Below are 72,089 nucleotides of genomic sequence, written 5' to 3'. Positions count from 1 at the left end.
CCTCGCCTTGAGCGGTTGTCGCGGTGCTTGTACAATCTGAGCGACAACAAGTCCCATCAAGAGGATTCCTTCTTTTTGAGTGAATTCTCTGGCCATTGGAGCAAGAGTCTTATCTAGGCCGAGTTCATCTTTTTGAGAGAATCCTTTGGCAACAACTTTGTTTTGGCACTCTTTAATACTCCCATCAACTACAAGCTTGGAATCAACCATTGGTTCCACAATAGATTTTGAAATTGTCTACTGAACATGATACTCCATCATGCCATCATGCAAAAACTTGCTTTGCATGTGCCGCCTCAAATATGGAAGGATACTCCTCCACCTTGGCATCCTACGATACCTTCTCTGCACGTGTCTCCATAAAGATTTAAGGTTCTATCACCAGAGTGCCATTGTGATGTACAAGTTCCTCATGCTTCATTGGATCAACAAGTAGCATGTAAAGGCTTCCTCCTTGCACACCTCTAGCCAAAATTCAAGGGCTATTTTGGCCGCAATCTTTGATAGTGCACTGTTGATCTTCAACTAAACTACACAATTCAAATATGTGATAGTTGTAACAAAATTAAGTTTCTTTCGTAAACCAGGGACCTAAAGAATATTATTCAAACCAAGAACTTCAATTAAGGGCATCTTGTGTTAAATTTCTAATAACAACCAAATTTATTTTCACACGACAAATTAATTTATCCCCAACAATTTATTTATTCACCCACATAAACACTGATTTACCGAAAAATAAAATAACTGTTTTTTTAACTTCTAGAATTAAAAATATGCAGCAAAAATGAGATCAATCACACATTGCAGAATTAATTAACCAGAACAATTTTCCATCATTTCATTATCTGGAAAATTTGGGTTTTTCAACCTGCAAAGATACAAGGAAAAATACAATTTGGAACCTGCAACTCGGCTCCCTTAGAATGAATTCAGCCCGGTAAATCGACCTTAAGGAAATTTGCCTCCGGATGAAATCGACCTGAAGAACTCGGCCTCCAGCAACTCGTTTTGCGCCCTCCACTAATGCGCACTGTGAAAACCCTAGCACTCCGACAACTTGGCCTCCTCCAAATAAATACAATCTCCCTTCGGAAACTTGGCCCTACAGTCTCCTCCTATTCAACCTCCTTGGATTTGAACGAACCCACTCGCACTTCTCCTTCTTTGTCCACTGGTCCACTGAGCCACTCGCACTGCAAAGAATATCACTCTGAATGATGACTTGATCACAAATGTGTGCTCTTCACCTTGTGTCTTCATCTCCTCGCTAGTTTCCCTTTATAATCTTTATTGAGTCCAAATCCCTAACCCCAATCTCCCTTCTAGAACCATCTTGGAGATCAACGGTTGATATTATTTCTAAGTTACTTAAATAATTAAATTATTTATCCTTAGAAACTAACCAAATAGTCTACAATAATTAAATTACTTTAATTATTGTACTTTTCCTAAGTTAGACTTAGGAAATAAGACATAAATCATTAGAAGAGTCAAATAATGTCTTCCACATGCTAAGAAACCAAGCCGATGCAAAAGACCCGCCGATGCTACCACTCACATCAACATATTGAAGGACATGGTGCTCATCCTAGCAACAAGATATGTTGCATAAGCACCCAAGTCCACTTGCATGCTGACACAGTGACATCTTGTTCATGATGTTTGCTAAAGATATTCTCATCAAACATCATATTTGTGGATGTTGAAATGTCCACATACGACTTAATCACTAGAAATGGTATTGGTGGAAAGGCAACAAATTATAGAGAAGGCAGTCTCAAGCTTGGATAATAATTCATCCAGCTTATCCTTCCCTTTTTCTTTTCTAGACATTAACTAGCATGAGGCCTCTTCTCCCAAAACCTAAAACAAGTTAGATGACTCAAATTCTCCTTACCATTGTTAGAAGAAACACGATTCTTCCATCTTATCCTTCTTGGGGTTTCCTTCATTACCACCTTTCATCACCTTCTTGATGAGAACAAGGTTTTGCACTACATCTACTTTGGCAGTCACTATTTCTCACCTTGTTTTGTTTTAAAAAATTGTTGCAAAGCTTCTCAAAAGTTGAAATATGTTCATGAGCCCAAACACCCTACACAAAGGCTTCCTAGGATGCTGAGAAACCATGCACTCCAATAGGCTCTTGCTCCTCATCTTCATTCTTCATACTGATCATTCATCATTATGTTCGTGTCACTCAAGTGTGTATGGGTGAGTTTATTTTTTAGGAGCAATTTCTAGGAGACATTAGCACTCTGATATAGAGAGGTCAACGGATCAAAACTCTCCTTCGAGGATTTCCTTGCAATATGAGGAATCAAGTAATCCTTCACAGAATCTAGAATAATCCTCTTTGTCTTAGTGATCTTCATCTCTTACTGAGAGAATTGTTGATGATTGGTAAGAATAACCGTCTTCCCCTAGACTATGGTCCAAAGACCCTTCTCCTCTGACAACACCTATGACCTACACTTCCAATGGGTAAAATTTGAAGCTTTCTCCAATTGGTCAGAGTCTCTGAGACCAATAAGTTTTCCATTTCAGCATCTCCTTGAAGCACAACTTCAATCACACTTCATGAGACCAAATAAGTTTGCCATTCTTGCAGCTCCTTGAAATACAACTTCAAACAAAACGGATCAGCCAAAAATCAGCAACCTATGACATAGCATTCCTTCTGGGCTCAAAATAACTTCAATCATTAGAGCAACTGGGGCATGACACCAAACAACTCCTCATGGGCCTTGATGCTTTTACATGCATGGAACAACTCCAATGACTGGAGTTCTTTAAGCATCATACCCAATGAAATTTTCCATTCTAAACATCCTCTTACAAATAGCTGACTTCTCTATAAAAGAGAGAAAAATTCAGAAAACTGATTTGATACCATGTCGAAATTCTAGGCCGTGCAACCATAACAAAATTCAGCCTTCAACTAAGGCCACAGATCTATAGAAGAGTTGTTTTCAGGTCTAGGGGACAATCTATTTTTTTGGAAACATCTGCAAAACTTCAGATTTGCACTTCACAAAACTGCCAGGGCTACATACACACATATAAACACTGCAAGATAGGTCATTTCAGCAGCCATTAGGGCAAGATCTAATCCACAAATCAGATATGGAAATTACATTAGCAATCAACAACTAACCGAGCCATAAATATCAGATCTGAAAGTACACATAAAGTAGTGTTACATGTTGGAAAATGTAATTAGTATCGGTCTTCATAATTATTGATGTAATTCTTATATTTGTCAAAAGAAGAAGAAGAAAGAAAATGTAAAAGAAAAATATTTACTAAGCATGGTTTTCATGCTTATGTCATTTGGTCAATAGGTCAAGCATCCATTGTATGCTTTTAGGTTTTTGTCATGAGCCTTGGTCATTATTATTACGTAAAAGACCCATTTGGGCACTTATATCAAGAAAAGAGAAATTTGTTTTGATATAGAAGTGTCTAAGTATACTCCCAAGATGAAGTTGGTCAGGAAGTGGATGTCGGCCTAGAGAGGGTTAATGGACCCCTTTTGGAAGGCTATATATAAAGGAGGATTGACCTCATTTGAGAGTATCATCATCAAAATTCAGTCTGCAATTTTAGAGAGGCGTGCAAAGATCATTTGGAGGCTAGAAGAGCCCAGCAAGGATGGAAGAAAGATAGGGTGAAGTTCGCATATCCCTGTGTTTTTTGGTCTGTGGTTTGGAAAGATTTTGTTAGGGTTTTCACAAGACTGAAGTTGCAGAAGTGAAGATTGGCTGGTTGCTTGACTTGTATCTTGATGTGAGTTAGACGTCTTGTGTTGGGTTTTGGAAGTCTCCTTTGAAAATTGATAAGAAGAGAAGTTTTGATAGGTTTTCCCCTTGGTGGGGTTTTGCCCTGGTGTGGGGCCTATATCTTGTGTTCACTTTTGTTTTTTGGCATTTATTTGTTGATGAAAACATAATCATAATTAAGAAGAAAATCCTAATATCACAAGTAAATGTCCTATAAGGAAAACATTAAAATCAAAGATGTTGCTCTAATCAGTTTTCCAACAAGGTATCAGAGCTAAGGTCAGTATCTATGGCAGCTAGAAGATCACTATGGTGAAGAATTTTCAAATCAAGATGGGGACTGTATATAGGCCGAAAATCTTTGAGATCCACTCTTTGCATCAAAAGCCTCTGAATTGAATCTATAGGAGTATCGTTTAAATCAATGCGTATTGAATTAATAACTTTGTTGTAAGGCCACAGTCCTATACCAAGAAGACTGAAGTCCCGAAGTAACCAAAAACACCTTTTCTAGGGGTCCAAAGTTTTTAGAGGCCGAAGGACTCTTCACTTCATTCAAAAGATCCAAGAGGTATAAATCAGGCTGAAGTCCTGTAAGCACTAAAATAAGACCTTATAGTTCTTTGAATTTTAAAATTTGGAAAGTACTAACTTTGATCTGAGAAGACATTACAAGTGACTATGCTAGGTCGAAGTCACCTTCCAAAATTCTAAGAAAGTATATCCTTGAACAAGATCCGAAAGGCAAAGAAGAGGCCTTGTCAAGAAATAATAGCATTGTGACAGGCCTAGTTTTGTAGTTACTCTACAATTTTTGGAACATAGAAATAGTCTTTGAGGCTAGCTCAGGCTGACTTGTCTTGAAAACCTTTTAGGACAACTATACATTGAAAATAATAAGCCCTAGCTTGTGGTCCGAAATCACATTAGAAGTACGCATGGAAAACTCTAAATTACTACAAAAGATTGTGCTAAGGATCGAAGTTGGAGAACAATAACAAATTTGATGCCGAATCTCTTTTGAAGACCGAAGACCTCTTCAGTTTAACAAAATTGTGACATCTCCAAGTCCACATTTCTTTGAAGGTGTGCTAGGTCATTTATGTGACATAAGTTTGAGGACAAGATCTACAATAAAAACTCAAGTGACTAAAGGTCTGAGAAAGATTGTGGAAGCTTCAGTAATGAAGCATTGTAGCAGTTTCCTGAGATATTGAATGATGAAGGACAATGGCAATCAAAATATCTATCGATCACCTTATGAAGAGCATCTTGTTTTGGTGTTGAAAAGATCATGACATCAATGGAATTAGTAGTACGTTTGAAGGCAGCCGTTGGCATCTTAGAAGTTTGCACTCTTGAAAATAGTAAGAAGATCATGGCATCTAGAAGAAGGCTTTGTAGCAGACTTCCTACTATAATGAAAGACTAAGGTATGTAATCCTTGTCTATAAGGTACGTATAATTGTTTAACATGAATTGTAATAGGGTTTTGTGACATGTTTGATTCTAGGTTTGTAGGTCTTCATCTTGTTGAAGGTTGTTGATATCTAGGAATTGCAAACCCTAGAAGGCACTTGGAAACCCTAGTCATGTGAAAACCCTAACCCTAATCCGCTCATTCCCTCATAGAAATCCTAGCTCTCGACTTCTAGGGTTTGCAAGTAACCTAAGGTATATGGAAAACCCTAGTGAGAGTGGAATTGGATGAAAATTTGGGATTCAAAACCTAGGGATTATGTTTCAAAGGGAAATATCAAGGAACTTAGGGTTTGGATCTGAAAACCCTAGAAATTCTCCCTCTCTAAGATACCATGGAATCCCTAGATTGTCAAAATCATAATCTTGCTCTTGTACTTGTATATTTTTCTTGGTGGTACTTGTCAGTGAATATTGAAGGTACATAATGAAGGAAGCAAAACAAGAAGGATGGCTAAGAAAAGCAGTTAATGATGAGCATGATGCTAACAAGTTCATAAATAATGACAACTTCAAGGAAAATACTAAAGCTTGGTAATCAAGCTTGATCCATGGACACTCTGAATAAAATGAATGAATATAAGAATACTTCAATGATATCTAGATCAATACAAAATCCAGAGGAAGCCATTGTTGTTCACAAAAGATAAGTATTCCATTTCTTTTCTTTCATTACATTATTGTTGACTTCCTCAGTATAACTAGTTTTATTATCACTTGATTATAACCTTTTCTTTTATGATCTCTCTAGAAGAGGATTGCAGGTATATTCCAAAGACTATTCGTCAAATATAAAGTCAAGAGGTTGAAGCTAGACTCAGAGGGAGCCTAGAAGAGAGAAAGAATTTTGAAGACGAAACCTTGATTCAGAGGGATCCTCGTATTAAAACTTGAAAATCAAAGCACCTCCCCTATCTTGAAAAGTAAGTAAAAACAAAAGAGGTACGATCAATTAATGCATTATCATTTCTTATGAAGTATGTTAGGATCTTTACAATTTCCTTACATCCAAAAGACTATGAAAATGTTAGGCTATGAAGATGGCATATTTTACATGAAAGGAATCTAGGGTTTTACATTGTTAAAGATTTTTGGTATCTAGGGTTAGAAAATCCTTGTCGGAAACCCTAACTATTTATTCCCTCTTATAAAACCCTATCTCTTGATTTCTTAGGGTTTATAGATAGAATCTAGGGTATATGGTCAAACCCTAGCAAGGGTTGAATTGAATAAAAATCCCTAGGACTGATGTTTCTACTGAAAACCCTGTTTAGGGTCAGGGCATGGAATATCTAGGGTTTGTAACTAAAACCCTAGTAGTATCCTTTGAAATTCCTAGATTGACAAAATTAACATTGTGCGCTCATACATATATATTTTGTTTGGTTGTACTTGATGATAAAAAAATTGCAAGTACATGATTGTATGAAAAAGATGTAAGAAACAACACAAAAGTAAATATCGTGCTTAAGAAAGACTTCATGATGGGCATAATGGAGAGAGGGAGCTGTAGGAACACTGTTGATACAAATGATGAAAGAGGGAGCTGCTATGATGATATTAAAGAGTCCACATTGATGATTGAAGATGGAGCTGTACCTCATTGTTACTTGAAGATGGAACGTGCGAAGAAATTAATGACCTCAGAAAGAGGTTTGGTGAGTTGGTGTACCTTAGGTCAAATAGCCCGTATGATGGTACTTAGGGTTGGTATCTTGGCAGGTAGCCTAGATGATACCTAGATCCCTGTTAGGGTTGGTACCTTGGCAGGTAGCCTAGATGGTACCTAGATCCCTGTTGGTGTCTTGGCAGGTAGCCTAGATGACATGTGGATCCTTGTTGAGTTTGTGTCTTGGCAGGTAGCCTAGATGACATGTGGATCCTTGTTGAGTTGGTGTCTTGACAAGTAGCCTAAATGACACTTGGATCCTTATTGAGTTGGTATCTTGGCAGGTAGCCTAGATGATACCTAGAACCCTGTTAGGGTTGGTGTCTTGGCAAGTAGCCTAGATGACACCTGGTGTCTTAGCAGGTAGCCTAGATCCATGTTGGGATGGTACCTTGGCAGGTAGCCTAGATGGTACCTAGATGGGTTGATACCTTGGCAGTTAGCCTAGATGGTATCTAGATTTCTAACATTGTACATGATGTTTATGATACTCATATGAGAACTTTCAAAGTGAGTACAGTCCTTGTACTGGTTAAACAATTATGAATACCTCCCTAGTTAAGAGGGAGTGTTGGAAAATGTAACTAGTATCGGTCTTCATAATTATTAATGTAATTCTTATATTTGTCAAAAGAAGAAGAAGAAAGAAAATGTAAAAGAAAAATATTTATAAAGCATGGGTTTCATGCTTATGTCATTTGGTCAATAGGTCAAGCATCCATTGTATGCTTTTAGGTTTTTGTCATGAGTCTTGGTCATTATTATTATGTAAAAGTACCATTTGGGCACTTATATGAAGAAAAGAGAAGTTTATTTTGATATAGAAGTGTCTAGGTATACTCCCAAGATCAAGTCGGCCAACCAGTGGATGTCTACGATTTTAGAGAGGCACGTGAAGATCATTTGGAGGCTAGACGAGCCCAACAAGGGATGGAAGAAAGACAAGAGTGAAGTTCGCATATGCCTGTGTTTTTTTGGTCTGTTTTTTGGAAAGATTTTGCTAGGGTTTCCACAGGACCAAAGTTGCAAAAGTAGAGAAGTAATGAAGTTGCAGAAGTGAAGATTGGTTGGTTGGTTGACTTGTATCTTGATGTGAGTTAGAGGTCTTGTGTTGGGTCTTGGAAGTCTTCTTTAAAAATTGTTAAGAAGAGAAGTTTTGATGGGTTTTCCCCTTGGTGGGTTTTTGCCCTGGTGTGGAGCCTATATCTTGTGTTCACATTTGTTTTTTGGCATTTATTTGATGATGAAAACATAATCATAATTAAGAAGAAAATCCTAAATTCTAATATCACAAGTAAATGCCATGTAAGGAAAACATTAAATTAAAGATGCTGCCCTAATCAATTTTCCAACCTTACATTCAATGCAGCTGTTCATGATATTAACAAAACAAATCCATTAAATAATTTAAATTAGATCCAAACTCCAAATTTGGGACAACAATCACATCTCTTTGTATTTTACATGAAAGATGATCACAATACAACAAATCAGTTTATTCTAGGCTGAAATTCAATCCCCAAATTAGTTAACTATCTCAGCTAGTCTTCACCCAAGAAAAACGGGTAAATAGCTAACCCTAGCTATGCCAACTTCTTTATGATTTTCCATTCCATCCAAGCATTCTAATTCCCAACAACCCAAGACAAAACTCAACAAAAGATGTTTTTAACTCATCAAAAGTTTCATGAATCTCTCATGATTATAACATATCTCCTACAACAAGAATACTATAAGAAGTGACTATATCGAAAAGGAGCGCTCTACTTCTCTTTTATAGACTAAGGGAGTGGTAGATTACAAGCAAGCCTTAAGCTTGGTTCACAAGGAAGCAAGAGTTCAGTTCCACAAGTGGAGCACCCTACAAGACATCTCTTTTATAGACTAAGGGAGTGGTAGATTACAAGCAAGCCTTAATCTTGGTTCACAAGGAAGCACGTGTTCAATTCCACAAATGGAGTGCCCTACAAGATGTGCCTCTCTCAAGCCTTAAGCTTGCTTCACAAGGAAGCATGAGTTTAGTTCCATAAGTGGAGCGCCCTACAAGACATCTCTTTGATATACTAACAATGTGGTAGATTACAAGCAAGCATTATGCTTGGTTCACAAGGAAGCATGAGTTTGGTTCCTCAAGTGAAGTGCCCTACAAGACACATGTGTCTATTAACCACTTGCCACAATCTCCAAGAGCATATTCCTTCAAGCAAGTTCCATCTCCACCACAAGGTACAATGCCCTTCCTCAAACTATGTGCCCAAGGTTAGGGAGGCACAAATTCACATGTGTCATGCACCCTAATCACTCCAAGCATGAAACTTTAACTATCCCACTTAAGTGGTGTGCTCTCCAAGCTCAAGTGTGGAACAAGTAGGTGTTTACATCACCATTCTTTCCCAACACCCTTCTTTGAGCAACAACCCATGTAGGGCATCCCACACATGCTAAGGTGGGTATGCACATGCCCACATGTGCCACTCACCTGCTTCACACATTTTCATGCAACATGTGCACCCTCCTAGCCAAGCATCTCCAAGTAAGTGCACTCTACTTGTTCATATGCCAAAAGTAGATGAAAATGGGCAATGGGACAAAATGCCCATCATTGACCTTGTGCCATGAGGTGCTCTGCCTCCAAGCAAAGTGCTTCTCACACACCGAGTGCTCATACACTTGAACGATAATGGAGAACAAGTTTGGGGAAACCAAAAATAACAAAAATAGTGTGGTGTACCCTATACAAAGAAACATAAATAACCATTGCTCTATGCAAGAACAAAAACCTTATTTATGCACTAAAACCAAAATAAGAGCTAGAGTTGTCATTGTCAAGCATTGTGAATATACCAATATAAACTCTGGGATTGTCATTAGGGTAGTGCCTAGGCTAAGTGGATTAAGCTGTTTATTCCTGGAAAAGTTGTGTGCTACATGTTGGTGCTCTTCTAACATATGAGCCCCATGAGAGAAACTTGGTGAAGAACACTTCACTACTGGACCTGAGATGGGAACTGGTACCACCCTTAAATTGACTCTTCAATATTGGAATGAGTATATCCAGGCGATCTTGTGATAAATCTCTTTGTGGAAAAAGTCCTGATAAAATTGCGATAACATCGAGAACTCACGATTTTTTCAACTTGCCGATTTTATCGGTCGAGTTTTTGACAATTTTTCAAAAATGAAAAACTCAGGATTTAATCGTAAAACTCGAGATAAAATCAAGAGTTTATCCAAAAACTCGTGAGGGAGGTGCTAGGCCGCATATAAGTTAGGAAAATGCTGATTTTTCCACTCATTTTGCACTCTAACCTTTGCGATTCGTGCCTGTGGAGAGAGGAGGTGTTTGTCACTGCCCAAGAGGAGGAGATTTACTCGATTGTGGGTGAGACAACTTCAGAAAATCCCTGACGTGGAAGCCATCTTAGTGGACCTGTTGCCGCCTCGTTTGCACACCTAGGTTAGTGTGGGAAAAATCCTCAACCCCACAAGGTGTGATCTTGGTGGCAAACTAAGAGATGGGGTTGTCACCTAATCCCAACTCTCTCTGTTAAAGCTCTCTCCTAGTTAAGCTAAGGGGGGTGGTCCCTAAAGAAGGTTAATGAAGGAAATGTGAGTTTCTAGGAGACTAAAGTTAGAAGGAGATACTTATCAAAGATAACTTGATTCCAAAATGTGAACAAACATATAAATATATGAGCAATATTCAATGATATATTCAAAGTATAGACCAGTGCTTCAAAGTAAATGACAAATGCTTGCTCAAAATAAAATTCAAGTTACAATGATAAATAATCCTACAAAATCAAATGTTAGACCAAGATGAGCATATAAATACCAATTGCAACTATAAAGGAAATAGTACTTGGAAGAAAATGCTCAAGTGACAAGATAATGACATCAATTACTCATGAGCTAAATGATCATCAAAGTAACAAATACATGAAATAACTTGAAATAGCATTGCACCAATGAAGAATATTCCAAGTACAAGAAAGCTAATAGTTGCAAAAGTAAAAGATTCACAATACTTGCATAATAAAATAAATGCTTCTTGAAATAAGGATGATATTTGCAAATAAGACTCAAATAAATCCAAGATAGCATATGTAGGAGAATTGCATTTGCAAGTAAAGTAAAGTTGTGATGTAGATGTGCTCTTGGTTTATTTTATTAGTTGTATTCTAAAGCAAAGTTTCAATTGAACTCCGGTCCCTAGACCTCACCCTCGCCCGGAAAATCCAGATCTCACAGTGAGGAGTCAATAGGGGTGGAGGGTCCCTAGAGTCTATACAACCAACTTAAGTTGGAGGTTGATTTTAGAGATGCTTGAATGAAAGTGAAATGACAATGCCCAAAGTAAATTGCACTAACAACTTCAAAGAAAAATTAGAATGATACTTGACAAAAAATTTAAATGGAGTTATAAGCTTCCCAAAGTGCTTGAAAGCAAATGAACCAAATATGAAATTGCAATATTGCTTCCAAATAAAGATGCTCCAAAATAACTTATGAAACACTTTGCCAAGTAAAGAGATGGAAATGAGAAAGTGAACTAATCAAAGCTTGTAAAGTAAAGTAAGTACTTGCTTGTAACTTGAACGCACATAAAGAAAATTTGCTCATAAACAAATATTGCAAGCTGTAGCTTGAACAAAAGTAAATTGCATACAATTGTTTTAACTTGGAAATTAAAATTGCAAGTACTTGAAAATTGAAATGACAAACTAGATAAGCTCACTTGCAAATGGAAAAGTAAATGTGAAAGATATGTTAATCCCAAGAATTAATGTGAGTGTTGAGCAAGTTAGAACATTAAAGATGCATGCAAATGAATGAAGTATGAAAGTTAAGCCATGCAAAGTCAATCCACCCAAGAGAAGCCTCCCTCTAAAATGCGGAGATAGGATACCATGGGAGAAATCTCCCAAACTCCTACAAGCAAAACTAACTTTTTATTAGAGACTTTGTTACAATGATGAGCCTTTCCCCTTGGAAATATAGGCAAATGAAGAGCAAATGAAAAGCTTTTGAAATCTGAAAATTTAGGACTGATTTTTACATACAAAAATCAACCTTCTACAAAGCTAGGAAATAGTACAAAAATTAGAGGCTAAACCTTTATAGGCTCACGGCCTTCTAGGAGAAATAGGTAGCTTTTAAAAATCGGTTTAAGGCCTTGAAGAATGCTTGCTCTAAAGCCCACGACCTCCTTGATTTTCAGCTCCAAGTATGTGCTAAAGGTCCTACAAGCAAGAGTTATTCGTTTGGATCTCCCTTTTCCTTAAAGCTGCCCCAAATGTGAGCTAATTGGGGCTGCAAAACAAATCAGATTTTTGATCTTAAATCAACACTTTTCAAGATGAAGCTCTCCAATCCTCCTTTTAATCTATACACAATGCAAGCAAGAGGACAAAATTAGCTTCATGGTTTGCTAAAATTGGCAACTAGGGCCAAATTCCACTTTGGACAACTCATTTGATGGAGATGATTATTTCATTGAATTCCTCTTTTCGAGAGGACCAAAATCGACCTAAAGATCAAATTTGGACAAGGAAAATTATGTTTTTGAGGTCAAGCTCACACATGTGCAAATTGTCAAGGTCGGCCACATCATCATGTAGGCTCATGAGGCCCAATGGACATGTCTCTTGACACTCAACGTCTTGTATAAATAAGAGAGACCTCCATCCTCATTTGGCACCTCATCAACTCATCTTCTTCTTCTCTCTCTTCATTTGAGTGGTTCGTACAACTTATTAGGCAGATCTTCATCTCACACGCGTGGCTGGAAAAGAGGACAAATTCAAAGACTGAAGCAGGATTTGACCAATGTTGACCAGGGATTGTTTGACCAAGTTTGACTGCGATTTTGGAGGATTTGACTTTGTTTGAACAGGATGCATTTTTTGGCACACAAATCGAGAATTTTTGGGTTTGTTGACTGAGTTGACTGCAGGGTTGACCGCTGTTTTCATCACTGTTTTGGGCTGACTTTGACCACCTTAGAAGGCCGAGTTTGACTGGGTATGACCAAGCTACATTGAGCACTGTTCGCTGTTGTTTTGACTAGCATTGACTTTCTGGGTAGGGCTGTTGACTACTGCAGGAAAATTTCAGATTTGATAGGGCTGCTATGATCATCATCTGGTCAAGTCAATTTTGTTTTTATTGTACTCTCTCGTTGCTGAACATTTGATATAATAATAAGAAGAATTGACCAAAGGGTTCTCCCCATCTTGGGGTTTTTCCCTTGCATTTTCCAAATCTGGTGTTCTCTTGTCTTGGCTTGTCTTCTGCATTTTATTGTTCATGTTCTATCTTCAGTTACTGCCAATGTGATTTGTGGTTAATGTGATTGCTATTGGAAACTAAATTGGAAATTGTCATTGGGTTGCTAAAAGGACATTGGAGTAATTGTGCTAAACATAGGACATACCATTGTTAACTAAAATTAACATGGTACCAGAGCCTAGGTGAAGACAAGCCCAAGCAAGAGAGAGAAAAGCAATCACTAAGAGATCTGTTGGACAAGACTATTGGACAAGTTTCCATGGCATCTACATTTCACTTCAAGACTGAGGACAAGCTCAATGACAAATCTGACTATCATGCATGGAAGATGACTTTGGACCCGACTTTGGAGGAACATGAAGTATTGGACTATGTGTCGGGAAAAGTGGTGGAACCTCCTTCAAATGCAGTGGCTGTTGCTAAAACAAAGTATAGAAAAGGTGAGGTCAAAGCAAAGAAAATTTTGATTGACTCCATTCAAAAGCATTTGGTTGCCTATATTTCTTGATTTGGGAACTTCTAAGGAAATATATGATAAGTTGGTTGGGATATTCAAAGTGAACATTGGAAATCAAATCCACTTTCTCAAAAACAAGTTGAAGGATATTGAAATGAATAAAGAGGAGTCTATCCAATCCTACTTCATGAGAATAACACAAATCAAGAATGACCTACTATCTATTGGATAAGTTATTGCTGACAAGGAGCTCACTCTCATTGCACTTGGAGGTCTTTCAAGACCTTAGGATGTATTTGTCACCACTATTCTCAACAATGACAGGATACTTGGTTTCGATAAGTTATTGTCTAGTTGTACTCAAGAGGAGACTAGGAGGATGGAGAGAGATAAGCCCTCCAATGGAAATGAACCTACTTCCTTCTCCACTCATATGCAAAAAGGAAGAATAATATTGGTCCAAGGAGATAGGGTCAAGGATTCAAGAAGGGATTCAAGAAAGGAAGAAAAGAAAGGTGCTACGATTGCAACAGGTTCAACCACTATGCTAGAAAGTGTCCTCACAAGAAGAATACTCCAAGGGATGATGATAACAGCAACAACAACAATTTCAAAGGTATTGGTAATCAAAGGAACAATAGAATCAACAACAAAGTAAAGAGGAATGCTCCCACTGCTTGAAATGGAAATGGCCGACCTCCCAATAGGACATGAAATGCCAGATATGATGAAAGTAATGTTGTAGAAAAACAAGATGAATTCTATCTTATTTTTGGTTGATTGATAGTGGAGCCTCAAGGTGCTTCACTAGATATAAGGAGGCCTTCTCAAATTTGGTTGAAAAGAAGACTAATCTAAAGATCATACTTGGAGATAATGCCATGTACCCCCATGAAAGGGTTTGATAGTGGAGTCTCAAGGCACTTCACTAGATATAAGGAGGCCTTCTCAAATTTGGTTGAAAAGAAGACTAATCTAAAGATCATACTTGGAGATAATGCCATGTACCCCATGAAAGGGTTCGTTATTGTCACTCTTCACTCTCTTCACTTGAATCAAAGTCAAACAATTCATCTAAAAGAAGTATTGTATGTGCCCGATTTGAAGAAGAACTTGGTGTCTATTTCTACGATGGAAGACAAAGGCTTCAAGGTAGCATTCATTGATGAAAGGTACGTATTTGGCAAAGAAACCCAAAAGATGCATTTACTCTTGGATTTAGGGTTGATGGTCTTTATCAAGTTGGAGGAAGTCCTTTGGGAGCTTTGGCGAGTGATACTTCTCTACAATGTGAATTATGGCACCAGAGATTTTCCAACCTACATTACAAAGCCTTATCTGGGGTAAGGAAGATGGTCACAGGTATGCCCAAGTTTAACATGAACTATGAATGTGTTTGTCAGGGTTATGCAGCTGGGAAACATACAAAGGGACCATTCCCTTCTAGTGAGAGCAACACAATCGATATTCTTCAATTGGTCCATTCTGACCTGTCTGGTATGTTACTCGTAACATCATTAGGAGGATACTCATATTATGCAATCTTTGTGGATGACTACTCTCGCAAAACATGGATCTATTTCTTGAAGAGGAAGGATGAAGTGTTCAAATGGTTCTGTTCTTTCAAAGCATTGGTGAAAAATCAAACAGGGAAGAAGATCAAGATATTGAGGACCGACAATGGAACCGAATATGAATCAAATGAATTCAATGATTTTTGTAGAGATGTTGGCATTAGGAGGGAGACAATTGTCCCATACACTCCTGAGTAGAATGGTGTTGCTGAAAGAAAGAATCGAACAATCATGGAAGCCACCCGTGCCATGCTCCATGATCAAGGCCTACCAAAGTTCTTATGGGGAGAAGCTGCCAACACTGTCGTATATGTTCAAAATAGGAGCCCGCATCAAGCCTTGGATTTCAAGACACCCGAGGAAGTCTTCACTGGTAAGAAACCTGATGTTTCTCATTTTAGAATATTTGGTTGCCCCGTGTATTTTCATGTGCCTAAAGAGAAAAAGGAATAAGTTGGAAGCTTTTGGGAAGAAAGGAATATTTGTCGGCTATAGTGAAAATTCAAAGGCATATAGAATCTATGTGCTTGGTCAAAGAGATGTGGAAGTAAGCCATGATGTCACCTTTGATGAAGACACTGCCCTTGGGAAAGCCAAAGATCTCCTTATCCCAATCAAGGATGATGATGCTACGGAAAAACAGGATGAACCTTCGATAGATGAGCCTATACCCGATGTAACCTATTGATCCACCTCCTGATGATCCCTCTACCTCAAGGAAATGTCCACTATGGCTCAAAGATACTCTCGAAGATGCTGAAAGACATATTGCTCCAAGAGGGACATTTCGTGAAAGCAAGAATCCAAACAGATATCAAGGGTACTTGGCTGCTATGAGTATTATCGTTCAAGTTGAACCATGCATGTTCGAAGAAGTTGTAAAACACCAAGTTTGGAAAGATGTGATGAATGAGGAGTATGATTCAATCATGAAGAATGATGTCTGGGTGCAGACCCTGTCATTTATCAATGCAAGGGGGAGTTGACTTCCAAATTCGAGATGAAGGACCTAGGATTGATGCATTACTTCCTAGGCCTAGAGGTCTGGCAAAATCCAGACGAGATCTTTCTTTCTCAAGGAAAATACATTGTGAAGCTGCGAGAGAGATGTGGGATGGTCGATTGCAAGTCTGTGTCTACTCCGATGGAACTCAACTTCAAGAAGTTGTGTGGAAGTGCTGCTGGGCCAGAATTGACAAACCCTTCTGAGTATAGACAACTTTTGGGGGCCCTGATGTTCTTGGTAAACTCTCGACCGACATATGCTTCGCTGTGAATACTTTGAGTCAATTTATGGTTGAGCTTCATCACATGCATTGGATTGCTGCTAAGAATCTCTTGAGATATCTCCATGGCACAATCAACTATGGGCTGAGATACACTGCCGGGAATTTGAGGCTTCGTGGATATTCTAATGCTGACTGGGCTGGTAATGTGATAGATAGAAAGAGTACGTTAGGATGTTGCTTCTTATTGGGGGCTGCTTCAATTTCATGGATGAGCAAGAAGCAAAAATCAGTTGCTTTAAGCATCGCTGAGGCTGAAATATTGCTGCTAGTATGGCTTTTTGTGAAGCTGTCTGGTTGAGAACGCTCTTCAGTGAGCTATTTGAGTACATGCTGGATACCACCGTGATATATTCCGAAAACCAGAGTGGGATTCGCCTTTCGGAGAATCCCGTGTTCCACGACCGCTCCAAGCATATTGACATTAGGTACCACTTTATCTGGGATATGGTACAATGGGGAGAAATAAGGCTCCAACACATCAGGACTGATGAGTAGGTTGTTGACATCCTCACAAAACCATTGGGGAAGGTCAAATTATTAGCCTTCTGAGAGAGACTTGGAGTTGTGGAAGGACCCTCCCATGAGGGTCCCACTTGAGTTGGACATTGAGCTCTGGGAGCTCCTGGGGGGTTGGGGTACTTCTTGAAGCTATGAGCGACCATAGGGTGAGTGGTTCACCTTCCCCTATAGGTGTGTCGTGAATAGGGTGAGTGGTTCACCTTTCCCTATGATACCCCATGATGGTTGACATGTCTGTAGGGTGAGTGGTTCACCTTTCCCTATGATACCCCATGATGGTTGACATGTCTGTAGGGTGAGTGGTTCACCTTCCCCTATGATTGATGACATGTGTGTAGGGTGAATGGTTCACCTTCCCCTACGACTGATGATATATGCATAGGATGAGTGGTTCACCTTCTCCTATGGCATATGAGCAGGATGAGTGATTCACCTTCTCTTGTGGATGCCCCAACATACATCCTACCCATGTAGTCCGAGACTCATGGGAAGTACCTCTCATCTGGCCAATGAGTTGGGAAAAGTAGATAGGGACCATAGCACTACAGATGGACGCATCGTGTACTGTCGTACTCCCTATGTCTAGGATGCATGGTGTTCGACAACTTGATCTGGGACCAAATCCATTTGGGGTTCTACCTCTGGACTGACTTTGGTCAATGGAGAGTGGCAAGGTCTTGTGACTCACTCTCGATTGATTCTTCTTCATTATTACATTAGTGTTCTGCAGAGTTGAGATGAGATGTAGAGGCGGTACATGATGACAGTATGGCATGATGATGGATGGATTGGCAGGTGGAATTCTCCCTAGTTGAGAGGGAGTGTTAAAATTGGCAACTAGGGCCAAATTCCACTTTGGACAACTCATTTGATGGAGATGATTATTGCATTGAATTCCTCTTTTCGAGAGGACCAAAATCGACCTAAAGATCATCAAATTTGGACAAGGAAAAATATGTTTTTGAGGTCAAGCCCACACATGTGCAAATTGTCAAGGTCGGCCACATCATCATGTAGGCTCATGAAGCCCAATGGACATGTCTCTTGACCCTCAACGACTTGTATAAATAAGAGAGACCTCCATCCTCATTTGGCACCTCATCAACTCATCTTCTTCTTCTCTCCTCATCTGATTGGTTCGTACAACTTATTGGGCAACTCTTCATCTCACACGTGTGGCTAGAAAAGAGGACGAATTTTAGGACTGAAGCAGGGTTTGACCAACGTTTACTAGGGACTGTATGACCAAGTTTGACTATGATTTTGGAGGGTTTGACTTTATTTGACCAAGCCACATTGTTTGGCACACAAACCGAGATTTTTTGGGTATGTTGACTGAGCTAACCGCAGGGTTGATTACAGAGTTGGCCGCAGAATTTGACCAAGTTTGATTGCTGTTTTCATGACTGTTTTGGGCCGACTTTGAGCACCTTAGAAGGCCGAGTTTGACTGGGTATGACCGAGCTGCATTGAGGATAGTTTGCTGCTGTTTTGACCAACGTTGACTTTCTGGTTAGGGCTGTTGACAGCTGCAAGAAAATTTCAGATTTGACAGGGATGCTTTGATCATCATTTGACAAGTCAATTTTGACTTTATTGTACCCTTTCTCTCTGCTAAACATTTGATATAATAATAACAAGAATTGATCAAAGGGTTTTCCCCATCTTGGGGTTTTCCCCTGGTATTCGTCAAATCTGGTGTTCTCTTGTCTTGGCTTGTCTTCTGCATTTTATTGTTCATGTTCTATCTTCAGTTACTGTCAATGTGATTTATGGTTAGTGTGATTGCTATTGGAAACAAAATTGGAAATTGTCATTGGGTTGCTAAAAGGACATTGAAGTAATTGTGCTAAGAATATAACATACCATTGTTAACTAAAATTAACATTTTTTCATGTCAAAAAATGATATTCAATGTAAATCCAAATGCATGCAACAAGAGATAAACTCTCTTGTGGAAACAAGAAAGGCCAAGCCTTTGCAATAACTCTAGAAGCCAAATAAATTATTTGAAGCACATAGATTAAGAAAGAATTTAAATTATGCTTTTGTGATCTAAGAGAGCCAAAGGAAAGGAAACTCCCTCTTTGCAATTGGTAAGATAACATCCTTGAGGCAAAATCGATTGGGTCCTTAAATCTTTGAGCTTGAGAGTGAGTTAGTCTATTGGAGATTTCTCCTATGCCCAAGTAATCCTTCACAAAACTTCAAATTTTTTTTCTACACACTTGGAAATAGATATTAGCATTCATAAAGGAGTTAGATAGTACAATAGGTGAGGAGGCTAGAGATTCCTCCTAAAATCATCTAGTGCTTCTCACTCTAAGAGTATTTCTGTATTATTCCTAGTGAAAATTTACAATGATATACAAAGCAAACATAGCAAAAACACACAGAAAATTACTCAAACCATCAGAACACCATTTTAAAGCCAAAAACTGCGATGCTGTAGTGATGAATATGAGATCTCCTCCAGAAGTGCTAGCTGGTTCTCCTTGGCTCTTTGCCGAAATGCCTAGAAGGTGTGCTGTTGGTGGTGTAGAATGGTTTCTAGAGCCTCCCCTGGTGCTCTGAAAATTCCGGGAATTTAACCCCAGGATCTCCACCAATAACCCACAAAAACCCACGAAGGAATTGGCCAAATGTTGACCTTGGAATTTCGGCCCAAATTTCCCCTATCTCCTCTAGCTGTTGGCTGAATTGGGACCCCAGTTTGACCCTTCAAATCTGCCCAAAAAATTCTACCAGATTATTTCTGAGGTCCTTGTCAAAAGCCCAGAAAAACCAAAAAAGGACTTGTTCTAGTTTTGACGCTCCAAAATTGACCACAAACGCTGGGCTCCTCCGACAGATCTTGTGTTTGCTGCTCCTCCGAAGTGCTGTAAAATTCCCTAAAATAGTTGTAAACTCAAAGCAAGGCCTCTCGCAAACTCCTCAAATCTCAGGTCCAAACTCCCTTCATTCCGCAACTCCCAAGTGTGCCTCCTCCAAACACTCCACAGTCCCTGTGTCGCTGCTAGTGTCTCTTGTACTCCCACTGCTGGAACAATCAGAATTGTTTGAAACTCTCTCCTTGGCCTGACACTCGAAGTCCACCGAAGCAAGGGTTGAGATCTCCACTCGGAGACACTCGTGTGCTAAACAACACTTGCAACTTGGCTTAAGCTCAAACGTGCTATGTCAAAGACAAGATTTCTGAATAGATGAATGAAAAACCAAAATGAGTGCCTCTTGCTCTATTTATAATTCTTGGCTCGTTCTCTCCTTGTGGTCCGCACTTTCTATCTCTCCCCTAATTTGCACTCCCTTCTCTTTCCTCTCTCTTCCAAGAGTGCGAGTTCCCTCCTTGGGCCAAATTTATCTTGCTTGTGGTCCCCACTTTCTACTAGAGCCACAATATTATCTTTTCCTCCTAAGTCCCAGTGCCGAAATTGCATCCTCTTCCCAAACTCATCTCTAATGCTGAAAATCAAAATTGGGGATATTGCAATTTCTCTACTAAAAAATAAATACAAGATAACTTGCATATAATAATCCAAAATGAATGGCAAGATGATAGCTAACATAATCCAAATTGCATATAGAAGGTAAAGCACATAAATCAAAACAACATCACCTCAAAGAGAGAAGGAGAACACCATCAATGTAATACCCAATGTCTTTTTATTATATGAAAGCAAGTACACAATCCAACAGAGTCTCCTTAAGCCCAATAACTCGTTTCAAATATACCAAGTGAGATTCCAATGCTCACTTAAATAGAAAAATGGGAGCAAATCCTAATGAAGAATGGTGGAGATCTCAATGTAGAATGGTGAGAATCCCAATGTAACCTCATGCAAGTCGAATTCCCAAGTGGCAAGTCGAATTCTCCAAGGAGGCCCACGCCATCCATGAAGAGGGACTCGTGGAAGATGAAGGAGGACATGTGGAGAGGAGTAGAGTGGTAGGAGACCACTTCTCCACTCTTTCTCCATGAAATCGAATCATATCTTGAGTAAACTCTTGATCACTCCTTTAAACTTGAGTTATCTCCACAAAAAGTGCTATTTTGTCTTTGGAACTCGTGGTCCCTTCCTTGAGAAATTTGATTTCCTTGATTTGTGGCCTAGGTGGAGTTCACATCACTTTCTAAATTGACTTTTTTCTTTTGATGAATTTCCACCTCATTTCCACATCATTTTGGCATGTGTGGATACTTATTTTTCTCCATTTATTTAATTGATGACTCAATTTATTGCCACATTTTCCCATAGACTTAAGAAAAGTGGGTTCTGAGGGTCCATAACTTGTTTTTCACACCTCAAAGTGTGTCTTAGTAGAAAATTGAGGAGTAGAGGTGTAATTTTGAGCACACATACCCCATACAACTTCTCTAGATATCATTTATTATATTTACATTCAGAATTTATTAAAATTTCTGCCCTACGAGAAATTTTAAAAATTAAAAAAATGACCACTAGACCTAATCAAATTTCGTGAATTTTTTTGAGTGATCTAGTACGGTAATATACAATGGTTCTAGACACTAGGGTGCACCCAAGGCCTTGCCATCAAGCCGCACTCTGGTTTGGAGTTATAGCTTGGAAGAAAAAACTTAATTAATTATTAAGTGCTAAAAAGTACAATAATTAACCAAGTAAAAAAAATTCCCAGGGTAAACTCACTTGATGACAATGTCCGAAGTTACCTAGGCCTGTCACAGACTTGATTCTTCATACTACCATCACTTTACAACATCCCCATAGGGCTTGCAGAATCTGAGTACAATATAGAAGAAGAATGAGAAGAAGAAGATAGAGTTTAAAAACTCTAGTGATCCCTGAACTCTGATGGTACATGAACTCTCTGACATATTCTCGAGAATGGAGTCATTAAATCTTCAAGTACATCTCAGTGGTCAACATGACCATATTGACACCACTGTTGCATGGAGGGTTGAGACTGAGAGGCCTATCATGGACTCGGTCCTTAATTGGTTAGAGGTGGATCCGGAGGCACTAGAGCCATAGGAGGTAGCAGTTGCAGGGGAGGGAGAGGTAGAGGAGGAGGAGGAGGAGGTGACACCATCTAGGATGGGCAACAATAAAGGATAGAGGCGACCTCTTATTTTTGCTTCTAGAGGACGACGAAGTCCATTTGTAGCCCTAGGGCTAGGGCCTTCTACCTCAAGAGAAAAAGGCAAAGCCATTCCCTATTCCCATAAAAGTGGCAGAGGAACTCAGTGACTGATTAGTTTATGACATGTAGATGGCTCATGATGAATCGTGATATACATTTATTATATATATATTTTTTGATATTTTGACTCTTGAGATTGAGTAAGGACTCAGGATTCATGACTTGATTCACTATTGATATGTGATGTACCACTAGATTTCTTATACATCTTATATATTAGCTTTCTTTTCATATTTTTGTGGCAATGCATTTATCTGACGTTGTGGATAATTTAGATGCTAAAATAATTAAAAAAATGAATATTTTTATACTTTTTAAATTTTGCTGAGTTTTTGCCAATTTTTTCAAAAACCTCCCCACTTTAACGACTTTTTCGATTTCTGGACCCTTGCCAATTTATTCCCGAGGTCGACTTTTTCCACTTATGTGGTTTTCCAACAAAACAAGAAATGGGGCATAGTCAGAACGAGATAATGATGTAAGTTTGGATCATAAATAATGTCATAAAAGTGAAATATTTAAATAACCAATAGAATAATCAAAATGTCTTGCTAGACTTGCCTTGTAGGCTCTAAAGGAATTGGGCATCAAGAACAAGGTTAGACCATTCTCTGGATTTCAAGACAACACTGAAATGTAGATAAGATAAGATAGTTATATTAATGTCCAACAAATGACCACAAAAGTAGGTCAATAGAACTGTTGAGTATGATGATGTCCCAAGCAGAAGTACCAAAAGGTCTCCTATATAAAGAACAAGAAATAAAATAGAAACATAATGTCTATATACTAAAACATTGAAAACCATCAGCTCCAAGTATGGGTGGCTGGAGAAAGGAACCAGAGACTAGGTCGCGATCCACTAGGTTTGGATCTATCCCCTAAAAATCGAGCTGGAACGAAGAAAAGTCAAAATAGAATGGTGCCCTGATGAAGGTCTGGACCGTTTGCTGTGCTGCTGTCGGGAAGAAGTATCCCGCCACCGGTGTGTAGGCAACCTCAGCTGCCTGCCGGTAAGAGATCTGGTCTAGCTATATGTCTAGGGCTATCTATGGAAGAACGGCTTGCTTTCTGAATGGAAAGCTATATCCCAAAAGAGACTTTGTCATCATTATCATTCAGGATTGTCCTTTGAGGAATTAGACTCAAAGGGCTCAGATTCAGAACATATTAGTGAGGGTGCCCTTCTCACAAACATGATCGCTTTCATATCTGAGTTAGTGCTTTTCTAACTCAAGGAGGTAGTTCTATGAAATTTGTAACTTTAAATTCTGATTTTTAAAGTGACTGGTGTCTTAGTCCACTTGGGTTATGGAGAGAAGGAAAGATAAAACGATGGAATATTTGTAGGGAAATTGCTAGATTGAATATTACAGTCACATGAATTTCTAAATATGGATCTAAAAACAATAGATAGTGATCATACAAAATAATTCTCATTAAGTAGCCATTACCATAAACCAAAGAGATGAAAATTTCCACCTTCATTAAATCAGAGCTGCTAGCCAAGTATAGGGTCTCATATAATTTAGATCATCATCATTCCTAATCAAAGGAGTTAGGGGGATACAATCATGACTTAAGCTCCTCAACCCACACAACTCTTGGAGATAAGAAGAAAATTTGCAGTGGAGAGTGCTAAAGATTTGATCTATTTAAACAATCTAAACTATGCTTGAAGATTCAAACACGGAAGGAATGAAAAGGAGAATAGATAGTGGAAGGAAGAAAGAAGACTAGAGAAACTGGTATTGATTGCCTTGCAAGAAGCTTTTTTAACTATGAAAGACTCTCCCTGTCTAAAGGTTAAGTTTAGATTCTTCTTCAAAAAGCAAAACTATGTTTCGTCTCTCCATTCCAATCACTAAAATAAGCACAAAAGGACTCCTCAAAATCTGCCCCCTCCTTGTCTAAGATAGCATGAAATTAGGTCTCGAATAGTTCCTAAAGACAATGCCTAGCTTGGCCATAATTAGCACAAAAATAAATATATTTTGGACAAAAAGCAGTGCCCTCCATCCACTCATCTCGAAATAATTTGATCTGCTTCCTTTTTTGACATATCAGATTCAAGAATGCGATCCCTAGGATATAACAAAATATGATACTGATAAATGTATTTGTGATCCAATAGAGCATCATACCTACCAATCTTTGCGATGTTGAAATCTTGACAAATCATAAGAGGAATGATCAGTGCAACTGTATATGCATTCCAATGGTGAATGCTGGACCATCAACTAGCTCTGCCTTATAGTGATATGGTCCTCTTGTATTGGGATCTGGGAATCTCCACAGAAGCTTTAGAAATAAAATTGTGTATCAGATCCACCAAGATAGGTGCCTCAGCCCCATTGATTTTGCCACTGATAAAGAATAATTTAGTGTTCTTGAAGTTGGCAAAGGGGTTTAGTCTCTCTTTTGGGGGAATTTCCTTACTCTTTATGTTAAAATATCCTAAAACCAGCTATCTAAGCAAACAGATCAGATCTAGTTACTTGCTGGTAATACTAACTTGTGTATGCAGCGAAAATCGAGAAAAGCAATCACACTCAGTGAACAAATATTTCTGCCCTTCTAAATCCAGTTCATTATTCAAAATTATATTTAAAACTTACAAGAGCTGCCTTGTAGGGAAAAATGGCTCTGAGAATTAATCAAACAAACAGCAAACCTGAAAATACAGTTTGCATGGAAATCGAGGCAGCCTGCCTTCAAATCCGTACAGCTGTATGGAATTGATACAGTGGTATGGAATCCGTATGGATGGCGATACAACCTGCTCTGCTGGGCTGTAACGCTTCTCTTTTCCTTGCTGATAATTGGCTGTCTGTCCTTGCTGAAGATTGGCTGCTTTCTCCTTGCTGAAACACTGTTGAAATCCTCGCTAGTGGCTGAAAATCAGATCACTTATTTTCTCTTTCACTCACGTGACTCGTGAAATGAATGTTCTGTGTGTTTTTGTCCTTTTCCCTCTCTTTCTTTTATAACTTTGACATGAGCCAAAAACCTAATCTTCAACAGTTGAGATCTAACCGTGAGATCATTGGCTCTCTTTTAATTAAATTATTAAGTGACCCACTTTAGTCACTTTATTAATTAAAAATCATTTTAATAAAATAATGTCCACTTTATTAATTAATTAATAAAGTGAACTTTTGAAAAAGCATAGGTACTTTTAATGATGATTTCCATAGATAGACATTTTCATGGAAATACCTATCTGAGATACAAACACTAACATTCCCTCTTAGCGAGGAAGGTACTCTCCACCGCTCCAAGCTTGTCTCAAAACCAGACAAACTTGCCCTTCTCCAAGGGCTTGGTGAAAATGTCTACCAACTGCTCCTCTATAGAAATATATTAGAGCTTGACTGCTCCCCTCAGCACCATATCTCTCATGAAGTGGTATTTGATCTCAATGTGCTTTGACTTGTCGTGAAACACTGGATTCTTTGAGAGTTTGATACAACTCTAGTTATCGAAGTGGATCATTGTTGGCTCAAACTTTTGAACAAATAATCCTATGAGTAGCTATCTACACTAGTTGCCATGTACTCTTCCTCAGTGCTATTGAAGTCTGCTTCCCGCTGAACCAGGAAATGACTGCTGATCCCAATTGAAGCAACACCTAGAGGTGCTCTTCCGATCTGTATCACTACCTGCCCAGTCTGAATCTGAGTATCCCTGCAACCTCACACCATCTCCACCAAGGCACTGCAATCCATATCCTACTATGCCCTGCAAATATCTGAGCACGTGCTTTGCTGCAACCTAGTGAGCCTCCCTCGGTTCCAACATGAATTGGCGTAGAGTGTTAACAAAAAACTGTTGAGTGTTGCCCATATACATCAATGAGCCAATCAACTGCCTGTATTGTTTGGAGTCTGCCAACTCTGAAACTGAAGAATCAATCTTCTTCAGGTTGGTCACTATCAGAGTGGCCATGGGTCTGCTATCCTCATTCCTGAATCTCTTCAAGGTCTCTAGAGTTTACTTCCCTTGTCTAAGGAATATTTCATTCGGTTGCTACCAAATCTCAAAGTAAAGCATCGACTCAATATCCTTCATCTCAAATTCTGATGCTAGATCTGACTTGCAACCTGCACTTAGTCTCTCTGCACTTGTCAGAATGAGATTGTCCACATACAACACCAAAATGACGGGCTCAGATCCAACCAACAAGAAGTATAGGTTGGGACTTGCCTCACTCTTGGTGAAGCCCATGCCCTGTAGATAACTGTCAATCCTAACATACCAGGCCTTGGGTGCTTGTTTGAGTCCATACAAGGCTTTCTTAAGCCTGCATGTTGAATTTCCACAATCTTGGGTCTAGGTTAGAATCTTAAAATCTCTGATGCTACCAAACCAAGAATCTCAACAAGAACTACTTTGTACAACAGAAATTATAAAGCAGTAAATCACATATGCACAAGTATACATAATTTTTTAACAATATTGTACAATAATGTACAACCCAATCTTCGTTATATTAAACCAATATGAATAATACAACAATCTATGGAATACAAGATACAATGAGAATCTTCGCTACAACTTCTATGTCGTATCTTGTCCTATTGGTCATTCGCTTCCGTGCTGCTCTCTAGCTGCCCCTTAGTCCTTCAAAGGACAACACTTAGAGTCTCTAGGAGGGCTGCCACCTATCACTGCTGCAAGTCGCTTCTGCTTCAATGAACACGGGCTGATCCAATCTGCTCTTTTAGGCTGGCCAATCCCTGAGCTCCAATCCGCCAATCTAGCAGTCACTTTTGTCCATCAAAGTGCTGCACATAAGGCACCAAACTTCACCCAACCTTAAGTTGTCTTCGTCACTTCAAGATTGCTTGTCTAGGGCTACTTTGGGTAGCCAACACGCTGCCCTCCACCAGACCAATGGCACCCAATCCACTCACTACAAGATCTGCTCCTATGAAGGCTTCCGATCACCAAATCAAGCCTTCAAATTGGCTCCCACAGGCTGCAATAACTCTGATCCAAGGGCCAAAACTGATCCCAATCATGGATCCAACACCTACAAGAATGCACTAAAATACATACCTTTGTTCACTGTTTGAGGTCTGTCCTTCTGTTGTTGACCTCGATCTAGTTAGGGTAAGACAACAATCCCTTCCAGCCCTAATCTGTAGCCCAGAAATGCTCTCCACAATTGCGGGTGTCCTTTATTGGGAGGCTGTCCCTCTACGATGCAATTCTGGGCAGTTTCTTGCCCTTAAAACAAACTCAGCCCTCCCTTTATGACATCGACATCCTACAGGAATCCTGAACAGGCCTGCGACAACCTCTTTTGAGGACTGTCCACCCTCAATCGAACCCTCAAATAGACCTTCCCTGCCTCAGCCCTCTAGCAATGCTCCTCGACCCTCCTTCCAACAACTCAGCCACCTGAACCCTAAAAAAACCCTTCAAACCCTAGCTGGTATGCCTTCCTTGCTGTGGCCTAGAACAAAAGTATTTCTCCTTCTCCAACGAGCTTATATCTTGTGATGTGTTGCAAAAATGGATGCTCTAAATCTCCTCCATCACCTTCTATATATACACAATAGAAGGGCTCCTCAAAACGTCCTGCAAAGTTTTGTAGATGTTCTATGCTAAGAGAAATTTCACTTTTCTCACAGCAATCATACAAGTAGTTAAGCAAAATGCAGATAGAACATATAAGCAGATCTTACAGAAGACAAATCAGAAACAGGAAAAATGTGTGTGTTCGTTTCGGCGGTCAACAGGATGCTTCAACCAGCAAAGTCTCCTTTGGTCAGCCAGCCCAGATGTGTCACAAGATCCCTCCAACTAGTAGATGAGTCAACCCAAGTCAATTCTACAAAAAGTCAACGCTGTCCTGAAAAGTCAACGCAGGGGCAGCAAGCTAAAAGTCAACGCAGCAGCAAAACGGTCAACCCTTTGACCTCGATTTTTGTGCCAGATAGTACGGCCTTCAAAAATCGAACTTTCCACCAATTTTCAGCTTGATTGGACCAAGCGTTGACCAAATTCAACGCTGGTCAAACTTTCTGCGAAACCCTAGCAGCAGAAAATCCGTACGGTCTGTCCTCTTCGTCCTTCCCACGTGTGGCTGAAATTCGTCCTCCAGGTAGCGTACTCTCTAAGATGAGAGAGGAAGATGTGAGTTGAGTTGTGATGAAATTCTCTCCAACTTTTCCTGTATATATATCCATCAATGAGGGGTGTGTGACACATCTGTTGGGCATGTGAGCCTACATTACAAAACTGGCTGACCTTGCACATATAATTTATTAAGAATAATAAATTCACAATATAAGTTCTGCTCATCGGATTAAGACTATTTTTATATGGATTTTACACCTCTCAGAAAGAGGAATCCAACAAAAATATTAGTCTCTTAATCTGAGCATCAGAACATGGAGTTTGTACCTAGTTGTCCAAATTTAACACTCCCTCTCAACTAGGGAGAACTCCATTTATTAGTGCAATCAACATCGTGAGTCATCCCGCCGAAACTTGCTTTGCTGGCTTCTTTATTTCAGAACAGAAGTGGGTCAGTCACAAAGACATCATTCCTCGACTGACATAGTCAGTCCAGAGGTCCCAGACCTCACAAATCTTGATCCCAGATCAAGTGGTTGGACCATGCCATCCTAGATAGAGAGTACGACAATCTCTGATGCGTCCATCAGTCTTTGCTAATAGTCTCTAACTTTTCCACACCTCATTGGCCAAATGAGAGGTACTTCCCATGAGCCCTGAACTCAATGGGTAGGATGCATACGGGGCACAGATAAATGAGTAGCGAACTAGCTCAATAATCACAAGGGTGGGGCAAAAGCATTATGAGTGCTTATAGCTCCGAGAAGCTATCCCCAAAGCCCCCCAGAGCTCCCAGAGCTCATCGTCCAACATGACCCACATCATAGGGTCTTTCCACGACACCAAGATTCTCACGGAAGGTTAGGAACTTGACCTTCCCCAGGGGCTTAGTGAGAATATCCGCGACCTGCTCATCAGTTCCTATATGATCGAGCCTTACGGCGCCTCGCTGTACCATATCCCAGATAAAGTGGTACCTGATATCAATATGCTTGGATCGGTCGTGGAACACAGGATTCTCAATCATACGAATCCCACTCTGATTATCACAGTGGTATCTAGCACATGTTGGAACAGCTCACTAAAGAGCTTCCTCAACCAAACTGCTTCACAACAGGCCATACTAGCAGCAATGTATTCGGCCTTCGTGGTGCTCAAAGCCACCGACTTCTGCTTCCTGCTCATCCATGAGATCGAAGCAGAACCAAGATTGAAACAGCATCCAGATGTGCTCTTACGATCCACCACACTGCCAGCCCAATCGGCATCAGTATATCCACGGAGTATCACACTCCCGACAGTGTATCTCAGCCCATGGTTTATCGTGCCCCGAAGATATCTCAAAAGATTCTTGGCACCAACCCAATGAAAATGATGAGGCTCAACCATCTGTTGACTCAAAGTATTCACTGCAAAACATATGTCCGGACGGGTGTTCACTAAGAACATCAAAGCTCCTATGAGTTGACGATACTCAGTAGGATTGGCCAAGATAGGCCCTGCAGCGCTGCCACTCAACTTCTTAAAGTTGAGTTCCATTGGTGTCGACACGGACTTACAGTCCACCATCCCAAATCTTTCCAGAAGCTTCACAATATATTTTCCTTGAGAAAGGAAAATCTCTCCAGGTCTCTGCTAGACCTCCAGGCCTAGGAAATAGTGCATCAGTCCTAGGTCTTTCATCTCGAACTCAGCAGCAAGCTCCCTCTTACATTGATGAATGAGAGGGTCATCACCTGTTAGGAAGAGGTCGTCCACATACAACACTAGAATGAGAGGCTTTCCTTCCACAACCTTAAAGTAAAGGTTTGGATCAGCATTGCTTCGAGTGAAGCCCAGCTTCATCAAGTAACTATCCATCCTCTCATACCAAGCTCTGGGTGCTTGCTTTAACCCATAGAGGGCTTTCTTCAACCTGCAGACATAAGTGTCTCGATCTTGAACTTCAAATCCCAGAGGTTGTTCTACATACACCTCTTCCTTTATTGCACCATGCAGAAAAGCGGTCTTGACATCCATCTGATGAAGACTCCATCCTTGCGTAGCAGCAAGGGCTATGATGGATCGGATGGTGGTATATCGTGCCACAGGTGCAAATATATCGTCATAGTCAATTCCTTCCTTTTGAGAGAAGCCACAGGCAACAAATCTTGCCTTAAACTTTTCAGCACTCCCATCAGGTCCATGTTTAATCTTGTAGAGCCATTTAGAGGTGACAACAGATTTGTCCTTCGGTCTCGGGACCACATCCCAGACATCATTCTTCATAATAGCCTCATATTCTTCATGCATAGCATCCTTCTAGACTTGATGCTTGATGGCTTCCTCAAAGGATCCAGGTTCAGATTGTATAATAGAACTCATGGCAGCTAGATACCCTTGGTATCTACACGGCTTCTTGCTTTCTCGGAATGTCCCCCTTGGGGCAGCATGACCCTTAGCATCTTCGAGGGTGTCCCTGAGCCATGATGGCCTCTTTCCTAGAGAAGGGGAAGGATCAATAGGGTCCATAGGCCCTTCAACATCAGGCATAGTCTCATCCTGGGGTTCTTCCAGATTTCCAGGTCTTTCTTCATGATTTTCTTCAGATCTAGGAAGATCTACTACTTTCTTCAGGGAAGCATCTTCGTCAAAAGTGACATCATGGCTTATCTCTACTTCCCTTTGACCAGGTACATAGACTCTATATGCCTTAGAAGTCTCACTGTAGCCCACAAGCATTCCTTTCTTTCCAGTAGCATCCAGCTTACTTCTCTTTTCTTTCGGCACATGAAAATAGACAGGACATCCAAAAATTCTAAAATGTGAGACATCAGGTTTCTTACCAGAGAAAACCTCTTCGGGAGTTTTGGAGTCCAAAGCGGAATGAGGGCATCGGTTTTGAATGTACACAGCAGTATTTGCAGCTTCTCCCCACAGAAACTTTGGTAGACCCTGGTCACATAGCATGGCACGGGCAGCTTCCACAATAGTCCTATTCTTGCGTTCAGCAACACCATTCTGCTCGGGAGTATATGCAGTGGTAGGCTCCCTCTTAATGCCAGCTTCTCTGCAAAAGTCTTTGAACTCATTTGACTCATATTCAGTGCCATTGTCAGTCCTCAAAATTTTGATCTTCTTTCCGGTCATATTTTCCACCAAGGCTTTGAAGGTACGGAACCACATGAAAGCCTCATCCTTCTTCTTCAAGAAGTATATCCAGGTTTTGCGAGAGAAGTCATCAGTAAATGTCATATAGTAAGAATATCCCCTCAGGGATGTTACAGGCAACATACCGGAAAGATCAGAATGGACCAGTTGCAATATCTCAGATGTCTTTGTGACACTTGAGGGGAAAGGTCCCCTTGTATGTTTTCCTTCAGCACAACCCTTACATACACCTTCATGATTATTTCCAAAATCAGGCATCCCTGTCACCACCTTCCTTGCTTCGGGAAGAGCCTTGTAATGAAGGTGTCCAAATCTTCGGTGCCATAGTTCGGTTTGACGGATAGTATCACAAGTCATAGCTCCCAACGGACTCCCTCCAACATGGTAGACTGTACCAACTCTAAAACCAATTGAGATAGCTTCCTTGAAGCTCTTCTTCCACATGAGTACCTTTCCATCAGAGAAAGTTACATTGAATCCTTTGTCTTCCATGGCAGATACATACACAAGGTTCTTCTTCAATTTGGGTACATAGAGTACATCTTGTAGACGGAGGACTTGTCCTTGAGACAAGTGGAGGGTCACAGTCCCGGTCCCTTTCACAGGATAAGAGGCATTATCCCCAAGGATAATTTCTAGATTAGTATTCCTTTTAACCATGTCAGAAAGTGCTTCCTTGAATCCGGTGATGTGTCTTGAGGCACCACTATCGATTAGCCAGACATCCATAGTGTCGGGCGGAGATGCAGCTGAGAGAGCAGATATTAGAATATACTCATTTCTTTTATCAACAACATTAGACTCCTCATACCTGGTATTTCTGGTCCTTTTAGAAGGTGGATTGTTTCCTTCAAAGTGAGCCTTCCTCTTTCCTTTGGATTTGTCATTTCTTCGATTCCCATTCCTTCGGTTGTTGTTGTTGTCGTCACTATCGGGAGAATTCTTCTTGAAGGGGCATTCTCTAGCATAGTGTCCAGTCCTATGGCAGGTGAAACATTTACCCTTCTTCTCTTGAGTCTTAGTCCTTCCTTTGTCCTTAGAACCACCATAGGTCTTCTTTCGGGAATGAGCAACATAGGCAGCATTTCTTTCATTATCAAATTCCTTCATCCTTGTTTCTTCTTGCATACATCTAGACAGAAGCTCATCAAAGTTAGGGATGGTATTATTGTTGAGAATGGTAGTTGTGAATACTTGCCATTCATATGAAAGTCCTCCAAGTGCGGTGAGAACCATCTCACGATCAGCTATTGTCTCCCCAATAGCTAGCAGATTGTTCCTGGTTTCGGTCAACTTCATAAAGAAAGTTTGAATAGACTCGTCTCGGTCCTTCTTCATATTCTTCAACTTGTTCTTGAGGAATAGCACTTGGTTCACATTGTTTACTCGGAACATAAGTATCAGTTTGTCATACATCTCCTTGGATGTGCCTAGTTCAGATATGTAGGCAACCAGACTCTTATTTATGGATTCCCAGATCAGCAGCTTTGCTCTGATTTCTCCCTTCTTATACTTGTTTCTAACAGCAGCAGAGGCATTTGATGGGGGTTCTTGAATCTTCCCTGTCACATGATCTAGGAGATCATGATCTTCCAATTTGAGATCTAATAACATCTTCCAGGCATGGAAGTCATCACTTCCAGTCAGCTTGTCATTCTCCCTGAATTCAAGCTTAGTGGAATCCATTTCCTTCGATGATGATTGCTATAGATAGAGTTTGTCTTCACCTCAGCTCTGATACCATGTAAAGTTTTGTAGATGTTCTATGCTAAGAGCAATTTCACTTTTCTCACAGCAATCATACAAGTAGTTAAGCAAAATGCAGATAGAACATATAAGCAGATCTTACAGAAGACAAATCAGAAACAGGAAAAATGTGTGTGTTCGTTTCGGCGGTCAACAGGATGCTTCAACCAGCAAAGTCTCCTTTGGTCAGCCAGCCCAGATGTGTCACAAGATCCCTCCAACTAGTAGATGAGTCAACCCAAGTCAATTCTACAAAAAGTCAACGCTGTCCTGAAAAGTCAACGCAGGGGCAGCAAGCTAAAAGTCAACGCAGCAGCAAAACGGTCAACCCTTTGACCTCGATTTTTGTGCCAGATAGTACGGCCTTCAAAAATCGAACTTTCCACCAATTTTCAGCTTGATTGGACCAAGCGTTGACCAAAGTCAACGCTGGTCAAACTTTCTACGAAACCCTAGCAGCAGAAACCCTAGCAGCAGAAAATCCGTACGGTCTGTCCTCTTCGTCCTTCCCACGTGTGGCTGAAATTCGTCCTCCAGGTAGCGTACTCTCTAAGATGAGAGAGGAAGATGTGAGTTGAGTTGTGATGAAATTCTCTCCAACTTTTCCTGTATATATATCCATCAATGAGGGGTGTGTGACACATTTGTTGGGCATGTGAGCCTACATTACAAAACTGGCTGACCTTGCACATATAATTTATTAAGAATAATAAATTCACAATATAAGTTCTGCTCATCAGATTAAGACTATTTTTATATGGATTTTACACCTCTCAGAAAGAGGAATCCAACAAAAATATTAGCCTCTTAATCTGAGCATCAGAACATGGAGTTTGGACCTAGTTGTCCAAATTTAACACGTCCTCTATGGGCTTGTCCAATTGTCAAGAGGCTTATTTAACTCAAGACGACCTTAACTCATATGGCGCAAACCCACTCCATAACTTCAAAAATTCATATCTCCATTTCTACAACTCGGAATCGGGTGATCTTCATTGCGTCGGATTCGTCTCGACGAGAGCTATCATCCTCATCCATCACATGGCGAAATGTGCCCATGGTTTTGTCCCACATCACGATGGGTGAAAAACCCCAACTTTGGGGTCCAAGCCCACAAGTGACTCTTGTGGTGCTTTTCCCTCCAAACCCTGAACCCTAGGTCTTGGAGTACCTCCCAAGATACTCAAAAATCAACACTCATACATGCGTCTATCTGTCATGGACCTCCAATGCCTATGGCTGCTTGATGTAGACTTCTTCCTCAATGATGCCATTGAGAAAGGCAGTCTTCACATCCATCTGATGGATGCTCCATCCCATCTCTAAAGCTATCGAAAGAACTGCTTGAATAGAGGAGTACTTAGCTATAGGAGCAAAAATCTCCTCCTAGTCTACCCCCTCTTTTTGAGAGAACCCATGAACCACAAATCTAGCCTTGTATTTCTCCACACTGCCATTTGCTGCATGATTTACCTTGTAAAGCCACTTGGAAGTCACAACTGAATTCCCCTTTGGTCTCAACACAATCTCCCAAACATCATTCTTCATGATGGAGTTGTGCTCCTCCACCATGGCATCTCTCCACACTTGCTGGTTAGCTACTTCCTCAACGCTAGAAGGCTCTGAGTCTATGATGCTGGTCATCAAGGACATGTATGTCAAAAACTTTCACAAAGCTTTGCTCTCCCTGAAAGTGGTCTTAGGAGGCTCAACATGCTCTTGAGCATCCCGCAAGGTCTGCTCCGCCCACCTATGTCTCCCGACTGATGTAGAAGGAGCTGACTGCTCCTCTTGCACTGAACGCTGTCTATCTCTTCTACTAGAAATCTCTACTCTCGACTCCTTTGGTTCCTCCTTCTGAAGCCGTTTTGCAACTATTGGTAGGTTCTGAGATTTCTTAGATGCCAAGTTCTCCTCGAACTTGACATCTCGGCTTATTACTGTCTTCCACTAATATGTCAGGAAGACTATATAAGCCTTTGAATCCTTGCTATATACCACCAGGATGCCCCTCTCACCTGAGGATTGCAACTTTGTCCTCTTTTCCACAAGTATGTTGATTCAGATTGGACAACTAGATATCCTAAGATGTCATATCTCAGGCTTCTTGCTTGTGAATGCTTCCTCTGTTGTCTTATTCTTTAGAACCCAGTGTAGGCTCTTGTTCTGCAAATACACAGTTGTGTTGCATGCCTCTGTCCATAGAAACATCGACGAACTCTGATCATGTATCATGGCCTTCACCGCAATGATGATAGATCGATTTTTCTCTTCAACCCCATTCTGCTGCGGGTTATATGCCATTGTCTTCTCCCTCTCGATCCTTGCCTCCTTGCAAAAATCTATGAACTCATTAGAGCTATGTTACCGGATCCACGAGTGGTAGGTTCAAGAAACACAAATCCCTGGATCCAAACCGGATGCGGATACGGATTCGTCTAGATCTGCGTCAGATTCGCCAACAATATGATTCATAATTATGGGAAACACATCTTTCATGTCGGAGCCGTTTCACCCAACTCGGCCGTGAGTCTTGTCGTTTTGGAGGCGGATTTAGCAACAACAAATTTCCATTGTGCACATCCCCAGTTTGTTTTAACAGTGGAGGTGGATTTAGTAACAACGAATTCAGACTGTGTGGATCCCTGGTTCGTTTTAGCATCTCCTAAAACACAACCTCTCTTCGTCCATTCTAATAACACACACAACACAGTCACTGTGTACAAGGGCAACAACAGTTAGTGTTTGCAGTGGCAAAAGTGACGTTGTGTGAGGATGGTGACTGAGGCTGTGTATGAAGGCGCGGGAGAGGGAAGGGCACTGTTTGTAGTCTGAGTGCACAACAACGACGATTCACGACTGTAGGCAACACCAAATTTGTGGATTTTACCATTGTCGACAACGCCAAATTCATAAATTTGTGATTGCCGACAACGCCAAATTCGTGGGTTTCAGGTAGGTAGTTAGAGTAGTTTAGTTTATTGACGTTTATATTGATTAAATTGTGTATTGATTTTAAAAGTTGAAAGTATTCATATATTTATAAATTATATTTCATTATATTATGTTTTAAAAGTTTTAATATATATATATATAAACAATAAACTAAAATTTTAAAATAGTTTATACTATATAGTTTCAAATAAGGAATTGATTTAAAATATAAGTTAAATTAATATAAACTATTTAAAATTATATTTTAATATATAAATTATAGATTTTATAAACTAATTTAACTATATAAGCTATAAACTAATTTAAATTACAATATAAAATCTTGTGATTCATGAATGGTTTTGATTTTGAACTTCAAATATGTTTTTATTTATTTTTTAAATATTATTATATATTTTTGTACTTGACATATCCTTGCCATATTCGGATCCTGACTTTCCAAAAATTTGGCAGATCCGTATTTGGATCCATTTTCGTATGATAACATTGCATTAGAGGTGTATTCACCCATGTTGTTTGCCCTCAGTACCTTGATCTTCCTTCCTATCATGTTCTTTATTTGAGCTTTGAAAGCTCTAAAATGACTGAAGACCTCACCCTTGGTCTTCATGAAGTAGATCCAGGTCTTTTGGGAGAAGTCATCAATGAAGGTCACATAGTAAGATGTGCCCTTTACTGAATACACTGACATAGGCCTGGCTAAATCAAAATGGATTGGATTCAAAATGCCTTTGGATTGAGTCTCACTGTTAGGGAAAGATGTCTTGACATTCTTGCCAAGTGCACACCCTTTGCACATCCCTTTTTGGTCTAGACTGAAGTCTGGAAGCCTAGTGACCATTCGTCTCAGTAATGGTAGAGCTCTGTGATGGAGATGTCCCATCCTCTTGTGCCAAAGCTTGCACATGCTCTCACTGGTGTGCACTAGTGCCTGAGTAGGCTAACCCTGAAGTCTATATAGGTTCCCCTCTCAGACTCCAATCCTCATTGCAGTGTCTAGATTGGTTCCCTCTGGGCAGATGAACACTTGCCTCCTCTGGAAGTTAACCTCATAACCTTTGTCCTCCATGACTGAGATGGACAAAAGGTTCTTCTTTAGGCTAGGTACATAGAGTACCTCCTGCACATCAAAGGACCCTCCTGACTCAAGTTGGAACTGAATTGTCCCCTGTCCCTTCACTGCATACTTGGCATCATCGCCAAGCTCAATATGGATCCCTGAGTCATCCTCTGTAAAAACACTGAATAACTCTGTAGCCTCTGTCATGTGGCGGGAGGTGCCACTGTCCAAGTACCAGGAGCTTCTAACAATGGTGTTGGTAGAAAGGCAAGACGAGTGAAAAGTCACTCTCGAACTTGGAAGCAAGCTCGCTCGCTCAACTGTGTCTCTGCTGTCGCTGCAACTGTCTACAACTTCCCTTTGCCTTTCTTCCTCTGTGGACATTGAGAAGCAAAGTGGCCATTCTTATGGCAGATATAGCATTTGATCTTTGCTTATATATCTCTTTTGCTCGGATCGCTGTTCCTCTCCTTGACCATCACCCTTCTTGATGGAAACTTTCCCTTTGGTCTTCTTCGTCTTGTTCACCAAGGCCAAGTTTTCATCCGTTCCTTCTCCTCCCTGCTTGCTAGTCCTGGACTCTTTATGAGTGTCCTCCTAGATGCAATCATCCCAAGGTCTCTCCCAATTGGGAAGACATTCTCGAGCAAAGATGCCCATTATGAATGGTTCCCAAGCTTGGGTGAACCCATTCAGAGCAACATTTACTACTCTGCATCTAATACAATGTCTCCAATAACTGCAAGTTGGTCATGAATCTTTGTGATCCTCATAAGGTAGCTCGTTACATTGTTAGAGGGGTTCATTGTGCACTCTCGGAGCTTAGTTTTGAGAATCATTTTCCAACTCATGTTATCACTTTGAAAAAGCGTGTTAAAATTGGAAACTAGGGCCAAACTCCATGTGGGTCATCTTATTAATGGCATCTGATATTTTTCATGGATCCCTCTCATCGAGAGGTGTAGGATTGATCTAAAGATCATCCGATTCCGATAAATATTCATGGAGATATAATCTATTTGTGTTATGGGATAATTCGTCAAGGTCGGCCAACAACCAAATAAACCCCACATGTGCTCAACGTTTTAGTATAAATAGAGGTGCCTTGAAAGTCATTTGAACACACACTTGGGATCTCTTCGTCTCTACTTGTCTTTGGGTTTTAGTGGGAGGAGAGATCCTAAGGGATTAGCTGCCCTAATGGAGAAGCCCTAAATCAATTTCTACGCAGTCCTAGGAGGAGACACCTCCATGCATTCAAGAAGGGTTCTATATGCTGTCTTAATGGAGATAAAATGCCCTAGCCGTAGTCCAATATAGGAGCTCAAGTTGCTGTCCAAGCATGCCCTAATCAGTTGTCAAGGAAGGGCTAAATGCTGCCCTATACTCAGTCCTAATGGGAGGTTCAATACTGCCCTAGCCGCAGTCCTAAAGAGGGTGGTTTAAGCCGCAGTCCAAGAGAGGAGAAACCTGCCCTATACGCTGCCCTAACCTGCTCCTATACGCAGCCCTAGCTTGCCCTAACTCGTTGTCTAAAAGAATGCTCTAACAGCAGTCTACAAAGGCTACTTAGCTGCAGTAAGAAGGGAGCTGTTTAGAGGATCATCTATACGCAACAAGGTAAGACCTTAACACTGTTTTTGGAAGGGCTTAGGACAACCCTTAGACGCAACAACCAGGAGACTTAGCCGCAATCTATACATAGCCAAACACAGTCCAAAGATGATGACTGGATGCCCTAGCCGCAACAAGAAGAGACAACAAGGTAATGTCACTTCAGGACAACATGGAGAGCTTAGTTCAGAGGACAAGTTGCTGTGGAAGTACGGATTAGTTTGAGGGCTGTTTGAGGGTGCAAACAGGTCCTGAACAGGGTTGTCTCAAGGATCAAGGAGCTATGTGTAGGGCTGTTAAGACCAAGCCCAAATCAAGATAGTTTGGACTACAATCAAGGGGTTTTGAAGTGAGCTGTAGATGACAGCTATACTGTGATAGGCAGCAAGCCTTATCACCTCAAACAAGAGACAACGTGGATAGGCTTGAGGCATATCTGTGCACAGTATGTACAGTAGCATAATGATGTGATAGGTGGCAGTATGATGAAGGCATATGGTGCTGTATGGTGCAGCCTTGGGACAACAATGAAGCTTGATGGAGCAAGCAAACGAGACAACAATATGGCAACCATGGAATGACAATATCATTAACAGTGGGACAACAGTATGGTACATGGGACAACAGTGGCAGCATGAGGTCCAACAATGTGATGATGAGTGTAGCATGGTGCAGCACGGTGAGGTGCAGCATGATGACGAGATGCAACATAGTGATAGGTGAAGGAGTCACCTTGGAGAATCAGTTGAAGTAGCATGCCTTCAACTGATCTCATGTAGAGATGATCTATTCTCTTATCTAGAAAGTTTAAGCGTTGACTTCTGTTGTAAATGTACTATTTCTCTCTCTCTCTCTTTCTCTGCTGAACTATTAAAGAGATATAAGAAGAATTGATCAAGGGTTTCCCCACATTGGGGTTTGTCCCTGGCTAGCGCCACATCTTGTGTCCTCTTGTCTTGGCTTGTCTTCTGTGATTTATGTTTATATTCTATCTGCAGTTTACTCTAATGCTGATGTGATTGCTAATCTGGAAAAGATATTGAGCTAACTGTGAAAATTGAAATAAATTGCTCTAAGCATAGAACATACCCAAAATTAACATGGTATCAGAGCTGAGGTGAAGACAATGCCCAAGCAAGAGTGAAAGAGCGATCACCGAAGACAGTTGGGAAAGGACAAAAGGATCAATGGATCCCTCATCCCTCTTCAAATTCACCAAGGGTGAAGTCGAAGCAGAGAATACTAGGTTGCACGAAACGGGGAAACGGGTACGAGTTTCCGAAACGGGAATCAATACGAAACGCGACCTCCCCAAATTTTGGAAACGGGGAAACACGAATATATATATATATATATATCTATATATATTAGAACATTTAAGAAATATGTGCAATCATAAAGCAGATATGATACATTTTAATTTATTACATTATGATAAAATTGTCAATTGTCAATGCATAAACTATAAGTCTCTAAATTTACATCACATTTACTCATGAATGATCACAAAATGAAAATAGAAATATCCAAAATCAGCCACGAGAAATTTCTAATTTCTTGTCTCGTGCTTGATTGGGAGTCTCCTCCTACATAGTCGAACGACCTTAGTGCTCTTGATTAAATACAAGTTTCATACCCTAGTACCCTACATGCTCTTCATTATTGGGAGTCTCCCCTGCATAGAGGGCTTGGTTCTCTTGATTAAATACAAGTTCCATACCCTAGTACATGATAAAATCCAATGGAAACATTGCAATCCCCCCAATACTGAAATCCTGAAAAACAGATAAGTCTGCTGGATTTTGAGTGAGATCTAAAATTCTAATTTCTCCATATGAAATCCAATGAGGGCGAAACCACTCTCAAACATCCTGAGTCATTTCATGGTAATGTTAAAAATTTAAGTAAAAGGATGAAAATGAAAAATAAAGGAGAATATCACTTTTACTTAAATTTTTAAAAATGAAAAATAAAGGAGAATATCACTTTTACTTTAAGAATTTAACATTACCATGAACTGTATATGCCTCAAACTTCCTGATGAACTGCATATCAACACTAGGGCAAAAGTTCACTTTTATAACTTTAGACAGGCATTTAGAAGCAACTAGAAGTCACTAGGACGTGAAACGTGGTAGTACGGCCTGAAACACGTTTCAGGGCCGTACCACACGCGTTTCAGCATTTCGTACTCGTTTCCGTATAGAAACGTCCCGTTGCCCTACGTTTCTTGCAACATAGAGAGAATATCATTAGAATGGCGCAGCGGAAGTTTCTGATGGCCTACGTAAAGATCACTTCAATGGGAAGTCTGGAAAGGCAGATGCCTTGGTTGTAATAAGGGTGGAAGGAAAGGCAGATGCCTTGGTTGTAATAAGTTCGGCCATTATGCGGAGTGTCTGAGGTAGGGACACATCACTTGATGATGATAACAATCATTCCAGGGACATCTTCAATGATCAGAGGAATGACAAGTAATGCAGGTCATCAAGGAAACGATCGACGCTTCAGAGAAAGCAAGGAACTCTAGGTATGAAGAATCCAATGTTGTTTCTGATAAGATAAAGAAGCATTATCTTGTATTGGCCCTCTCCTTCAGATTCTTTGGGAATCTGGCTTATTGATTGTAGTGCATCAAGGCACTCCATCGGATAGAAGGGTGCTCTCTCTAATTCGGTAGAGATGGAAACAATTGTGGGATTATACTTGGAGCCGATGCCACCTATCCCGGAAAGGGTGTAGGGAATGTTACCCCTCAATTGAATGAGGGTAACTCGATTCACTTACAGAATCTCTTTTATGTACCTGATCACAAGAAGAACCTGGTGTCCATTTCGGCAATGGAAGTCAAAGGTTACAGGGTGGCATTCATCGATGGAAAGGTACGTGTTTAAAAATAAAATTTTCTAAGATGCTTTTGAGTTCAGGGTTGGCAATTTGTATCAAGTTGCAGGATGGTCCATTGGGGACCATATTAGTTGACACATCTCATCTATAGCATCGGATGTCTACTTATGGGGCCCTACCCGATGTGAGTCAGATGGTGACCCAGATGCCTAAATTCAAGAAGAGCATGAAGGTACATGTCTGAGATGTATCGAAGGAAAATATTACGAGGGGACCATTCCCCTCATGTAGCAGGTTCACAGGTTTGGAACAACCTGAGGAGTTTGAGATTCATGATCGGGAATCTCATGTATACAGGTGGAAGAAAGCCTTCTATGGCTTGACGTAAAACACCCCGGGCATAGTATGAGAGGATTGATAGATGTCTGATGAAGCTGAGATTCACTAGGAGTGAAACAGATCCAAACCATTACTCGAAGGTTGTGGATGATAGACCTCTCATACCGACACCTTCTGAGGACGACCTATTTTTGACAGGTGCAGACCCTCTCATTTGCAGAAGTAAGAGGGAGTTGGATTCCAGATGTGGAATGGTAAACTGCAAGCCTGTGACTACCTCGAGGATCCTAACTTTTAGAAGTTATATGGTGATGATGCCGGACCAGATTTGGGAAATGCCTCTGAGTTTCATAAACTCAATTGCATTGATGTTATTGGTGAACTTCCGTCCGGATATATGTTTTGCAGTTAGCATGGTGAGCTCATATTTGGTTGAGCCTCACTGGATTGGTGCCAAGAATCTTTTGAGATATCTTCGGGGCACAATCTATCATATATTGAGATACACTGTCGGAAATATGAAGTTGCATGATTATTCGAATGCTGACTGGGCAGGCAGTGTGAAGGATCACTAGAGCACTTCTCAGTGCTGGTTCTCTTTGGATTCTGCTTCGATATCATGGATGAGAAGGAATCAGAAGTCGGGTGCTATAAGCACCGCCGAGATCGAATTCATAGCTACTAGTATGATCTCGTGTGAAGCTGCCTGGTTGTAGAAGCTCTTCAGTGAGTTGTTACCATTGCGATTCTCTATGACAACCACGGGGGGATTCAATTGTTGAGGAATCCTATATTTGATGATTGCTCCAGCATATAGACATTAGATACTACCTTATCTGGGATATGGTAAGTCGATGAGCGAGGAGGCTCCATCGCATTGAGACTGATGTACAGGTCACAGACATTTTGTCAAAGCCCCAGGGAAAGGTCAAATCTGTGACTTTCCCGAACGACTTGGAGTCGTTGAGAGACCTTCGTATAAGGGTCTTGCATGTTGCATGCATTGAGCTCTGGGGGGGCTTGGGGTACTTACTGGAGCAACACACGACCATAGGGCGACTCACCCTCCCCTAATGGTGCACTGTGTACAGGGTGAATAGCTCAGCCTTCCCCTGTGATACCCCGAGGCGACTTTGGGATAGGATGATTCGTTCTCCTGTGAGCCAGGATGATTAGTTCTCCTGTCAAGGCATCCTACCCATGCAGTCTGGGACTCATGGGAAGTACCTCTCATCTGATCAATGAGAAGGGGAATGGGGTTAGGGACCATAGTAGTACTATCGATGGACGCATCGTTGTATCTAGCGTACTCCCTATGCTAGGATAACCTCCAACTGATCCGAGATCAGTACGAGTGGTTTGAGACACTCTCTTGTGATATTGATCTGGGATCAATAAGGCTGACTTCAGGTCAGTAAGAGTGATATGACCCACTCTCTTCAGATGAAACTGACTTCGGGTCAGTAGAGAATGATATGAGACATTCCTGATCAATTCTTCTTCTTCATGGTTCAGCAGAGCAGAGCTCAGCCGAGTAGAGCAGAGCATAGCTCAGCTGAGCAGAGCAGAGCAATGCAGGGCACTGATGGCAGAGATAGTACAATCAGACGTATGGATCAGCGGATGGAGTTCTCCCTAGTTGAGAGGGAGTGTTAAAATTGGCAACTAGGGCCAAACTCCATGTGGGTCATCTTATTAATGGCAACTGATATTTTTCTTGGATCCCTCTCATCGAGAGGTGTAGGATTGATCTAAAGATCATTCGATTTCGATAAGTATTCATGGAAATATGAATTTATTTGTGTTATGAGACAATTCGTCAAGGTCGGCCAGCAACCAAATAAACCCCACATGTGCTCAACGTTTTAGTATAAATAGAGGTGCCTTGAAAGTCATTTGAACACACACTTGGGATCTCTTCCTCTCTACTTGTCTTTGGGTTTTAGTGGGAGGAGAGATCCTAAGGGATTACGCTGCCCTAATGGAGAAGCCCTAAATCAGCCTCTACGCAGTCCTAGGCAGAGACACCTCTACGCATTCAAGAAGGGTTCTATATGCTATCTTAATGGAGATAAAATGCCCTAGCCGCAGTCCAATCTAGGAGCTCAAGTTGCTGTCCAAGCATGCCCTAATCAGTTGTCAAGGAAGGGCTAAATGCTGCCCTATACTCGGTCCTAATGGGAGGTTCAATACTGCCCTAGCCGCAGTCCTAAAGAGGGTGGTTTAAGCCGCAGTCTTAGAGAGGAGAAACTTGCCCTAACCCGCTCCTATACTCAACCCTAGCCTGCCCTAACTCGTTGTCTAAAAGAATGCCCTAACAACAGTCTATAAAGGCTACTTAGCCTTCAACAAGAAGGGAGTTGTTTAGAGGAACATCTATACGCAGCAAGGTAAGACCTTAACACTGTTTTTGGAAGGGCTTAGGACAACCCTTAGACGCAACAACCAGGAGACTTAGCTGCAGTCTATACATAGCCAAACGCAGTCCAAAGATGATGACTGGATGCCCTAGCCGCAACAAGAAGAGACAACAAGGTAATGTCACTTCAGGACAACATGGAGAGCTTAGTTCAGAGGACAAGTTGCTGTGGAAGTGCAGATTAGTTTGAGGGTTGTTTGAGGGTGCAAACAGGTCCTGAACAGGGTTGTCTCAAGGATCAAGGAGCTGTGTGTAGGGCTGTTAAGACCAAGCCCAAATCAAGATAGTTTGGACTACAATCAAGGGGTTTTGAAGTGAGCTATAGATGACAGCTATATTGTGATAGACAACAGGCCTTATCACCTCAAACAAGAGACAACGTGGATAGGCTTGAGGCAGATCTGTGCACAGTATGTACAGTAGCATAATGATGTGATAGGTGGCAATATGATGAAGGCATATGGTGTTGTATGGTGCAGCCTTGGGACAACAATGAAGCTTGATGGAGCAAGCAAACGGGACAACAGTATGGCAACCATGGAATGCCAATATCATTAACAGTGGGACAACAATATGGTACATGGGACAACAGTGGCAGCATGAGGTCCAACAATGGGATGATGAGTGTAGCATGGTGCAGCACGGTGAGGTGCAACATGATGACGAGATGCAACACAATGATAGGTGAAGGAGTCACCTTGGAGAATCAGTTGAAGCAACATGTCTTCAATTGATCTCATGTAGAGATGATCTATTCTCTTATGTAGAAAGTCTAAGCGTTGACTTCTGTTGTAAATGTACTATCTCTCTCTTTCTCTCTCTACTGAACTATTGAAGACATATAAGAAGAATTGATCAAGGGTTTCCCCACATTGGGGTTTGTCCCTGGCTAGCACCACATCTTGTGTCCTCTTGTCTTGGCTTGTCTTCTGCGATTTATGTTTATGTTCTATCTGCAGTTTACTTGAATGCTGATGTGATTGCTAATCTGGAAAAGATATTGAGCTAACTATGAAAATTGAAATAAATTGCTCTAAGCATAGAACATACCTAAAATTAACAAAGCGATACTAAAGCATCAAACATTTCCTTGGATCTAGTCTTTTTTGCAACATGTGGAATTAGATGATCTTTAATAGCTTTAAAAATCACCCCTTGTGCCTTTATGTCCTTATCCCACGCTGCCTGCACTGTAGGGTCTACTAGTGTTGGTGTTTGTGTGCTCCCTAAGGCTTGCATTGGAGCTGAAGGAGGGTTGGACATGACTTCCCACAAGTATTGCTCCTTCAAGATCACTGAGATTCCTTCCTTCCATGGCAAGAAATTCGAAACCCCATCAAGTCGATTCTCAACTTTCACACTGGTTATTGACAAGGTTGTCATGAGCTCGCTAAACTAACTTGAAAATTACAGATTTGCTTTTCACTCTAAGCTAGAGCTCTGATACCATGTTTAAATATCCTAAAACTAGCGATTTAAGCAAACATATTAGATCTAGTTACTTGCTGGTAATATTAACTTGTGCATGCAACGAAAATCGAGAAAAGAAATCACACACAATGCACAAATATTTTTGCCCTTCTAAATCAGTTCATCATTCAAAATTATCTTAAGAACTTACAAGAGCTCCCTTACAAGAAAAATGGCTCTGAGAATTAATCATATGAACAACAAACCTGAAAATAAAGTTTGCACAAAAATCGACGTGGCCTGCCTTCAAATCTGTACGGCTATACAGAATCCGTATGGCAGTACAAAATCCATACAGGCAATGGTATGACCTGCGTGGTTGTGCTGTAACATTGCTCTTTTCCTTGCTGCTAACTGATTGCTTTCTTCTTGTTGAAACATTGCCGAAATCCTTGCCAATGTCTAAAAATCAGATATCTGATTTTCTCCTTCACTTACATGATTTTTGAAATGAATGTGTTGAGAAATCTAGGGGCAACTAGATTAGGTGATTTCTCTTACTTTGATAAATACTTGTGATGTATTTTTACTTAACTTGATTTGCTTCTTTTACTTTATTATTATTATGTTCTTATGATCAAACAACTACCGAACAATGAAAGAACAATGAGACAAGAGGACACAAAATGTAGGCTGCTAGCCAGGGCCAAAACCTCTCCTCTTGAGAGGAAAACCCACAAGAATTCTTCTCTTTTTATAGAATATTCAAATCACGAATTCGAAGACCTAAGACCCTTGACAAAGAGCCCTCCAAGACCAAGTCAACCTTCCTTCTTGATGAGCTTTCCTTACACAACTTAGAACAACAACCTTTGACCTTTCAACAACAACTTCTCCAACAACTTCGACCCCAACAACTTTTCTAGCAACTTTGACCCCCAACAACTTTCCAACAAATTTTGCAATTTGGAATTTCCCAACTTCTTCTTCAATTTCAACTTGCCTGACAATTTCTGCAACTTCGACTTGCCCGACAATTTCTGCAATTTAGACTTGCCCAACAACTTCTGCAATTTCGACTTGCCCAACAACTTTAGAAATCCTAACATGAGAGAGAAAGAGGTCCAAAACTTCGATCTTGCTCTTCTTGTTATCCTTGAGTTTCGTCTTGTTACCACTCAAACTTGTAGGGGTCCTAGGAGGGGATCCTATAGAACAACTACTAGGTCAAGGGGCAATGATGGACCGATAGCCCATTGTCACCTCAATTAAGGCTCCTTACTCTTTATGAACTTTCACCAATGGGAGGAGACCTGGTATAAGAGGAATCACAAGAACGAGTAGATCAATGAATGGAAAAAGGGTGATTCTTAGAGCCTATTCGCAAGAGAGACTCAATTATGTGGCTTACTTGCTTAAGAAGCAAGGTGACAGGCTCCCTAGGAAGGGCTAAGAGGCTACTTAAGCCCAGGGTTTGAGAATATATCTTGATAAGAGGCTTCCTAGGTCTAAGGATCCTTGTGGAGGAAAGGATTTTGTGTAATCCTTGTGGAATTTGAGTTGTAGAGTTGCGGGACCATAAAGAACCCAAGTAGACCCAAACTAGGTCAAGGGTATGGAGTTGATCACTGAAGGAGGGGTTTAACCTAATTGGGGAAGATAATGGGATCAAAGGCGTAATTTTCTTGAGATTTGAATGCAATGATCCCAATGAGGACACTAACCCAAAATCAACCTAGGGCAAGAGTTGGTCTTGTGGCTAGGGCTTGCTATATCTTAGGATTCCACTGTTGGAATTTCTTGAAATTTGGAGGACCTCTAGAGAAAATCCCAACACAGCATTGGACCAAAAATCAAGGAGTTTGGATGGCCGCAATGAAATTTATGTGATGCCCTTGGTGACCTACTAGGGTTAGGCCTAGAATTTGGAGAGGTGAAGGAAAGAGGGGCAAATTTGACCACCAAAGAGATACATGGATCAATGCCTTATTGCTTGGGTTTAACGGAGTGAAGATACACATAAATCATAAATTTTAGTGATCTAAGGAGCCCTAATTGATCTTTGCTAGCCTCTTCAAGAGAAACAACTGGATCAATAGAGATTTATACTTCAAATATGCGAAAGAGACAAGGTTTCGAGGTATTTATCCTAATAGGTGCCTCTAAGAACATTCACCTAATCCTTCAAAGGTCAACACATGCATTCAATCACTTATTCAAGGTCCCAAAAGAATTTCACATTACATTTAACCCAAACAAGAATAAAGATAGCAACATACACGTAATTAACAAGTAAGATAACAAGAATAGCATCAAAATTTCGACTTACATGAGAGAGAGTATATCCATTTATCAACTTTGCATTAGAGAAGCTCCAAGACAATAGCGAAAATCCAAACATCATAGTGCATCAAGTAAAGCTTTAAAAATTCATCCCAGCAAAAAGTGCGAAAATCTCATAAGAGATACTAATCCAATCCAAGTGATGATGATGAAAATGAATCATCTCACTTCTATTTATACAATTTTCTAAGGGATTCGAATGGCCTAATTTGGACTAATAATGCCCCTAAAATAAAATAATGTGCATAATAACAATACTTTTGGTGACAAGCCCATCTAAATAGCTGAATAACATAATAATAAGCCTCTCAAGAGGGTAGAATGATCAATATAGTGAGTCGTTGGGCCTTTGAGGAGACCGAATGAAGTACAAGGGGTGCCATGATGTAAAAATGGACTCCAAAATAGTGGACAAGGGGTTGGCCCCTTGTTTACCAAGCAAGAACCTGTGGTGCTCCCAAGTGGGTGTGGGGGCATAAGGACATCCTCATGGGTCTCCAAATGGATCAAAAATGCTTATAGACCATCTGTAAGGGCTATGATGATGACATAAGCTCTCCCTCTATAGTGAGAGACATCCTCTAGACCTTGGAATATCTGCTAAGTGTATGGTGCACTGTGGAGCCGGCTGGGGATGGTGAACCAGGTGCATCATCCTCATCCAAAAGGTGGAACATGAGCAATCAACGAGTGGTGCTGGGGATCCATGAAGTACTCTCTCTATGGTGGAGGCCCATGACTCTCACCGCTCACCCTACATGTAGTGCCCTTGTTTCGAATTACAGCAAACATACAATACTCATAAAATTTGAAAACAATAATGCCTAAAACTGTAATCTGCACCTACCTGAACTGCAAGCTGATTTCCGATTCTGCTACTGAACTGGCGATCCCGCTGCTGGTGATACCGTGGCTGTTTTGACCCAATTTCGAGATGGCCAATACCACCCGACCAGACAGAGCAACCTGGTTGCTCAATCCAGAAAGCTCTCCACAGAGGCTCTCTGTCCCTCCGTGCCCAGAACTCAGATCACTTAAAGCTCTTCTACTGATAAGTCCCTTCTCCTGGTTTCCTGCTCAATCTATACTTCTCTGGTTTTTCCCCCCCCACTTCAGGTTCAGGCCTCCGCTATTTATTCACTGGCCTGGCGGTGGCCGCCCTCCCACTTGCAGCCACCGCCTCCCACGCATTGATGGCTCTCCGATCTTTCTTACTGTCCTTGGCGCTCAGTAATAAATATTTAGCTGGTTCCACCCACTTTATTAATGAACTGGTATACATATATAGATTCTTTTTAGGGTCGTTGATATTTACGATCATAACATTTCTTGTGTATGTTATAACATTTTTATAACTGATACTTTTTATAATGTTTTCACTATAATGCTATAAGGTTTTATGTGGTATACTTTATAACCTTTAAATTATATATGGTATAAAGTTAAGTAATATAATTTCATAACATTTAAATTATATATGATATAAAGTATATTTCATAACATTTAAATTATATATGATATAAAGTTAATTAATATAATTTATAAATTCATATTATAAGGTCTAACCACATACTTTATAAAATTTAATACATAGATATATATTTATAAAGTTTAAGGTCTAAAATTTTATTAATGGGTTGTTACATACATTCCCCCTTCTGAAAACTTCGTCCCGAAGTTAGAGCTTTTAGGTTCAAGGATTTAATGGACATGACCTTTTCTATCCAGGTCCCCAAGCTATTCAAACTCATCCTATCCTCCCTAATCTCTTCTGCTCCCATCCTATCCGTCCTCTACTAGAGTATGCCATGGCGTCAATCTTACTGACCTAACCATTCATAACACGAAGGTAACAGCGTCGGCTATACCGACCTGATTCCCAGTAGGCATCCGGCAGTCATCATCACACGTCTAGGGGAGCGTGACTCGCACAGTCCTCCCATGACTCCAGGGTTCGGAGGATAAACGGTGGGTAACACCTCCACCCCTCCAGTAAAATTAGGGCTACTACCCAATCATAGAATCACTTGGAGCTTTAACTGATCTGAGGTTCTGTCATCACGTGGCCATCTCGAAAATTGGATCAATTATCTGCAATCATAGTTTATCTGCCTGTTTATCTGCAATCTTACACTTACCCATGTATTTGTAAAATGCGCATCAGTATATTCGAAATAACTTATGTATTATTTACATATGATACTACAACATAACATAATTTTGTCATTTTCTATGCATGTATTCTGACTTTTCTTTAGGATGTATTCACTTCATATCTTCCATTTCAGTTGCTCATCTTTGACATGCATAAAATAAAACAGATTTATATTGTTTTCAATTTCTACCAGAAGTAAAATCATTTAACGGCCTTAACTTTACTTCAACATTTATAATTTTAGTAAAATAATCACATATATTGTTTTGGTATCCATGTACCAGCAGGAATTTAAACACATATCATTTTGGTATCCACGTACCAGCAGGAATTTAAACATATATCATTTTGGTATCCACGTACCAGCAGGAATTTAAACATATATTATGCCACAAAGTTTCATGTTTATCACTAATCATTCAAATGTTTTTGGGTCTCTGACAGTGGTGAAGTAAATATACTAAACATAGTGTAAAGTTCTTCAAAATGGACATAAACTAGGGTATCTCTGACATATGTCTTCTGTATTCTCCCAAGTTGCTGATCCAGGACTATACTTGTCCCACTGGACCTTAACTTGGTCCACCAGGCGGTTCCTCAGCTGTCGAACTCTACGTTCCAGTATACGTAACGGTTCGACCGTTATGACTCCCTCGTCCGATACCTGCAATTCTTTCCACTGGATGTTATGAGATAGATCAGCTACATAATGTCTTAATACAGAAACATGAAATACATTATGAATTCTATGCAGGTGAGGTGGCAGGGCAAGACGATAGGCCACAGGTCCAACTCTTTCCACGACTTTAAACGGTCCTATAAATCGGGGTGACAGCTTTGTCCCTTTTCCGAATCGAATAGTACTTTTATTTGGCTTGATGCGGACGAAGACCTGGTCCCCTACTTCATACCTCCTATCAGATCGGTGAGCATCAGCATAACTCTTTTGTCTATCCTGTGCTTCCTTTAATCGCTGTCTAATCTGTCTGACCTGCGCTTCCATTTCATGGATTAATTCTGGTCCTATTATCACTCGATCTTCTAACCTGTCCCAACTTAACGGTGTTCTGCACGGTCTGCCATATAAAGCTTCAAATGGAGGCATCCCAATCGAACTGTGGTAACTGTTGTTGTATGCGAATTCAACCAAGGGTAAATACTTTTCCCAGTGGGATTGCTGATCCATTACATACATTCGCAACATGTCTTCAAGTACTTGATTTACTCTTTCAGTTTGCCCATCAGTCTCAGGATGGTAAGCCGTGCTTAAATTTAGCTGAGTACCTAAGGCTGTCTGCATGCACGTCCAGAATCTGGAAGTGAATCGCGAATCTCTATCGGATATAATCTTCTTAGGTACTCCATGAAATCTGATAATTTCGTTTATGAATACTCGAGCCACGTCAGCAACATCATAAGTATCTCTTACCGGAATAAAATGGGCGCTTTTTGTTAATTTATCCACCACTACCAGAATGGCATTGTGTCTTTGAGAAGTAAGAGGTAGTCCAGTGATAAAATCCATAGAGATGGTCTCCCATTTAGACATAGGTATGTCGTGGGGTTGTAAGAGGCCCGCAGGGTGACAATGATCTGCCTTTACTTGCTGACATTCCATACATTTTGCAACAAATTGAGTGATATCACGCTTCATGCCTGCCCAAAAGAAGAGTTTCTTGGTATCCGCATACATTTTCCCTACTCCAGGATGAGCACAATATACTGCTTTGTGAGCTTCCTTGAGGATGGTATCTCGAAGATCTTTATCATCAGGAATGTACATCCTTCCATGGAATCGCAAGATCCCATCGCTTTCTAACTCATAACCCTCGAACTTAGATTCTTTTGCCTTAATCCCCTCAAGACTTGCCCTCACCTTTAAATACCAGCTGTCTTTTATAAGACGATCTAGTACTCGTTGTCTTAAGTCCACTTTAATGGGTATGAGAGAAAATATCCGGGGTCTCCTGCTTAAGGCATCGGCTACTACATTTTCTTTTCCCTTAATATATGATATTCCGAAGTCATATTCACTTAGGAATTCACTCCATCGCCTTTGCCTGGCATTTAAGTCTCTTTGGGTGAACACATATTGTAGACTTTGATGGTCGCTTTTAAGTGTAAAATTTTGTCCCACCAGATAGTGTCTCCAGATCTTTAAAGCTAGCATTACAGCGGCCAATTCTAAATCGTGAGTAGCATAGAGTTCTTCATGAGGTTTTAGTTTTCTGGAAGCATAAGCTATCACTCCCCTGTCCTGCATTAACACTGCACCCAGCCCTTGCTTGGATGCATCCGTACATACCGTAAAGTCTTTGCCCATATCCGGGACTCTTAGGATTGGTGCACTGGTGAGTAGTCTTTTGAGTTCAGAGAATGCATTATTACATTCCTCGGTCCACTCATACTTAACACCTTTACGCTGGAGGGTTGTGATTGGCTTCGCGATTTTGGAGAATCCCTCCACAAATCTCCGGTAATAACCTGCTAAGCCCATAAAGCTTCGTATCTCATGTGCATTTTTCGGTATTGGCCATTCCATGATCGCTTTTACCTTCTCAGGATCTACTGAAATCCCTTCACCTGATATGATGTGACCCAAATAATGAATCTTTTCCTGAAAGAAGGAACACTTGGACAGTTTTCCGTATAACTGACGTTCTCTAAGGCAGGACAATACTAACCGCAAATGCTCTTTATGCTCTTCTTCATTCTTGGAATAGATGAGAATATCATCTAAAAAGACTTGTACAAATTTATCAAGATACTGACGGAAAACACTGTTCATAAGATTCATGAATACGGCTGGCGCATTTGTTAACCCAAATGGTACCACAGTAAATTCATAGTGCCCAAAATGTGTCCGGAAAGCTGTCTTAGAGATATCATTTTCAGAAATCCTTAGCTGATGATACCCTGATCGAAGATCAATTTTTGAAAAGACAGAAGCTCCTTTCATTTGATCGAAAAGATCATCGATCCGCGGCATAGGGTATTGATTCTTTACTGTAGCTCGATTCAAGTCCCGATAGTCTATGCATAATCTTAAGGATCCATCTTTCTTCTTCACAAAAATTACAGGAGCGCCCCAAGGTGAGGTACTGGGCCGAATAAGCCCTATATCGAGTAGTTCCTTCAACTGGATTTGCAATTCCTGAAGTTCTGGAGCTGTCATTCTATAAGGCGTTTTAGAGATCGGTTGGGTACCTGGCTTTAATTCAATAGTGAGATCCAATTCTCTTACCGGGGGTAATCCAGGTAGTTCCTTTGGAAATACATCCGGGAACTCGGCTAACACCGGATATTGTTCTAAGGATGGTCCCTTTTCCTGGCTTACTTCGTGAATTGCATAAGCCTGACAACCCTTTCTTAAACAACGCTTCACCTGCATTGCCGAAATGTAGCGCAAAGAAATTTCTCTCTTGATTCCTTGAATTTGGATTACTTCTCCCTCATCATTTAAGCCCAAAATCCTTTTTCCATAACAATCTACCCACGCTTGGTGAGCTTCCAGCCAGTCCATACCTATGATAAGATCATACGTCCCTAGGGCTGTGACATAGACTTTTAGTTTAGTCGAACAGACCCCTAGGTCAATTTTGCATTGATCCACACTCAAGCCCACGGTTTGGAGTTCTCCTGAGGCCATTTCCACTTGGTGGAAATCATTTTGTCTACGAGCTGCCAGCCCACATTTGTTTAATGCATATGACGAAATGAAACTATCTGTGGCACCAGTATCAAATAAGATTTTGAGTTTTACACCATTGATAATACCTGAAGATTCCACTACAGTGGATTGATGGGCTGCTTGGTCGTGGTTGACTACTGCATGAATTCTATGATTACTTCGGTTGGCTGATACCGACTCCTTCCCAGTCCTTTGCAATATATCCGATGACGCTTCTGGGCAGTTACGCTGGAAATGCGGCCCCCCGCACCCCCAACAATTGAGCTGCGCTGATCCTCTTGAGTCAAGGTGTGAATTTCTAGAGAACGAGCCGCGTCCTCCCATGTTGGTTCCTCTCGCACCCCTTCCTCTACCGGTAGTCCCTCGCGATGCCCATGGTCTGGTGTTGGACGATTCCGCAGCTATAGTGTTTACAGCCATGGGAACTCTTGTCCCCATACTTGAGGTAAAAATGTTACCGTAAGGTGGCCTCGAGCTACCTCCTCTAAAGAAGTTCCGGGGAGCCTTCCCTGGAAGTCCTGATTGTAAAGGCCCTGCTGGCCCTATATCCTTTTTGATTCCAAGGTGTTCTTCTGCATAACGGCTACATTCGACTGCCTCGGCTACAGATGATGGTTTCCACATACTTACCAAGGCTCTGATGCGAGGGTTTAACCCAAATATGAAGCGTTCAGCTTGACGTTCATCAGAGTCTAAGTAGGGAATGTATTTTACCAGCGCCATAAACCTTATTTCGTACTCTTCCACCGTTTTACTTCCCTGAATTAGTGTATGAAAGGCTCTGGCTTGCTGCTGTTGAAAGTATGGAGGTAAATACTTCGCGCGGAACCTTTCCTCAAACAGATCCCAAGGAACGTTGTCTGATGTAAGGTGTAGCTGCTTTTCCAGGTTTCCCCACCAAATCAGGGCACTTTCCTTTAGTTGAAACACGACAATTTTTGTTTTTGCTGAAGGCGAATATTCTCTTAACCTAAAGCACCGGTTCATCCCTTCCAACCATGCCTCAGCGCGTTCACCAGCTCGACCTCCCGAAAATTCTGGGAGTCTAATTTTCTGAAGCTCTCTAGAGATGTCTTCTCTCGATCCTCTGGGCTCCAAATTATGTGGTTCCGCTGAACTGGTGGCTACATGCTGAAATTCCTCTTTGTTTTTAGCCTTAGCTGATTCCTTTAATGTCTCCAATAAGGCCTCCAAAGAGTTCATTATCACAGTCAACTCTGGCGTTGGAGCGTTTGATGTTGACGGCTGCCTTGGTGGTGACGAGGGTGATGGGGATGGCGATGGCGACGGTGGCGGCATTAATGGTGATGATGCTGCCTGGTCACGTCGTCGTCGCTCATACGTCTTTACCATAGTAATGGTCCCTGAACACAAATAAAATGTATATATATATATATATAAATTTTTTTTTTTTTGAGGCGGATAACCGAATTTTAACACACCAATTTCTTTGCAACTTCACATTTAAAAACGGGTATAGTTTTGCTATTTTTACCCGCTAGGCGGATCTTACTGGTACCGAGGTCAAGGAGGGTGGTCACGCGACCTCCTTGTCCTAATGCAGGGTTTTCTAAAAATGAATAATGCAGAAGTGTATGGTTATTAGCCCCTAAGGTAAGACATCCAAAGTTTATTTACCTAACAACATCCACAAAATGAAAATGTTAGATGTCTCGATCACAAGGTACATCGGTAACATACCCGTCATACCTTAACCTGACTATTACATTTAAGGGGTCATATATATTTATGTCCCGAATATATTACTGGGATGAGGATTTAATCCATAAAAGAAGGATTGTTTCCTTTCCATACTAGCCTAAAACCTAGGAAAAAAAATGATGTGTTCAATAAGGTCCATGTCTCATTATGACAAACGCAGAATTTTCGCCTTCTTATTCTGATCTAGAATTTACTGATATCTCTGCATAGTCTATTGTGCAGAAATACTTAATAAAATTTGTTATATAATTATGAATAATGCACATTTTCCACAGACAGAATTTGGAAAATCTCATACTATGTAGAATAGGTCTATATGGTTGAATGGCCCAATACAAGTCCCCCGCGCAACCTGTGTTACGATGAGACTGAGTATTGGTTTGGATTTTATGGTCCTTTAACCTCCCTCCTGCATGAGGACGGCCATTTACCACTGATTAATACCAGTATATTATCAACCATTTTAAGAATGGATTATTATCAATAAGTTTTGGTCATATACTTTTAACATTTTGCTTATAGCATTGTTTAATTAGTACATTTTCTATGTAAGTGGTATATTTTAAAACATACAGATAGCAGTGAAGTTTAAACAACTACTAGAGCTTTATTGCCTTCAAGATATTGAGATATTTTAAAGTCTGCAATCCCGTGGAATCAGCATAAAATACTAAGGTAAAGACACATCTGTGGTTGATTTTAAACATAAACTCTGTTCAGTATTTCTGATTTTAATGCATTGTTTTCTCCAAAAGTGTTTTTATTTTTTATTTTTTATTTTTTTGATCAGTCTAAGCAATTTCATTTAACCTTCAGTTAGTGGGTTGACATGTGTCTATCTTGTTACACCTTTAGGGAACTTGATTGTATGTATAAATAGAATCTAGATAGATAAAGTTCAAGCCCTGTTTATACTGTGTTACTTGCAATCAACGGGTTAAGCTTAACGTAATGCTTGTGCCAGCTTTACACCTATAAAACAAATTTTTAACTCCAGAATTTGGAACCCATTCTGCGAAATTACACAATGATGATCAGAAATACAATAATTTAATATTCGTACTGATGGCATCATAGCAGTGAAATTTGAAGATGCAGATGTTCGTGCTGGCATTCCAGTCACGCTACAGCTGAAGCATGCTCCATTCATTGATATTTCACCTGGTATTAAGCCTGGGTTTTTAATAGCTTGTGAGCGGGTTCACACTCTAGGCCTTCCAAGGTTTACTAATATCAATAAATATGCTCATTCATTTCGAGTCAAGGTGGATTCCGCAGAAGTGTTGTCAGGAAGATATGCTGAAATTGAAGTCTGCTTTCATCGTGGAATTGAGAAAATTGGGTTTACTACTATCAATTTTTGCAGACAACCGAATCCATTTTTAAATGAAAATGTTAAAACATCTGTTATATAATAACCACATATATATATATTTTTTAAATTAAATTATAATAAATATAATATCTGAAAAATAAAATGAACCGACATAAATTAAATATGTTCGAAATACGCATTTGTCATTTAGACGGCTATTTACGGTGGAAGTTTTGGTGTTCGATTCACGCTAACGCTAAGAGTTGAGACCGAAAGTAAAGTGGACAGGTATCGAACACGTAACCCACGAGATCAACCGCCCTAAAATTAACACGCTAAGAGTTGAGACCCTCCCCCACACGCTGATGCCAGACTATTGATATAGAGGTCCCCGCGTATGAAACGACTCCACTGCTTTAGAACAGGGATCATTCTTCCTCTCCTTCAGTAATTGCCATCGGTGGTGGATTTGGTGGGATAGCAGCTGTTCGTGCTCTTCGGAATGCCTCATTCAAGGTCGTTGGGCTGGAGTCACGAAATAGAATTGGTGGACGTGTCAATATAGATTACTCATTTGAATTCCCGGTAGACATGGGTGCCTCAGGTTACATGGTGTGTGTAATAAAAATCCGCTGGCTCCTGTGATTGGCAAATTGGGACTCCCATTGTACCGAACCAGCGGTGATAATTCCGTGTTATATGACCATGATCTAGGTAACAGTGGGCGCACCGCACCGGACCGCAATATACGTCAACGCAGTTTTGGTTATCTGTTTAAGGAGTTTGGATAGTATAAACAAGCGGAAAGTATAACACGATTCCGACTTGCCGTATTCACCATCGACCAAACGATGAAAGCGGAAAAAAAAATACTCTTCTGCCTTGCCGGTTTCGAACCAGCGACCTAAATTTCAGATAAACCGCAGGGATTACCTAAACAGAGAATGGAAGCGATGCACAAAATGTGGCGATTCCGTATCAACTAAGGGAATTTTTATGCCGCGTTCATACGGGTCGGTACTTGGTTTTGTAAATTTTGCTCTGTCGAACCTCTGCAACAGAGTAATTGCAGACACATTGCAAAAGTTGATAGAACAGCAGAAAAATTACCAAGGTTTGAAAACTATAAGGCCCTATGAGGTCGGCAGGGTTTGAACATAGCTCTGATACCATGTGTAGTGCCCTTGTTTCGAATTACAGCAAACATACAATACTCATAAAATTTGAAAACAATAATGCCTAAAACTGTAATCTGCACCTACCTGAACTGCAAGCTGATTTCCGATTCTGCTACTGAACTGGCGATCCCGCTGCTGGTGATACCGTGGCTGTTTTGGACTAGATGCCCATTTTGTAAAACATAAATTGGGTATCATTGGGTTCAAAAAAATTGCAATTTATGTTGTCCAACATGTAGGAAATTATTTAGTACAGAAGAACGTTAAGATAATGAGCAAATTCAAATGAAAAGATTAAAGGAAGAACTCGCAGAACTACAACAAAAGAACGAAACATCGGAAAATAAATATGAAGATCTCGAAGATCGATTTTATGAAGAATCAACAAAAAACAATGAAAAAATCTGGCGTCTAACAGACCATAATAAAAAATTACTTGAAAAGGTCAAGAAGTCTAAAGATACAAGGAAAAATTAGGAGAAAAAGAATGTCTTGAGAAGAAATTCAACGAGAATCTACCCGAGAAAGAAAAATAAAATTTGTACTTAAAAGACCCGAATCAAAAGTTATTAGAACAAACCAAGTGTTTAAAAAATGAGAAGCTTGAATACCAAAATAAAGTTGACTCCGAAAATGAAGAACTCTTACGTCTCAGAAACCATAATCAAAGTCTACTCACTCAAATTAAGAAACTTAAGTATGATAGGAAATCATTGAAAAACAAATTAGAAGATCTTTTCACGAAAGAAGTATCGAAGTCTTCAGTCCAAGTCGAAGAAAAAGGAACAAACACAGATCCTATTAATCTCACAGTTCAGACAAATCCAAATCCAATTGAAGAGAAGACATACTCAGAGGTTGCAGTTCAAACAATGGAAATTCCAGGTGATGATTCAGTAACCAACTCAACAACAACAATACCTGAAGTAAATCAGGAAATTGCTACACACTTGATAAGGGAAAGTCCAACCAAAAGAACTCCTTATCGACATCCGAATCACAAGAGCAGACAACTAAGTCAGTCTACATATTTGAACCATTCAGAACAAAAACAACAAATTTATGTTCCAAGGGATATTGAAGTTTGCAGAATCCAGTTCTATGATAACAATTCATTACAAATTTCCAGTGATTGAAAGATGCCACAAAAGATTAATTTTGGATGGTCGGATCCATTCTCATTTCGTCAATTTTGTTTATCATTCAGAGAATCATATCATCTTATATCAATGAAGATGAAAGTTCTGAGACGAGAAGATATTCGAAACGGGAAAAGAGATCCGACCCTTTCAGCAGTAAGCTTTGGGGACAAGGCTTTTTGAAGAGAGGGGCATTGTTATGAATATAATTCATATAAAAATAATAAATGTAAATATAAATATAATAATAATAATATTTAATAATTAATTAACTAATAGTTAATTAGTCAGTAATGAAGAGGCATGTCTCAGAGACATGACCATTCATGAAAGGGCACCTGCCTAAGTATATAAGCGGGCCCTCATTGTAATCATTACACATATCTTATATACATTCAACAATTCTTATATACAATTACTACTTGTCCTACGATGGATATTTCAATTCTTCTGAATTATTCCGTTGCATATACGAACTTTGTTCGTTACATTAATCAAGGACCATATTAGGTGGTTTCAACCTCTAAAGGGGGTGACATGTCCATGGTACATCCCTCAAATGGTGGGTGGTAAATGATATAGTAATGCAGTAGAGGGGATTGTTAGAGAATCTAGGGAAAAGTAGTGTTATGATGATTCTCTGAGACTTGATAACAATTTGTGAAGTCTTTTTACTTTTTCTTAGTTAGCTTATACTTCTTCTTCTTCTTATTAGTGAATATGTGTGTGCTTCATCAAACTGCTACCAAAACAAAATAACAAGAACATAGAATTTGGCTTTCTGCCAAGGACAAAACCCTCTCCACTCTTGAGAGGGCAACCCTTTGTAAGTTTTCTCTTATTGAAGCTTCTTATTCGAACAACTGCCAAACCCTAGACCATTGACTAGGATGTCCTCCAAGCATGAGTCAAATCCTTCCTCTTTCTGCATTGTCACGTTCGACACATCTTTCGGCTCTTCTTCTGACACTTTGTCTTCTAGTACTTTTGTCTTCTAGGTTAAGAAACCCTAGAATATTAGGGCTCCTTTACTTCGCTATAAGGAAGACCTTCTTTGCTTCCTTTGAGATACCTTGTAGACCTTAAAGTACATTCAAGTGAGACTTCTCATGCTGCTTCCCTTGACTGTTGTCAAACCTGTGAAGTTTGCTTGTTGTACGTGTGAACAGAACCTTGGAACAGTCCTCCTTTTCCTCGTCTTCTTTTCCTTTCTTCTTCGTTGGAGAGAGAGACCTTCTAGGACTAGATTGCACCCAAAAACAGGGAGATATAAGGACCTGCACCTTACTGCTGTTGTAGCCGCAGGCAGCCCTTACTCCTTCACACGTGTGACTGTGTGTATGCCCTAAAGATAGTCTTTTCTTCTTTGTTTGTAGGGCTGCCTTCAACGCTGGAGTATGAGGCCCTTTTAGGCCTAATTACTAGCCCAAACTATAAGGTATATACCTTTGTCACTTCACTGCTGTTCTGGCCGCAAACTGTACCTTATCTCTTCGCACGTGTGGCTGTTGATGCCCTAGAAAGCAGACTTGTACCTTCGCTGTCCTTCCTCCTATCTTCGCTGTCCTAACGGACTTCTTTTGCCCTTGTCTTCGTCTCTTTTTTTTTCCTTCTCTTGTATGCGGATTTCAGAGTGTAAATGTGTCCAAATGAGGAGTGGACAACCTCTATAAATAGAGGTCTATCCCTCCTGTCTCAAGCCGACATGATTGTCCATTAGGCTGACTTGACAGTTGCATTATATTTCACATTTATTCATCGTTTTTGCTGCTTGTAGATGTCGTTGGTGCTAGGAGAGGATTTGGCCATGATTGGAGTTATTTCCTTGACCTTGCATGATGACTTACATGATGGAACACGCCCTAAAAGGGTCTTTTCATAATTACATTTTGACTTTGACTCTATAGAAGCACTTCAAAATGTGCTTAACCTATTTTCAATGAGCAAGAAACTCATTGACAAATAATAAAAAATAATTTCTCTTTTCTTGAATAAGTACAAATATCAAAATTACATTTATGAAGACTGAACCTAGTTACATTTTCTCCAACACTCCCTCTTAACTAGGGAGGTATTCATACAACATTACAAGGTGTTTGGAAATTTTCAATCTTGAAGAATTCACATAAGAGAAACCAGATTAGCAATCCATCTGTTATAACATCATATTCATCAGCATTGTCATAGTGCAAGGCCTTGACTAACAACTCCATCTCTTTACGAGACCATGAGCTACAATGCTGGTGAGACCAATGATTTATAGACACCTTCATCATTGTCTCTCAAGGTACATACCCACTCGGGTGTTCTCGAGTATGACCTTCTAGGACTATTCTTATCTTGGGTTCCCAACCCTCAAAGAATATCGGTCCTCTTGCCTACTCTTGTCTTGGATGCCCTACACATCCTCAAAGAGTATTGAATGCTAGATGATCACCTAATCCTCCCATTATTTCTTCCCAAGTGAAGACAAGAATGCTGTGTCTATCTTGTGTCTACATTTCCATTCATGGCCTTCATCTAGACTTATGGTTGTTAGTCCTACATGACCCATGACATGGAAAACACAATAGTCACTCCTTTGTAATTAGGGGTGATTCAAAACTCGCTCTTGATCAGGGACTTGTCAGAGCTCCCTCTTAACTGGGGCCTCTTTCCTTCATCAACAACTTCTTCTTCGTGGGTCCTTCAGCTTCATGATCTCCTTCCTTCTTGATGTCATGAAGTCTTTGTTAAAATTTGGGTACCAGAGGACAAGTGGTTCCCTAAGGCTTTGATTTTTGGCCTAGGGAAAAGTGTCCAAATCTATTTGTACTTTTCTCTTAAAGTGACTTTATAAGTGGTAAAGCCAATTTAATTTTAAAGTGACTTTATAAGTGGTAAAATTACATTCTAATTTAAAAGTGACTTTATAAGTGGTAAAGTTACATTCTAATTTAAAGGTGACTTTATTAAAGTCAATGAAGAATTAGAAAGTGAAAAAGTGACTATGGAAATAAAAGGCTAAGTGGGTTTTTATTTAAGTGGGCTAGTTAAAAAATAGAAAGTGAGAATTAAATGCACATTTATTTTCATTCCTAGATCTAAATGAATCTCAGCCATTAGATCTTAGGGTAACCCAAGAGGTCATTTAGAGAGTAAAAGGAGAAGAGAAGAGGAAAATATCATTAATTCTTTCATGAACATTTGAGAGAAAGAGAAGAGAGAGCAAGGAGAAAATTTCTGATCAGTGAAGAAGTGAAGGAGAGCAGCAAGAAGACATTTCAGCAAATCTGGGTAGCAACATTTATTGGCACGCATCCCAAGGCAAAATCGTACAACAGGAGAAAGGCACAAATATCAAGGAAGAGGGACAACACAAAAATCGAGGAAGAGGGATAGCAGCAAGGGCATGAATTTCAAGGCTGATTTGGGCATGAATTTTGAGGTAGCTGTACTGCTAAAATCCGTACAGTCTGTAGAGTCAGTACAACAAGTCTTGGGCACGTTTTTCAAGGCTGGCCGTACAATGTTTAATGCTGTTTTATTGCTGAAAATTTCTGTTTTGGCTGTTTGCTGATTGGCACGATTTTTGAGGCGGAGTGCAAGCACGAAAATCGAGATAAGTTGTAATTTGTGGTTGCTGGAATTTCACTGTGTATTTCAGTTTCTCTGTAAAATCATTTTCAGAAATAAAGAAGAGCTCTCAAACTGGTTTTCCCCAAGAGTTGTAGGGGGTTTTTCCAGGGTCACATTGACCAAAAATCAATGTGTTATTTTCTGTGTGTCGCTGTCATAATTTTGTTGCGTTTTATTTCTGCAATTTCGACAGTTGTGAAATTTCTAAATTTGTGTTTTCAGAAAAATATTGTCATTTCCGGATTTTAGAATTTTTATCATGCTTGGATTTAAAACTAAATGCATGGAGTGATAAGGAAAATTGATCATCGAAGTGGGGGTTGAAATTTCTTCATGGTATCAGAGCTTGGTTGGCTAAAAAGTGCAGTTTGGGGCAGCAAAGTGAAAATTATAACAAACTGATTTTTACATAGAAAACAGAAACCTTTACCACAGATTTGAAAATTTTAGTTCGGTAGGACAGTGAAACATGTCTTTGGGTTTGAGAGTTGAAGACAGGTTGGATGGGCAGAACAACTACAGTGCATGGAAGGAGAGAATCCAAAGCATCTTTGAGGAAGCAGAAGTCTGGGGCATTATGGTAAATACCACACAGAATCCAGTAGTAATACCTGCTGACCTTGCACAGTTGACAAAGTTTAACAAAATGAATGGTAAGGCAAAAAGATTGATTTCGGAAGGAATCAAAGATCATGTCATTCCTCATGTGAGAGGAAAGACTTATGCACATGAGATGTGGAAAACCTTGACTAGTCTTTACCAAAGCTCAAACAAAAACAAAAAAATGGTCCTAAAGGAGAAACTGAAGGCCATTAAAATGGCTAAGACTAACAGTGCTACAACATACCTCACAAAGATCACTTTAGTGAGATGAGTTGGTATGTGTAGGTGAAATCATTGTACCCATTGAGTTGGTGAGGATTGTTTTGAATGGTTTTCCCAAGACTTAGGAGAATTTTGTGGATGGCATTGTTGCATGGGAAAACCTTCCCGATTGGGAGAGGTTGTGGGATGATTGCATTCAGAATGAGATCAGAAAGAACCATCTTGGGGCAGCCAAACAGGTTGAGGAGAATGACAATGTGGCATTGTTAGCAAGGGGCAAGAAGGGCAAAGCAAAGAAGCAAGCTTCCAACAATGGAGGCAAAGGCAAAGGCAAAGGTAAAGGCAAGTAGCAGAACAAGGAGAAGGACTATTCCAAAGTCAAATGTTGGAATTGTCAAAAGTTGGGACACTATGCTGTTGTGTGTCTGGAGAAGAAGAACAAGAAAGGGAAAGACAGACCCATGGCAGCTTCTGTAGAGATAGAGAGCTTCTCAGAGAGCTTTGATCAGGAGTTTGGGTTCATAGCTTATGAGGCCACTAGTGCAGGATCACTTGCCATACAGGTTCAGAGGGAGTGTGCATTCCTCGCTACTAACAGAGCATCTTCTAGCATTTGGTATGTTGATAGTGGCGCTTCCCGCCACATGACAGGAGTCAGAGAGTACTTCTTAGAGCTTTCAGAGGGTGATACTGATATGGAGGTAGTACTTGGTGATGACAACATTGTTAGAGCAGTCGGTGTGGGGACATTGACATTTGATAAGGGACCCAAACCTCCCTTGAAAGTGTCAGATGTTCTATATGTGCCTGGAATGAAGAAGAACCTGATATCCGTCTCAACACTTGAGGACAAAGGGTATGATGTGTTGTTCAGGAGAGGGCAGGTGCTTATATATCCTAGGGGAACTCCAACTTCTTCAACTAGAGAGATTGGTGTGCGCCATGCCAAGGTGTACAAGTTCTCATTCCGGCCCCTGATGGCATTAAGTAGCGACACCCGAGACAGGACTGACAATAGATCTAGCAGTTTAGAGTTGTGTGAGATTTGGCATCGCAGGATGGGGCACATGTATCATGGGGCCTTGAGTACATTGTGGGAGATCACCACTGGTGTGCCAGATTTCAGTTCTGATCACCTTGATGTATGCAGAAGATGTGCTATGGGTAAGTTTGCCAGATCCCCTTTTCCCAGCAGTGACAACAGAGCGACCGGGATCCTTGACTTGATTCATACCGATGTGAGTGGTCGGTTGTGTCATGTATCCTTGAGTGGCTATGAGTACTACGTTTTATTCATTAATGATCACTCCAGGAAGACTTGGATTTATTTCTTGAAGACCAAGAGTGAGGTCTTCAAACAGTTTCAAGAGTTCAAAGCTCTTGTGGAGACCCAGACAGGGAGGAAGATAAAGATCCTCAGGTCAGACAATGATGGGGAGTATACCCTTGGTGAGTTTGTTGATTTTTGCGCTGAGGCAGACATTAGAAGGGAGTTCACAATTCCTTACAACCCCCAACAGAATGGGGTTGCAGAGAGGAAGAATAGATACATTGCAGGGGCTGCCAAAGCCATGCTTCATGATCAGGGGTTACCTTTATTTTTGTGGGTAGAGGCCTGCAACACTGCTGTGTAGTTGCAGAATAGGTGTACACATCGTGCCTTGGGGAATGTGACTCTGGAGAAGGCTTTTTCTGGGAAGAAGCTTGATGTTGGGCACTTTCATATCTTTGGGTGCCTTACATATTCCTATGTCCCCAAGGAGAACAAGACCAAGCTAGAGCCCACTGTAGACAAGGGCATCTTTGTGGGTTATAGCGAGACCTCGAAAGCTTATCAAATTTATATTCCTGCGCAGAGGAAAGTGATTGTCAGGCGGGATGTGAAGTTCGAGGAGGAGAGAGCTTTCAGGAGGTCACGGGAGTTAGAGTATCTAGAGTCACTAGACCCTCAGGAGCAACTGAGTCAGTCACAGGGATCTAGTGGTCAGGGATCAGGAAGTACATCAATTACAGTGTTAGGTCCATCAGTGAGTAGTGGCTCTCAGAGTCAGGTGGGTGGTTCTTCAGGCAACATGCAGGGCAGTCTGCAGAGCAGTTCACAGGGTAGTCCACTAATGGACAGTTCGCATGGTACTTCAGCATCTACAGGCACAAATTTAGGCATGAGGTCAGTTGGCAGACCTTCAGGAGTTTAGGCTTCTGATGATGATGAGGATTCTTTCACTCGGTGGGAGAAGTATCCTCAGGGAAGAGGAAGGCCAAGTGGCTTCAAGATACCTTGTGTGAGGCCACATCAGTTGTTGGGCCAAAGAGACAGGTTAGAGAGTATAAACCAGCTGAGCGGTTTTGTAGTTACATGGCATTGGTAACAAGCATTGTTGACTCCAAGCCTTCTAGTTATGAGGATGCAGCCAGCCAGCAGGTCTGGAGAGAGGCCATGATGGAGGAGTATTCTTCTATTATGAAGAACGATGTTTGGGAGGTAGTGCTGAGGCTTGAAGGTAAATCAATTGTTACTTCCATATGGCTCTCTAAGATAAAGCATGGTGCAGATGGCAACATCGAGAAGTTCAAGGCTCGATTTGTGGCTCTCGTAGCTTGGTATACATCTATTCACTCCTTTATATCGATTGCAGCAGAGATGGGTTGGAAGATCCACCAGATGGATGTGAAGACTGCATTTCTCAATGGCTTCATTTAGGAGGAGGTTTATATTGAACAACCACAGGGATTTGAGGTACATGGGAAGGAGTCCCATGTATGCAGATTGAAAAAGGCACTCTATGGCCTGAAGCAAGCTCCTAGAGCTTGGTACTCTAGGATTGATACATACTTGCAGCAGTTGGGTTTCACAAAGAGTGAGGCTGATCCAAACCTATACTTCATTGTGGTGGGTGAGGAGCCTCTCATTCTGGTGTTGTATGTTGATGACTTGATCATCACTGGTGCAGAGAGACTCATTGAGGGCTGCAAGAGAGATCTTGCTTCAGAGTTTGAGATGAAGGATATCGGCTTGATGCATTATTTTCTGGGATTGGTGTGGCAGGAGGAGGGGCATTTCTTCCTGGGACAAGGGAAGTACATTGTGGATATTCTTAGCAGATTTCACATGGAGGACTGCAAACCCATGTCTACACCTATGATCACTAACTGGAAGAAGCTTCACGCTTCTGATTCTGAGTTGGTGGATCCTACTCTATACAGACAACTGATTGGTTGTTTGATGTATTTGGTCAACACTCGACCAGATATATGTTTTGCAGTTAACACTATGAGTCAGTTCATGTGTGAGCCCAGGAGAGTGCACTGGGTGGCTGCAAAACACATTCTTCGTTACTTGTAGGGGACTGTGGATTTTGGTCTGGATTATAGACAGGGTGATGGAGTGAGACTGGCAGGGTACACGGATTCAGATTGGGCAGGTTGTGCTTCAAATAGGAAGAGTACTTCCGGGTGCTGTTTTGGGTTGGGTTCGACAGTTGTGTTGTGGATCAGCCAGAAACAACAATCAGTTGCATTGAGCTCAGCTGAGGCAGAGTATATGGTTGCTAGTTTGGCTAGTTGTGAGGCCATATGGCTTCGTAAGATGTTGTTTGGTCTATTTGGTCAGGCATTGAGACTTTGAGTAATATACTGTGATAATCAGAGTTGCATAAAACTCATGGAGAATTCATTTTTTCATAACAAGTCAAAGCATTTTGAGATCAAGTGTCACTTCATTAGAGACTATAATCCGAAAGGGAGTTGTCATGTTTGAGTACATTTCCACAAATGAGCTGGTAGCGGACATTTTCACCAAAGCCTTACCACGGGGCAAGCATGTCTACTTCAAAGACAAGATGGGAGTGGTGAGGAACACTTTCCTTGGTAAGAGGGAGTGTTAAAATTTGGGTATCAGAGGACAAGTGGTTCCCTAAGGCTTTGATCTTTGGCCTAGGGAAAAGTGTCCAAATTTATTTGTACTTTTCTCCTAAAGTGACTTTATAAGTGGTAAAGTCAATTTAAAAGTGGCTTTGGAAGTGGTTAAGTTACATTATAATTTAAAAGTGACTTTATAAGTGGTAAAGTTACATTCTAATTTAAAGGTGACTTTATTAAAGTCAATGAAGAATTAGAAAGTGAAAAAGTGGCTATGGAATTAAAAGGCTAAGTGGGTTTTTATTTAAGTGGGTGAGTTAAAAAATAGAAAGTGAGAATTAAATGCACATTTATTCTCATCCCTAGATCTAAATGAATCTCAACGATTAGATCTTAGGGTAACCCAAGAGGTCATTTAGAGAGTAAAAGGAGAAGAGAAGAGGAAAAGATCATTCATTCTTTCATGAGCATTTGAGAGAAAGAGAAAAGAGAGCAAGGAGAAAATTTCTAAGCAGCGAGGAAGTGAAGGAGAGCAGCAAGAAGACATTTCAACAAATCTGGGCAACAACATTTATTGGCACGCATCCCAAGGCAAAATCGTACAACAGGAGAAAGGCACAGATATCGAGGAAGAGGGACAACACAGAAATTGAGGAAAAGGACAGTAGCAAGGGCACAAATTTCAAGGCTGATTTGGGCACGAATTTCGAGGTAGTTGTACTGCTAAAATATGTACAGTCTATAGAATCAGTACAACAAGTCTTGGGCACGTTTTTTGAGGCTGGCCGTACAATGTTTAATGCAATTTTATTGCTGGAAAACTTATGTTTTGGCTGTTTACTGATTGGCACAATTTTCAAGGCGAGTGCAAGCATGAAAATCGAGATAAGTTGTAATTTGTGGTTGCTGGAATTTTTACTGTGTATTTCAGTTTCTCTGTAAAAGCATTTTCAGAAATAAAGAAGAGCTCTCAAATTGGTTTTCCCCAAGAGTTGTAGGGGGTTTTTCCAGAGTCACATTGACCAAAAATCACTGTGTTATTTTCTGTGTGGCTGTCATAATTTTGCTGCGTTTTATTTCTACAATTTCAGCAGTTGTGAAATCTCTAAATTTGTGTTTTCAGAAAAATATTGTCATTTCCAGATTTTAGAATTTTTATCATACTTGGATTTAAAGCTAAATGCATGGAGTGATGAGGAAAACTGATAATCGGAGTGGGGGTTGAAATTTCTCCAGTCTTCGATCGAACTTCTTCTCAGTAGGGCACCATCCATCCATCACTTTCCTTCTAGGTTAGTCATGTCATTGCTTCGTGGAAAGTGACTATCAGGTTCTTCTAGTCATCTTCCTTCTTGGTTAGTCATGTCATTGCTTCGTGGAAAGTGACTATCGGGTTCTTCTAGTCATCTTGGCTACTCCTTTGTCATCTTGTCCATGCTTTAGAATGCTCTCCTCATGGATGCTGCATCATACTTGCTAGGTTATATGCTTTGTCTTGGTAGCCCATAATGACTTCATCCTGATATTGTTTCAACATTGTTTTTCCTTTTGTTGGATGGCTTCTTCATCACGACATCTTCATAGAGTAGAATCAATTATCTGCACCTTTTATATCTCCAAGGCCTTCATAGGTGTCAAGGGTCCTTTCTTCCTTCATCAGAGTTATCCTGCCTTATTTCGGGAGATATCTTTCAAGGCATTTTGTCAGATAGTGATTCTCGGTGATCATGGTGTTCTTCACATGTTTGATCTCTTTCTTCATTTGCTTCTTCTCAGATAGATCGGTCAACCACCTAATGCTTCTTGTGGAAGCATTCCTTCATCCCTTGCTTTTTGGACTTGTTAGCATTTCTTCTTGCTTCTTATTTAGCAATCTTATGCTCCTTATGTGAGCATGTTATTTTTTTGACCTTCATTGCATCGTGGTACATGCCTTCGAGCATGTTCTTGGTGAAAGAGATCCTTTCATGCTTGATCATGTTATAGAACTATACCCATGACTCAATAATATACAAATGATGACATGACTTAAACTTTGATGCATACATACCTCATCTTGATCCTCCTTGATCATTCTTTGGTGTAGCCCTTCTTGCTTCATCTTAGCCTGCCTGCATATCATCCCTTTTCTTGAATCCCATGAGTGGGATTCCCAATGAGACATCTGCCTTTGTTCACGAACCTTCTCTTGAAGATTCCATCATAGGATCTTAAAGATCCTCGCCTTGCAAATGTTTCCTATCTTTGATGATTTAGGTCTTCTAAGATTCTTATCATGATCAAGTTTTCTTCCATCATATATGAGGTCCTATTCTAGGTATGCTCCTTCTACATGAATATCTTTGAGCTATATTTTCCATGCTCCCATATTCTAGAAGATATTCCTACATATGCATTTTTTGTTCTTCTCATAAATGCTACATCTACATGAGTGTCTAGAACTCCATGTACATCATACTGCTAGATCCTAGAGGGTGATTCCAACCATGCAATTTAGTTTATTCCTGCATGCTCCTATTATACTCAAAACTTTGAAAGAAGTCTAGAAGGAAAGAGTTTGACCTAGTCATAGTAGAGATCTGGAGGATCTTCCTTCTTTTGCTTCTTTCCTTCCTCTTCCACCTCTTGAGTTATATGAGCTTCTTCTCTCTTTCTCTTGTTGTTGTTGTCCTTCTTAAGCTTGGGACAATTCCTTTTATAGTGTCCATATTCTTGGCATCCAAAACATTGGATCTTGGACATGTCTTTGTTGTTTGTTCTTCACGGACCAAACTTGCCAAACTTACCTTTTCTTTTGGCGATGGTAGCAAATGCTTGCTCCTTTGATCCCACATCTTCTTTCACCTTAAGTCTAGTCTCCTCTGTTGTGCATAGAGACCACATATCACTAAGAGTGGTTTCTTCCTTTTTGGCATAAATGCTTGATGTGAAGTTTCCCCACTCCTTAGGTAGAGCAGTGAGTACAACAGTTGTCATCTCTCTGTCAGACATGACTTCCCCAAGCTCTTGAAGTTGATCTCTCATCTCAGAGATTTTCATGAAGTAGGGAGCTATTCCTTCCTTTGTTATCTTCATCTTGTATAATTCATTCCTCAGAGATAATACTTCTCTGGTGGTGGATACTGCGAATAGCTCTACCAGCTTATCATAAATTTCTTTTGATGTCTCAAACTTGGAGACATAGGGAATGAAAGAGTCCTTGATTGATTCTATCAAAATCCTTTGAGCTCTTGTCTCATCCTTATTGTACTTGGCTAAGGCTTGAGTATGTTCCTTAGCAGGGACAATATGTTCCCCTTGACATATTCTAGGAGCTCATTCTCCATGAGAAGTAGACTAGTCCTCTTCTTCCATGCAAGAAAGTTATTGGTGCCTACCAATTTATTGCTTTCCTTGCAAAAAGACATTGATGTATATTCAGAAGGGGACATGTACTTACTTGATAGATTTTTAGATTTGATGGATTTGCTTCCTCCTTGAAAGCTTGATGGCTTGTCTTCCCTGAATCTTGATGTCCTTCAAGTTGTCTTCTCCATGTGGATTTGCTTGGTGATGAGGTGTGCTTGAAGACTTGTAGCTTGATGTAGATATGCTCTTCTTTGTAGGTGCCTTTATATAAGGCTCTCTTTCTAGCTTTGTATCCCTCCTTGATGGATGATGGATTCTAGACCCTTCTTGTCCTTGAAGTGGTTGAGACTTCTAGGCTTGATGCTTCAACTTTGTAGATGCTTGAGTGTTCTTGAGTTTCCCTTTCCTTGATGTGTCACCTACCCTCTGATACCATGTTAGAGAATTTAGGGCAAAGTAGTGTTATGATGATTCTCTGAGACTTGATAACAATTTGTGAAGTCTTTTTACTTTTTCTTAGTTAGCTTATACTTCTTCTTCTTCTTCTTATTAGTGCATATGCGTGTGCTTCATCAAACTGCTACCAAAACAAAATAACAAGAACATAGAATTTGGCTCTCTGCCAGGGACAAACCCTCTCCACTCTTGAGAGGGAAACCCTTTGTAAGTTTTCTCTTATTGAAGCTTCTTATTTGAACAACAAACCCTAGACCCTTGACTAGGATGTCCTCCAAGCATGAGTCAAATCCTTCCTCTTTTTGCACTGTCACTACCGACACATCTTCTAGCTCTTCTTCCAACATTTTGTCTTCCAGTACTTTTGTCTTCTAGGTTAGGAAACCCTAGAACATTAGGGCTCCTTTACTTCGCTATAAGGAGGACCTTCTTTGCTTCCTTTGAGATATCTTGTAGACCTTAAAGTACATTCAAGTGAGACTTCTCATGCTGCTGCCCTTGACTGCTATCAAACCTATGAAGTTTGCTTACTGTACATGTGAACAAAACCTTGGAATAGTCCTTTTCCTC

This window comes from Pinus tabuliformis, chromosome 8 (genome assembly GCF_031772625.1).
Source record: "Pinus tabuliformis cultivar Carrire ecotype Pingquan chromosome 8, CPIR1, whole genome shotgun sequence".
NCBI classification, from domain to species: Eukaryota; Viridiplantae; Streptophyta; class Pinopsida; order Pinales; family Pinaceae; genus Pinus; species Pinus tabuliformis.
The sequence above is the reverse complement of the archived record's forward strand: the minus strand, read 5'-3'. Positions refer to the sequence as shown.